The sequence below is a fragment of the Uranotaenia lowii genome, unplaced genomic scaffold (assembly GCF_029784155.1).
Source record: "Uranotaenia lowii strain MFRU-FL unplaced genomic scaffold, ASM2978415v1 HiC_scaffold_179, whole genome shotgun sequence".
Taxonomy (NCBI): Eukaryota; Metazoa; Arthropoda; class Insecta; order Diptera; family Culicidae; genus Uranotaenia; species Uranotaenia lowii.
The window spans coordinates 1-67020 of record NW_026597843.1 but is presented as its reverse complement, the minus strand read 5'-3'; the positions used below and the strand labels follow the sequence as shown (position 1 = coordinate 67020).

Genomic DNA, 67020 nt, shown 5'->3' with positions numbered 1-67020 from the left:
TTTAGTTATCTTTTTATTTCATTCTTTATAATTTTGTCAGATTTTTGTCATTATTTTGTCAAATTTTTGTCATATTTTTTTGAGAACTTTGTCATATTTTTTTCAATTTAATGTCAAATTTATGCCATATTTTTACCACCTTTGAAATATTTTTTTTTATAGTTTTAGATATGTGTTTTGTTATTTTATTGTTAATTTTTTTTATTACTTTGTCATTTTTGTAAATTAGTTGTCAACTATTTATCCATATATCAGTTCTGTCAGGTCATTTTATTGTCAAATTTTGATTATAATTTTGTCATATTTTTTTCACATTTGTCATAGTTTTGCTTTTTATGTGAAATTTTTTTCATATTTTTGTCTAATTTTGTAATATTTGTTATTTTTTCCGGTATATTTTTTTCAGCACATTAGTCGTGTTTTATTCAAAGTTTTGTCATTTGTCATTATTTTGTTTGTCATATTTTTGTCATAGTGCTTTCAAATTTTTGTCCTTTGTCAAATTTTAGTAATAGTTTTTTTATATTTTTACCACATTTTTGTTATATTTTTGTCATTATTACTTTCACGCAGAAAAAGAATGGGGGATGGTTTCAACAAAACGTTTTGTTATTTTATTTTTATTTTCCATGCACATTTTTTGATAACTTTCACAGAAAAATCGATTGTAATTAATAACAAAATTTTATTATTTGTACACTCAAATTTTTTATTAGCTGAAAATAAAATTTGATTTAATTTAAATTCAAAATTCAGTTTTATTCGTTATACGTGTAAACGATAAGTCGGAAAAAGGAAAAAAAATATATCAAAAAATTCGAGCCGGTGACTGTTAAAAAAAGAAATAAAAGTGTGTGCGGAAATTTGTTTTTTTTTGCAATCGAACGAGATATGGAGCTGGAGGTCTGGTCCGCAATTCGCAAAGGGTCCTTGGATTCATTCCCGACGGAACAGTCAGTTGACGGTAAAGCGATTTGAAGGTAATTCGAGATAAGTAATTTTCATTACATGTTTTCTTTTCAGGAAGATGAACGGCCTATTATCACCGGCAGAAAAAAAGGACGGCTGGAAGCGTACCGTTGCTGGCCGGAGCAGTTCCTGATCAGACCAAAAGAGATGCATTAGGCGCGCCAGTTCCGCGGTCGCAGACTAGCCATTCCACTGCGCATAACAGGTCTCTCCTAAAGCAGAAGAAAATTCATCGTTTGTATGCAGGTGCCAGCATACGAGTATAATAAGTGAAAATAACGAAATAAATGAAGTATTTAAGTGTTTTTTTCGATGTTTTTAATAAATTCTGAAAATTCTGTAAAAAAAATTTAAAATAAATTTAAAACCTTATCACATTTTCATTTTAATCCTTCTATATAACCTATTTCAAACCTTAAAACTGTTATTATTTTGAACCGGACATTTATTCTTTTGATCCCAGACATTTTTATTCGTTTTACCCAAAAAAATATTTATTCCGATAGAAATTTGGGTGCATTTTATTTCCAATCAATCGATAATTTGAAATTAAATCGATATTTTTAGTCAGGGTTACCAAAAATATATTTGTGCTTTTTTCCAACCAAAATTTTTATTTTTTTTTGCGGCCGAAATCTTATTGTTTTCAAAATATATTTTCCTGCGTGTTATTTTTTAACACTTGTCATATTTTTGTTAATTTCTTTCAGTGCTTTTCTGCAGTTTTCTCAAAATTTTTGTTAAATTTTTGTCAATCATTTTTCATCTACTTTTTGAGCCCTTTTACTAACTACCTATATTGTGGATGATTCATGCGATTTTCAGTTATTTACTGCCCTTTGAATTAAGTGGAAACCGCCATCTTTGATTTCAAGATGGCGTCGAACAGCCAAATTCGACTTCTACTTATTGAGCCCTTTCATCGAATACCCAGATGTGAGAGTTTCATGCTTTTCAGTCACTTCCAGCATTTTAAAGTTGAATAGAAGGGGACATATTGGATTTCAAGATGGCGTCGGACAACGAATTCCAACTTCTATCCGTTCAGCCCCTTCGCCCTGTACACATATTGTGGCACCGGTCGTTTATTGCCAGTTAGATTTTGTTTCAATTGAAAAAGACTGACACCGCGTTATTTGTGAAAATCCACGCTAAAAAACCGTGCATTTTTCATAACCAACACAGAACTTTTGAAAAAGATTTTTTTATAATTATCCTTTGCGATAAAAAATATCCCAGAGAATATCTTTAGTGTATGTCCGGATGAACTGGATGAATTCGCGCGATCGAGCCGGCTCTTCGCGAGAAAATTCGCTTGCACTGTGGCCGGTCGATGTTTTTTTCAACGTGTTTCAATGAAAAGCGGTTTTTCGCGCGAATTAGAAATTCGCTTCGCGCTCACTGTGAATTCGACCTTTGTGAAAAAATAGGGGAAATTTTATCTCCATCTCACTCACACATATGCGACATACAGTACAAAGCAAAGGGTGTATAAAACATCGAGACGAAATTCATACTCCAGCTAGGTTCTATAAAGAATTGCGAGCTATTTTTTTATGATAATACCCTCGTATCGATAAAAACATTTTAAGAATGATCCTACGCACAGTTTTGACCATATAAACTTGGAAGATTCCTCATGAATTTTAATTAGCGATTTAAAAAAAGTTGCAAAATCTTCAAACGCGTTTTTCTCGAAACGTCATAAATAAACATAGACCCTTTTCACATGTTGGTGCTGAATTGCTCAAGTGGTGAGTAGAGACAAATTAGACGACTAGAAAATCCGCTCAAGCATAGCAGATGTGATTTTTCTTCGGTGGTGAGTTGAGCAGACTAGCAAAGATCTTGAGTCTGACGGGGAAAAAATCCGTAGAGTACCGCTCATAGGTGTGGGGCGTTGATATTTCATAGTAACTTATAAACGTAATAATCCAGACATTCTACAATACAACAACGCCGCTATTGGATAGCCCCTCGTCAGTCGATCAACTTGGGTTGACTTCACCCACAGATCGGGCATGAGGTTGTCTCACGTGTGCGAGTGAGACGCAGTCAATATTCCACCTGTTAAGTGACAGATCACTATCTCCTTCAGGAGTGAGCGAATAATCCAATACCTTCATTGGGATCATCCCTCTCGCTCTCACTCCCGCCAGTCATCACGCTCAGTCAGTTTCCTCATCTCCAACGGTAAGCACTCAACGGACGCCAGACAACGGTCAATCGCAGTACCAGGAATTCATCGCTGTAGGTTGCCGCGGACAATAACAGGTAGGAACTTCCCAGCTACGAACTAAGGGCGTACCATTGCCTGGAGCAGGACACACAATAGGTAGGCTGATTTTAAATCCTAGAGTCGGGAAGAGTCACTTGGTTTAGACTCGCTTGAGTATTTTATTTTTACTCGCTTGAGTATATTTTTTGACTCGCTTGAGTATTTTTGTTTCGACTCCGATTCTTTTCGGCTAGCTTGATTTTTTTTTTGAGATTTTGACTCAAGATTTTTCTGGCTTGCTTGAGTCGTTTAATTTTGACCGGCCTGAGTAGTTTTTTCTACTCGCCTGAGGCGTATGGAGTTTGGATTCGGCTCGTCGTTCGTGTGGAGTGCACTGGTAGAGATGATTGATTCCTTTACCTGTATTATACAGGATGTACACTGAACCCAAATTCACTCTTAAAATACACATGATTTTTCACTTAAAAACAAGGATCCAGTGATTTTCTTCCATTCAAGTGCGACATATACATTTCACTTGGTAGTCACTTAAATTTCAAGTGAATTCATCCACATTCACTTCAGTCGTCACTTAAATTTGAAGTGAGAAAAAATATTCACTTCCCCATCACTTGAATTTCAAGTGAATGTCAGGTTGTAATTGTGTTTATTTTCATATTGTGGCAAATTTTTAAGATCAGCGTTAAAGCTTATGCTGGATTTGGATTTTCCCAATTCTTTAATAGACGATTTTGGAGGTAGTTTGTGTTAAACGTGATGTAAGAAAAAGTTATTTAAAGGTGTTATCATGTTTCAGCTTGTGGGATGAACGGGACAGATCTTCTGGTTTGCAGCAGGGAAGATTTAGAAGTCGCACTATCCGCAGTAACCGATCTGCCTTGGGATTACGATGGAATTTTCCTTTCGCCATAAATTTATGGCGAAAGCGTAATGTAAGTATTTGAAATCGTATGTGCTGTTATATTAAATGTTCTTTTATTTAAAAACGCGAGAGATAATTAACTAGAAACTCAGATAAATTTCACTCGAACGTCATAGTGTAATTCACTTGACCAGTCACTTAAGTGAATTCACTTGACCCATCACTTAAAATTCAAATGAAATTACGTATGGCGAGAATTTACTACAGATGTCACTTATTTTTTAAGTGAAAATTATTTTGGGTGTATATACCGTGCCAGGCGTTTGGTGTCTGGTTTGAACCAAATTTGTTCTATTCACGCTGTTTGCTTACAAGTGAATCATTAATTTCTGTCAGTGAATCTAAGGCTGATGTCATGCTGAAGCAACTAGCAACGCGACCTACAACGCAACGTTCACACGACTAACCAGCTCTCATTTGATCTCCATGGAAATCGCGCAGACCTGTCATACTGGTTGCTTTGAGTAGCGCGACCAATCTGATGCCAATGTGTTTAGTAGCGCGACTAGTAGAAAATCCAATAGGAACATTGTTTTTTCTCGATTTCAAGCAGTGATTCCGGGTTTTACGCACAATAGTACGAAGATCTGTCCGAACTTGTGATAATAAACTAAAAACTATCTTAATCGGCGAGAAAATTTTCATAAATTCTTAGTTCCGGCAAAAAACAAGGAATTTTGTCGGTTCAAATTTCGGCATTCTTGCAATCCGGGTCGTGATTTGATGAGTTTTTGATGGCTCCGGAAAGAAAGGAGACGATTCAAGGCATTATCAGATGTAGAGAAGTGATGATTTGTACACTGAAAATCGAAAATACCCAAACTTGAGAACTGCCACCCGCCAAACCTTAGTTCAAGATTGACAACTCAAGTTTGTGAAAAAATCACAGCATGCCAATACGCCAAACTTGTCCTTCAAGCGGAGAACTCTTTTTTTGGGGGTTTGTGTTGTTAGCGAAATTGATTCTGCTACCTCCATCGTGGCAGATTTAGGTTTGGGGGGTAAGTTCAAAGCGAGGAACTGTTTTTTTTGGGGGATAACTTTTGTTCCCGCTTCATCCGCAAAAGGTTTCGCATATACGATGATGTGGCTGCCTCTCTCAACATCTCTCCGGTGGTCGAGCGGTTAGCATTCTGAGATGGTAATCGCAGAGCCATTGCAGGTATGGGTGTGATTCCCGTACCTGCAGTAATTTTTTTTATTTTGATTTCCATTTTATTGCGGTATCAGATTTTGGGGGGTGAGTTCTTCATTAAAAGCTTAACTTTGAGCTATGCCACCAATAGCCAAACCTGTAGGGAGGGAGTATCATTCGGGTTGGCGGGGAAAGTTCTCAAGTTTGGGTATTTTCGAGGTTCAGTGTAGGGAATTTCAAAGTGACAGGTCGCGCCAGCATGACATACCAATGCAATGCAACGCAATTTTATTGGAACGTTGCGTTGCGTTGCGTTGCTAGTTGTTTCAGCATGACATCAGCCTAATACACAAAGAAATTGTTATAAAAAAATGAAGTAATTAGCCAATTATGTTTCTGATCAGAAAAGAAACAATACGTTAATGCAATTATTTATTATGGTCCATATTCAAATTTTCAAAACTGATATTCATTTTGAACTATCATTACAAAATTGCATTTTGAAATTCTAAAAACTGTAATTCAAGATTCAGAATACACTTTAAAAAAAAATCTCAAATGACATTTTCAACACAAATTTGAAGATAGACCATTAAAATTTAAAAATTCGTAGTTAAAAATGCAAAAAATGGTGGGAAGTCCTCAAATTTGAGTACTTTATAGGGTGAAGAACTTTTCAAATTTGAGTTCCTCTGATTCAGCGTGTACGAAATGTCAACAATTTTTGATTATCATAAATCTGCTCGAATCGAGCAGCCAATCGGCACTCGAATTAGGCTCGGCAAGCACCATTTGCTCAATATTCGACTACTTTTTCCAGCTTGATCGATTTTTATTTTTCTTTTATTTCTGAGAAATTTGACCATCTTCTTTAAGAAAATATTTATGGAAATAAAGCATCTAATTCAACACTCACCTTAAAAATTAACAGCTGCACTTGTTTTGATGTTCAATTAATTTGGACAGGCTGAGTCAACATCGATTTTCAGCTTCGCTAACTTCGTCTGGAATGTCCCGTTATTCTCAATCTCATCGGGTGTTCATCGGTCAAAATTATACCCACTGACTGGCTGTCCCCGTTGCACAATATGTATGTACCAACTTCACGAACCACTCCAAAAAAAAGTAGGTAAAAGGTTTTTTTTACTCGGAAGATGAATTCAACTCCCCAACAAACGCAGAAGACAATCACTTTTTACACAATTTTTCACTTCCGGTGGCTCGCTCTTCTATTCACCGTCGTCTCTCTTTCACTGCTGGAATCCGGTTATTTATGTCACTCGCGCAATCAATTCGCAGTCACAAATTTCTTCTATCCGTGATACACTCGCACTGGACCGGAACCGGGGCGGACCAAACCCTCACCCGGAACAACACAAACGACGACCGGTTCTTGTTCCTCCGGAAGCGATTTACTGTTTTTCCCGTTTTCTTCTTCAACGATTTTCTGGAAGAAAAAACCGATCGAGACGGGGCACGGCCTTCTTCACCCGATGGTGGTTACACTGCAAATAGCCGATTTTGCTTGAGATTTTTTTATTCTCGCCTCTTCTTCAAAAAGTTTCATGCGGATGGAGCCCAAAATTCACTCAGTTCGCTTTTCTCTTCTTCATCGACGCACAACTACTCGACCAGAGGACTGAAACAGCTGTCAAATCGCATACAAACGCACCGTACCAAATTTTTGGTACCAGAACGTCAGTGTGGTTCCCGAAATTAAACACTTCACCCCATAACAGACTCGAAATAGGGTAACATTTTTGTTTCAAAACGCATCTGTTGTTGTCATACTGCAGATTTAGAATGAATTTTTACAAGGATTATGCTGAAAACTCTGCATTTTGTGCTTAACCATAATTTATTAATGTTACCAAAGATCCCTTTGATTGACATTCTTGAGCCGCACATATCATTTTAAGGATTATTAAAAATTGCCTCTGGTTAAAATTTTTGCAATGAGGACGCCATGTTGCCCCTATACGTGTTTCACTCGTTTCATTTTTCTTCTTCCTGCGGGTTTCTTGACTGAAAACTTGGTACGGGAATTTTTGTTTTCTTCAGCCCCTTGTACTCGACCAACAAGTCGATGAAAGAAAAACTGAAACATGCGCGGAGCTTTCAAAAGCAAGAGCGAGACGGTGATGCAGAATCTGTGCAGAATGCACAAACACATTCGCAGAACCGGAAAATTTCGAATGGGTGTTGTGTGGGCGTCATTTGCTCGATTCCCCCCGCACGCAAAATCCGGGCGAAAAACTGCTCGAAAGTTTATCTTCCCGATCGAGGGGTAGGCGGATGTGTTTGAAATAGGAGCCACTGAAAAATAAAAAAGGACGTATGACAAAAATTAAAGAAGTTTTGTTAAAAAAAATTTATAACATTTCTAAATATAGGATCTAAACTTAATTTATATGCATTGCTAATTTGAAAAAAGTAAAATGAGTTAAAATGAAAAAAAAAAAAACATGAAAAAGCAATGATTGAGAAAAATTTGACAAACAAATTGTCAAAATAGCATAGACAATTTTTAAAGTAAAAATTAGTTTAAACAATTTATAATGGCTTCAATTCCTGAAATAAGTCATTTTTCAGAATTGCTTAATCTTGAAAAACGACTTCAAACACGAAAAACTTTTGAAATCGACTTAACAACAAAAACGGAACAAAATGGCTTTTAGAATTGTGAAAAACAACTAAGAACAAGAAAAACGGGTAAAATTGACTTAAAACGCAAATCGAATTAAACACAAAAAAAACGCCTAAATCGACTTTAAAACGTAAAATGGGCTCGAAATCGAGAAAAAATCCTTAAATCAGAAAAAACAGCTTAAATCGACTTAAATACGCAAAATGGGCTTAAAATCGAAAAAAATATGTTAATCACGAAAAACAGCTTAAATCGAATTAAAAACGCAAAATGGGCTTAAAATGGCATAAAACGACTTTAAACTCGAAAACAGCTTAAATCGACTTAGAAACGGCCTAAAATCGTGGAAAACGGATTAGAACACGAAAAATCGCTTAAATCGACTCAAAACACAAAAACGGCTTAAAATGGGTTAAAATGGCTTAAAAGCGTGAGAAATGACTGAAAACAAGAAAAACAGCTTAATTTGACTTTAAAACGCAAAAACGGCCTAAAATCGTAAAAACCTAATTAAATCACGCAAAATAGCTTAAATCGACTTGAAACACAAAAAACGGCTTATAATTGGTTAAAATGGCTTCGAATCGTGAAAAAACGATTTAAAACACAAAAAACAGATAAAATCGACTTAAAAACGCAAAATAGGCTCAAAATGGCTTAAAATCGTGAAAAACGACTTAAAATACGAAAAACTGCTTAAATAGTCTTAAAAACGGCTTAAAATCGTGAAAACACAGAAATGGCTTTAAATCGTAAAAAATGACTTAAAACGCGAAAAACAGCTCAAATCGACTAAATAACGCAAATTAGGCTCAAAATGGCTTAAAATCGTGAAAAACAACACGAAAAACAACCTCAACCGACTAAAAAACACAAAAACGGCTTAAAATGGGTTAAAATCGTGAAAAACGATTTAAAACACGAAAAACAGCTTAAATCGACTTAAAACCACAGAGAACAGACGTACAAGCTAGCCCACGAAACTTGTGTAAAAATCCCAACACCCTTTTTGATTTTTTTGTGAGTTTATATATGATTACGCCTTTTCGAAAACTTGGCACTTTAAAGTTGATTTGTGACTTTTGAACAACGCAATAGATGGCACTGTTTGTAGTCGATTTCTAACGTATTTTTTTGATGATAACATTTGAAATTTTACACACTTTTTTGACAATTTTTTGTTCGAGCTTGTACGTCTGTTCTCTGTGTTAAAACGCAAAATAGACATAAAACGGCTTCAAACTTGCAAAACAGCATAAATCACCTTAAACGGCTTAAAATCGTGAAAAACGACTTAAAACACGAAAAACTGCTAAAATCGACTGAAAACCCCAAAATAAGCTCAAAATAGCCTCAAATCGTGAAAACGACTTAAAACACGGAAAACTTGACTTATAAACGCAAAAACGGCTTAAAATGGCTTAAAATTGTGAAAAACGATTTAAAATTGAAAAAACAGGTTAAATTGACTTAAAACGCAAAATAGGCTTAAAATGGCTAAAAATCGTGGACTTAAAACACGGAAAACAGCTCAAATCGACTGAAAAACGTCAAATTGGGCTTAAAATGGGTTAAAATGGCTTAAATCGTGAAAAACGGATCGAAATGGCTTAAAATTGTGAAAAACGACTTAAAACTCGAAAAACAGCTTAAATTGACTTGAAAACACAAAAAGGGCTTAAAATCGTGAAAAACGATTTAAATCGAGAAAAACAGTATAATTGGACTTAAAACGTAAAATAGGCTTAAAAATGGCTTTAAATCGTAAAAAACGACATAAAACAGCTTAAATTGATTTGAAAACGCGAAAAATGACCTGAAATCGTGACAAATGAATGAAAACTCGGAAAACAGCTTAAACCGCCTTGAAAACGCAAAACAGGATCACAATGGCCTTAAATCGTGAAAACGACTTAAAACACGAAAAACGCAAAACGGCCTAAAATCGTGGAAAACTGATTAGAACACAAAAACTTTCATAAATCGACTTAAAACACAAAAACGGCTTAGAATGGTTTAAAATGACTTTAAATCGTGAAAAAAGATTTAAAACACGAAACCCAGCTTAAATTGACTAGAAAACGCAACAGTGTCTTAAAATCGTGAAAAACGACTTCAAACTCGAAAAACCGCATAAATCGTCTTAAAAACGCAAAAACGGCCTAAAATTGTGAAAAACACCTTAAAATACGAAAAATTACTTAAATCGACTTAAACCACAAAAACGGCTTAAAAAGGGTTAAAATGGCTTAAAATAGTGAATAACGATTTAAAACACGAAAAACAGATAAAATTGACTTAAAAATGAGAATTAGGTTTAAAACGGCTTAAAATCGTGGAAAACGACTTAAAACTCGAAAAACAGCTCAAACCGACTGAAAAACGTAAATCAATAAAAATTACTTGAATCAGGAAAAAAACAGCTTAAATCGGCTTTAAAACGCAAAATGGGCATAAAAAAAACATAAAACTCAAAAACAGCATAAATCGACTTAAAACGCAAAATGGGCTTAAAATGGCATAAAACGACTTAAAACTCGAAAAACAGCATAAATCGACTTAAAAACTCGTGAAAAACGAAAAACAGCATAAAGCTACTTAAAAGACAAAAACGGCTTGAAATAGGTTAAAATGGCTTAAAATCGTAAAAAACGATTTAATACGAAAAACAGCTTAAAATGACTAAAAACGCAAAATAGATTGTAAACGGGTTAAAATTTCGAAAAACGACTTAAAACACGAAAAACAGCTCAAATCAATTTAAAACACGAAAACCAGCTTAAATTGACTTAAAAACGCAAAAACGGCCTAAAATCGTGAAAAATGAATTAAAACTCGAAAACAGCTTAAACCGTCTTGAAAACACAAAAACGGCTTGAAATCGTACAACACGATATAAAACACGGTAAACTGCTTAAATCGACTTAAATACGCAAAGCAGACTTAAAAACATGATAAACAGCTTAAATTGACTGAAACAAGCTTACTATGACTAATAATCTTGAAAAACAGTTTCAAACACGAAGAAAAGGCGAATTCGCCTTAAAAATACAAATGAAGTTTAAAATGACTTAAGATCTTGAAATGACGAAGAACAGCCTGAATTGACTAAAAACGCCTATAAGGCCTAAAATGCCTAAAAATCATGAAAGCCACACCTCAACATCGATTCTTTCAGCCCAAAAAATGAAATAAAACTAACGACAATAATTTTTTTTTAACAAGTTTATTGGAATATCTCTTAAAACATCTCTTACAATGGTTTGTTTTTCTTCTTCTTTAATATACATATATCCAACAGCACTCAACATCTTTGTTTGTTTTTTTTCTTCTTCTTTTTCTCTCTTCCTGTTGTTGATCAGCTTGACACGGTACTGCATTTATATATGTTTTTTTTTGTTGTTGTTGATGTCGTTTACCTTTAAAATGTTCCTGTTTTTTTCTGTTTGTTGTTGCTACTTTTCACTGTTGATTTTTTGCCCTTGTTTGTTTTGCTCGCTTCTCGGTTTTTTCTTCTTCTTCTTCTTCTTCGCTTACAAACTAGATTGTTTTTCTTCTGCTCATTGTTTTTTTTCTGTTAAGAATTTTTGCTTGTTGTTTTGTTTTCTTTTTGTTTGATCTAAATATTTGTTTTTTTTTACAATTATTACAATGTTACTTACTGCGGTTTTATAACACTCGGTTTTGTTTTTATTTTTGTTATTTTGTTTTACACTTTTCGTCTAACTTCGAAGATTTTTGACCTTGTTTTACTAGCTTTCTTTTGCTATCAACCTGTTTTTTTTTTCTTATTTCACATTCACGTTTTTGTTTTTCAACTGCGTTCTTCCGTTTTTTTTTGTTGTTACATTTTTATATTCAAGTTACATCTATTAAATTAGTAAAGTTTAGGTAAATATTAACTAGCCTTTTGTTTTGTTTTGTTTGTTGTTGTTTTCCTTTTCTTTAAGTTATACAATATCATATATATTTCTTTGTCTTCTTTTGCTCTCTGGTGGATGATTTCGCAAAGCCGGAAACGACTTTACACAAAAATATAACTAATTTTTTTCTTTGCTCTATATAGGGTTTTTTTTCTTTTCTCTGCTGTTTTGGTTATTTTTGCTCCTTTTTTCTTTTAAGTGGGAATCTCGTAAATAGTTTCATTACGTTTTCTTGTGATCAATTCAATTATAAACGTTATATTCCTGTTTGTTTTATTTCCGTTTTTTGTTCTTTTTTCTATTTGTTCATCAAAGATAGAGTCACGTTCGCTGGTTTTGTTCACTGTTCTTTTATCGTTTCATGTGTAAAGTACAGATTCTATTTAATGTTTTTAGTTGTTGGCATTCGGTAGAACGATACACGAAAATAAAGACAAAAGGGAGACTCTATTTTTCTGTTACTGTTCTGTATAAAAACATTTTCGATTTTTGTAAAATTTTCATCTAAAAAATTTGGAACCAAATACGGATTTGGGAAAAAACACATATCTACACCGAAAAAAAAATCATGGTAACCGTTACCATATCCGAGGGTAAATTTAAAAATAAAAACAGATGGTTTTTTTTCGAGTACGTTTTTGTTTATCTTGAACAACACATTAGTTAAAATTACCATGTGAACGTGTTATGGTGCGTTATGGCAGAATGACGGTCAATTTTACTATGCCATGGTATTTAAGACAAAACTATGGTAATTTATCCATGCATTCAATGAAATCATTTAAATTTTTAAAATGCTGGTTTATTTATTCATCACTTTTATTTTTTTCTTCCCAAATAATATTTTTGTCATTAACACTGGATCAGGAACTAAATGGCAAAACCTAACTTGATGAAGGTTCCTTCGACACTTTGTTTCCGGTGTTCCGCGGTTGTCCCAAGATTTTATTTTGGTCTTCTCGAATCATCATCGCCCCGTGCCCTAGAAATATAAAAAAAAAGTTAAATATTGTGCAGAAATACTAATAAATTTTACTTACTCTTGAAAATTTTATAAACTGTTGAAATTAGCGGCCGTTGATGACTCTGCTTGCACTCCAGATTGTAATGGCCTTCTGCGGATAAATAAAACATGATATCTTTTGTGACATACCCCACACTAAAACACTTTACCTTTAAGATCGCGGCACATAGCACAAAATCAATATTGTTTCCAATGTTTCAACAATAAATTAAAATCCAAAGTCATTTCAATGGCAAGGAGACAACAAAGTGCAAGATGACACATCTAATTGAAAGTATTTTGGCTATTGACAACCATGGTAAAATGTACCACAGTATTGTCACGATAACCAAAATTTTATATTCGAATGCACAAAACGTTCCGCATGGTAAAATTAAAGCTCTTTTTATGTAGGTTTACCACATTTTCTTTTGACCCGCATGGTAGCATTAATCAAAAGATCGTCAAAATAACCAAAACTTCATATTTATCAACAAATTTTGCGCATGGTATAATTAAACCTCTTTTTTCATTAAGGTTTACAATTTTTTTTCTGTCTCGCATGGTAAAATTAACCAAAAAGTCGTCAAAATAACTAAAACTTTATTTATATCGACAATATTAACGTATGGTAAAATTAAACATTTTTATTCATTTTGGAATACCATGATTTTTCTTTCAGTGTAGGTTTAGGAAACCTTTTTAAAGATTAGTGTCCGGTCATTTTTCGAGCTTGTATAGATTTTTGGCCACTCAATTTTTTTTTCTTTATTTTATATCTTTTCTTTATTTTGGAAAATTAGAGGGGTTCGTCTTTTGGTTTCAATTTTGATTTGCATTGTTGTTTTCTTTAACTTTATTTAGTTTATAACTCTGGCGGAAAAACCTTTTACTAATCAGGTTTTACATTTACCAATCATATAGGATTAAAAGATACAAAAAAATTATTTTTTTAAAGATTTCAGCAAAGTGATGCTTTTTTTTCGAAATTAACACTCTCATTCTTCAGTTATTTTTTGCGAGAAAGTCAAACACTATGGACAGGAATATTCTCGACGAGGATGTCATCAAGGAGCTTTAAAATGTCCACTGCGTCAGAGGACAGCGTGGGTTGTGCAACTAAGGGGGTCCCTGGAGAGGTTCGGCGTCATGGATGGACAAAATCGTCACGGGTAGGAACCCCGTGTCATAGGCGTGAGCCGTAGAATGGGGTAGTCGGCTCACAAGCCCCAGGGGTCAACTTCTACTGGAAGCTCCCCATATCTATGCCACATAATCGTAGCTCGCTAGCCTGTGCTGTCGACCCTGCACGTTCCGGTTTGAGCCGCTGAACGCGCAGATCCTTGTGCTAGACGACAATAATGTTGCTCCGATGATTTTCCGGAAGAAATGCTTCTTTGGGGTTGTCATCCGATGACCAAAATCTTTTCCCCGGTTGCAACCGGCTTCCCACACGAGGGGTTTTCCTGATTTTGCCGATCCCTCGATGCCACTCGCACCTATCGCACGCACTTTCTACTCGCCGCCTAGTGTGTGATTAGCACAGCATGCAAGAACTGCAAGAGGAAAAAAAAGCTTGCTGAAAAATGTCCGGCAAAGTGGCTGTTTGCACAAAAAACGCTGCCACGATTGGCAAAAAGGAAAAAGGGCACCAAGCGATGAATCTGGGAAGCAAAATATCACCAAAAGGTGATAAAAAGGGGTCCTATTGGGATGGAAAAGTGGGGTTAGAAAATACTCTTTTTAATGGAATCTAACTTCAGCTTACTTCCGACCCCGTTTGGATACTGAAATGCCGAGTGCAACTGTTTCTTGCTGAACCAACTGTGGTCGCGCACAACCAACAAAACATCTCCCTTTTCGTTCTGTTCTCGGAAAACTTCGTCAACCTTTTGTTGAAATGAGTGTCACCTGAAATTATGGATTTTTCAGTATGAAGTAGCTGGTTCAATTATCCAAGCTATTACCCTCGCCTTTCCTTAGCGCCTTGCGCAGATCTTCTTTCTGTGGGATTTGCGTTGGCCGTGGTCGAAAAGTATACACGAGCGACCTGAAATTGGTGTGCTTTAGTACAAATTTTCTCGGCTTTTTAATTATCGCTTATCTTTGCCTTTGCGGACAGCGTTTACTGGTGGACGACGGAAATCGCGGACCTGCGTACTAGCTGTCTACGGGCTAGCCATAGCCCCTATATAGGGTTAGGCGATTGCAAGTCCAGTTGAGAATTCCCAATTAACAAGCCGATGTTCTTAGAGCTTTTGTCTTCCATTTTCATCTTTCTCAGCAGTTGCTTTTGATGTCTCTATACTAGAAACACGATGCCACTTCGATCGGTATAAGCGAGTGCGGATTGACGTGTCGAGCGAGAGACTATAGCTTCCAGACGGAGAATTCCTGTTAAGATGGGTTTGTGCACAAGTCGATCGAGCCTCCATGCAGATTATCAGCGTATCACTCCCGAAGGTATTCCGCTGAACCGGATACGAAAAGGATTCGGGATAGCTGGCTGGAAAGATGAGTCAGCAACGAATGTGCCGTTTATGTGTCGCTCTCAGACGTCCAGAGCAGCATTGTCTTAGGAGAAAGTGGGTATGGAGTTCAGGAAAAACTGCACTCATCTAACTAGGAAAAAGCAAAATCTGGGAGCTGTACATCGCAGCATCGGATGGGGGTCAGACCCTGCTGATGATTCTTCAATTGATCATCACTATCGACGAGCGAATTTGTGACAGCGAACAATAGCGGAGCACTACGTGCCGCAAGCGTCAACATATGACCAAACTGTGAGTTTTTCATTTGATTTCGTTTACTGAATACATGATAAAATCAAAGTTGAGATCGTATTTTGTTGTGCCCCTACTTTATTATTAGTGCGAGGTTGGCCCCTTACTTCAGCACTTCTTCCGAACATCGTTGTCGTAATTAGCAAATCCGCAACACCATATGACCGGGACATGCGCGACGAGGCGCAGATTTTGCTGGAGGAACTGCGCGACATTTCTAAGTCCCTCCAGTTGAACAAAGTTCCGGGTCCGGATGGTATCCTGAAATGTTTCGGTCATCACTGCAACGGTATGTAGATGAGAGTGTCTTCCCACGAAATAAACGAAAATTACCGAGTTCGGTAATTTTTTTACCGAAATCCTAACATGTGTAAATCGTTAAACTGTACGGTAATTTTTTCGGTAAAAAATAAACGAACATCGGTAAATGAAGAATCGATTTACCGATGTTCGTTTATTTTTTACCGAAAAAATTACCGAACAGTTTAACGATTTAAACATGTTAGGATTTCGGTAAAAAAATTACCGAACTCGGTAATTTTCGTTTACTGTGCAGACGAGTGGAAGCGACAGCGATTGGTGCTCCTGCCAAAACCGGGTAAGCCATCAGCTTATCACCCAATATGTTTCCTGGATACTGCTGGAAAGATGCAAGAGAAGGTGGTTCAGAGCAGGATACAGCTCTACACCGAAGGTGCGAACGGTCTATCCGATAAACAGTTTGGTTTTCGTAAAGGCCGCTGTACTGCCATTCGAAGTGTCATCGAAGAGGCAGACGAAGCCCGACTGAAGAAGGGGAGAGGAGACCGGTTTTGCACAGTGATCACCCTTGACGTGAGGAACGCCTTCAACAGCGTCAGTTGGACAGCGATTGCGTCGTCGCTCATTCGTATGACGATTCCGGCATATATCTGTAGATAGTGGAATGTTACATCCCGTAGACCAGTGATGGACTGGAAACAGTGAGTTTCTCAGTAGAGGTTCCACAAGGATCGATACCTGGCCCAGTATTGTGGAATATCGTTTACGACGAACTGCTAAGACTGCGTCTCCCCACGGGAGTGAGACTGTGGGATTCGCCGACGACCCAAGAGGTCCAGCTACTCGCTACAGTAGCGATTGAGGAGGTGGAAAGTTGGATGCGCTCCAAGAGCTTGCGTCTGACTCACCACAAGACTGAGATGGTGCTGATCACCAACCTGATTTCAGAACAATTAGGGACGATTTCAGCTGGCCCACGTCGACTACGCCTGCAAAAGAGCGGCAATGACGACAGCAGCCCTCTCGCGGGCCATGTCGAACAACTCGGCAATTCGCTGTAGCAGAAGGAGGGTCCGTAACCTCGTCCATTTTGCGGTACGGAGCGGCAGCCTTGAGCAGGCAGTGTAATCTGGAAAAGCTCTGCGCGTGCAGCTGCTGATGAACCTGCGAGTAATCAGTGCATACCGAACAGTGTCTTCGGTAGCTACTGATGTTGTGGCGGGGGTCTCAGTCTTGCTTAAGGAAAATATCTGCTGCTACGAGCACAGTCACATACCCGATGTGCGGAAACATGCCAGAGAGGCCGCGATGTCCAGCTGGCAGCACCAGTGGGAAAGCTCGGAGCGCGGCCGGTAGACCCATCGCTTGATCCCTAACCGGATTTTGGATGGATCGGAGACATGGAGAGGTGGATTTCTCCATGACGCAGTTCTTGATTGGTAACGGATGGTTCAGGCAGTACCACCATCGGTTTGGACCTGTGGCCTCGCCATTCTGCCCAACCTGCGGTGACATATTTGAAACATCAGAACACGTAGTATTCAACTGTCCGAGGTTCAAAAGGGTACGCGCTAACATGCTTGCCGCCTGCGGGCCAGATACGACAGGCCGCCGCCCGTGGCGTAGTGGACTGCCTTCAAGTCTTCTAAGCCAGGGGGTATGAGATCGAATCCCGGTCACGGCACACATAGTACACTTTCGGTTGGGTTGGTGGTTTTAGCATTTGTAAGATGCTAGCCGTCATATCCTCGAAAGATGTACGCTTAGAGTTAAGAAAAAAAAAAAAAAAAGGAATCTCTTCGAGGAAACATCATGTTTCATTGAGATTCTGTATGTGTTTGTGTTCGTTTATAATAAACATCGTGCGGAAGATGCCGATACTTCCACGTGGTCAGCGATGCGTTCACCCCGATCATGACTGCCCTGCAGAGGAGTTGGAACCAGCACCACTCCGCGTCCGGTGTAGAGTGACTCCTTCGGCGGGGGGCCTTCGAGTAGTGTGCGTCCGATCCCAGCAGTAAAGCATACAAGATAAAACTTAAACTTCTCCGTATGCTGAGCTATTAGGTACGTTGTGTAGGATACCTCCACCACCGCGGAGTATCCGAGTAGAGCGCGCTCTCTACGACGGAAGCTGTGGGGATAAGACTTGACCTTCTTCGCTGTCGAATTCGTAGGGAGAAGAGTATTCACGCCGCGGAATACTCTCGGATAGAGTGACTTCACTTCGTCGGCAGGTGAGTCACTCGAGTCGAAGTAGGATGATAGGCCTTATTACATAAGACGAGTCGAGTAACACGACTCGACTCCAGTCACTGTCAAGTCGAGCTAAATGTATCACGGTAAATAGTCGAGTGAAACAGCTGAGTCACGAACCTTCATGCACTCGACTCAGTCGGGCTACTTGCCTGAAATTCGACTCGACTCGACTACTGTAATACCAAAATGGCTCACTCGAGTAAAATGACTCGTGACTCGTCCTATGTAATAGGGCCCGATGTCTTCGCCGGGAAACATCCGAATAGTACCGCAAAGTCCCGGACGTGTGATGTGAAAGGCGCGTGGCCAGGATAAGCTATTCTCGATCGGCGCACGGATGGGCCAAGATGAGAGGGTCTCGAGCCAAACCAAGCGGAGCTTAGAGGAGAGGTCACTGGTCTCTAGAAGTGGACTTGAAGAGAGGCGGAGCACATTCGAGTTACGAGTAAAGGCCTGACCTCAAGTCGTCAGAGGAGAGATCCTTAGTCTTGAATCGTTATAAGAGGCAGGGTATATATGCTGGAGTTTTGACTTGATGTCGAGTAAGTCGATGAACGCAGAAGCGTGGACTTGGTCTCCCATCACATGTATAGCCTTAGTTGCAGGTCCAGATGGAATTATGGTCGGAAGCCCCAGGTAAACCTTATGGCGTACATATGGGGTACATAGTATCTAGAGAGTAGCATCTTAATAAAAATAAAGATAGATAAAAGCTCCCTCAAGTGCGGTAATCGGACCATCGATCTTCACTATGACAATTTTGTAGTAGGCATTTCTTGATCCTCGATAGTTGTGGGATTCCCGGTAGTGTTTCTGAGATACGGGTGCTTGATTTGATTACCTCGCAGAGGATGACCCTTGTACTTTTCATTGAATTGAGCTGCAAAGTGATCGTGTTGGTGTTGGTGGGACAAAGTTCGTATAGAAAAAGATCCTAATTGATCTCGGCTGTCTCGAATTCCTATTCATAGCTCGATTATTTCTTGTATAAAAGGACATTTCATCGACCGTCCACGATTCGAAAACTTAAAGTCTTGTAGTATAGGTTAATTTGCCAGTCGCTACACATATCTGCACGGAAAATAATAAAAAGGTAAAATTTACCTTTTTGCGAGGTGATTTTTTTCCACCCCTCTTTCGAGGTGAATTTTACCTTTTTTTCATTCACCTAGCAAAAAGGTAAATTTTACCTTTTTTCAATTCACCTAGCAAAATGGTAAATTTTACCTTTTTCCCGTTCACCTAGCAAAATAGTAAATAATATCGTTTTCCCATTCACTGATTTGAAAGGTAAATGCTTGTTGGTTTGGTTGGTTTCTTCAATAAAAATGAAAACAAAATTCATTGAAAAATTTATATTTATTTTATAAATAAATAGGGACAATTCATTATATTATTTTTTAAATATATCACCTTGTTTAAAAAAATTATTGAGGTAAATTCTTTTTTCGCCAGGCTCGTGGCAATTCGACTTCTCGTTCTTCCGCGCCATAATGGCGACTTATCCAGTCAGGCCCGGCTTTTCCGGAATGATATCTGGAGGATGACGTGGAATACACCTCGAAGCTGGGCCGATCTGAAACAAATGCAAATTATTATGATGAGAACCAGCACAACTAAATAATAGCTAAGAAAACACTTACCATTCTGTTCCGATTTTTCCATATTGGCACGAAACAAAACTTCCCTTCTGAACGACAAAACAGCTTAACCTCAATAAACGGATTCGGCAAATAGTTACTTTTGTTCGAGATGAATTGTACCGTTTTGTTTAGCTCAATCCAGGTCGATTTCACCTCGCTACGAGGTAAGTTTTACCTTATTTGGATTTACCTTTTTTTCTAGGTGAATTATACTTTTTTATTGAGCTCAATTCAGGTGAACTTCACCTCGCTACGAGGTAAGATTTACCTTTTTTGGATTCACCTTTTTTCTCGGTGAATTGTACCTTTTTTCCAACCTCGATTCAGGTAAATTTTACCTCGCTGTGAGGTGAGTTTCACCTCGAAGAGGTAGAAGTTACCTTTTTGGCTTTCACGAGCGTTCACCTTTGCTAACTCGGTAAATTTTACCTTTTTATTATTTTCCGTGTGTCTATCGTTTTGTTTTAAAGAAAAAACCTTAGGATGAGAGTGTATGTTAAATTTGAATCAATGCATCAATTGTCAATCAATGCATTTAATTTGAATCATGTCAAGTTTCAGTTGAACTTGTGATTCGAAGGTCAACGAATGTATAAATGAACATGTACCGAAAATTGGGATAAACGAAATCAAATCACGTCCGTAAAACTGAACAGCGGTTTTCTGTTGTTACGTTCTGACTACTCTATTGCCTATTTTTCTTCTGTTTGTTAGTTAGGGAAGCAGAATTTTATACGTTCATTCTGTTTTGCTCGAAAAAACGAAACCCAGTCGGTAAGTATCCGTGTTTTACTGTATTCGTGTGTTTGTATGTATAGATAGATATAAACGGTTTTACAGCTATATGCTAAGTCAGTATATTTTTTTTTGTTCTGTGGTTTAAACATCTTGGAAAAAGACCGGTTATTAAATTCCTGACACTGAGAAAGATTTTCACTTCCATGTTTTTTTTTAAATGTTAATCGCTGTTTCCTGTTTGATTTTCAGATTTTTCTCCGTCCTTTCATTTTGTCCTTCACTTTCAGTTGTAATGTTTTGATTGTTTCTGTTTGCTTTTTTTCAATAGTTTCTTTTCTTTTCTACGCTTTGTTCTTGTTTTTGGTGATTTTCAAAACCACTTTTCTACCTTCGGTATTGTGTCTAAAGTTTTTGCCTTTTTTGTAATTCACTAGTTTGAAATCATTAATTGTACATTCACATCGAGATTTGTAAATATGTTGTGTGAGTTTGATTTGTTAAGGTATTTTTTTCATTCCACGGCTTAGCCGATGGGTTGATTTTTTTCGTTTTTTGGATTTAAAAAAAACCTAAAATGATAACCATAAAGTCGCGAGATTCTCGATTATTAATATATGTATGTAGAATATGCGCACATCATATAGGTAGCTTTTCTTATAGATTGGTAATCAATTTACAACGGATTTTGTTCACTTTTTCTGTTATAGATTTCATTGTGCTGCAATTTGACACGATGGGTTTGAATACTTTTTTTCTGTGATTTTTTTTCACCTTTACTTTTATCACTTACGTACTTTTTCCTTAGTTTTGTTTTTAGCTATCACTCGTTCTCTTAAAGTTTATGAAGAAACAAGAAAAATAACATTCAAATTGAGGAAATTTAGACAATGACCCTTATTCTGCGCCGCGCGTGACGTGACGATTGTCACCTCACCTCGGAGTCACCGTGAGTTTTGTCACCTTATTCCCGGAGTCGATGTCGGTAAAGTGACAGAGGTGAGTGACTGAATGAACACATCTGTCAAAATGGTAGAATTTGATTTGTTTTCGTTCGCGCTTCGAATTTTCCAAACAGATTTTTAAAGCTATTAGTGAGAATTCCGGTTCGTAAAAGGCCACCAACGAGTCATAAGGTGACAGCAAGCAACTATAGCGAAAAAACGGGCATTTTTGTGCGTCCTAAGCGGAGAAAGCTGAAACCGGAAACTCCAACTAGAAGGAAAAAAATAACAATCGACGCTGCTGCTGCAACCAACCGGTGTCCAACAGACGGATTCAAGTGAGTAAGGTAATTTTTCTTTTAAAGTGCTTGGCCAGAATAGCTTCCGATTTGTGTCATTTTACAAGATATAAGCGATTCACGTGTTTTTTTTTTTGTTTTCAGTTAGTGCTGCCGATCTAGGTGCTTTCCCCGAGGTTACCACCGTGGCATGCCGGAAATCATAAGCCCACAGCCCGGTCGCTAATAGATCATAGGGATTATGGAATACCGAGCACTGGTATCGAAGTCAACAAGGCTGCAGCAGCATCATTTATTTTCATTTCTTTTCTTGCTCGTCACCACCTAAAACGTACCGACAATCGTCACCTAAAATCCTAAAGGTATGAGCCGAATAAAGATGTTACAAAAATAACTTATCGGAAACAAACAGTTTGGAATTTCATTCAGCCAAATTTAGCAGAAATCCCTTAAAACCGCTCAACTCCAACCCGTTTATAAAAAGAAATTTTCGTCGTTTACAAATTGATAGATAAATGAAAGCTTTAAAACATGCTGAGTATATTGATTGATTTCTAACAACTAACAACACCGCTTTACTGTAATTTTCGTAAATTTTCATTTCATTTCTATCTCGTCGTCACCTGAAAACGTACCGACAATTGTCACCTAAAATCGTCACCCGAATGCGACGATTCTCACCCACGGTGACTACGAGAATAGAGTAAGAACTCACAAAGTTCATCCGAAGTGACGTTCCTCACCTAAACCGACTGCTGGAATAGAGTGACTTGGGTGACTCTACTATCGTCACGTCACTCGAGGCGCAGAATAAGGGCCAATAAGTAAGTTATAAACGTTCGAGACTTAGATGTCAATACCAGAAAGAAAATTTTAAAATAGATGTTTTTGACCTTTTGAAATATGGCTAGTAAATCCTAAATGAGTCAGTATTTTTTTATATTGTATTTTGAATCAAGATCACTTTTCGAAACAAACAACGGTTCGTAAGAAAACTAAAAAAAAAAAAAAATTAAAACCACAACTCAGAAGAACATAACGAACTCAAGAATTTCGGAAAAAATAAAAACAAACTCAACGAACAAACGTAACATATTATTGATAAATTTTAAATTCGTTTTATTGAAATATAGTTTTACTGCTTTTGATTTAATTTCAATCGATTCGTTTCGGATATTGGGTTGTTGGGGGCGTATGCTTCCTATTAGGTATATATATGATTCTTTTTTCTTATTATCCTTTGATACTATACGATTTTTTTTTCCTTCGTCTATCTAACGCATATTATGAGATTATGGTAGTATATGCTCTGGGTGTATTTCTGTGAAGAGTGCGCGTTAATGCAAATTTCTTAAATATGCGTTCGTTACTTTCTTTCTAACTTTCTTGTTTCTTGGCTTTTTTCTGTTGTTTCTGCACTAATGAATAATGAGTTTTTGAGTTTCGTCAAAATAATGTTCCGTCCAGATCTCCATTCATAAGCCCACTCTCGACCATTATTGGCCGCAGTTATCATTCACACGCTTTGACTTGTTGTTTAACCCATTGTTTTTTTTTTATTTCGAGATTTCTATACACATTCGCAGACATTCCAAAACATACACACAAGGGGACACTCACACAATCAAGAAGGATCAACGGTAATATACTTTTCTGTTTCGTTTTGCTTTCTCCGATGCTTTCGCAAAATTGCGTTATAAATAATATTAGTGATAAATCATCGTTATAATAATTTTGTTACACAAAAATTTTAACCGAACACGACTTGTCTTCTACGTAGTTTTTCTTCTTCTTTTCTTTATCCCGTGGTCATTCGATAAACACACGCCGCATACGTTTCGGAACACATCTCCCCCTAATATGAAGAGAGGTTTGTGCGCTGACGCAGATCACAACTTTCTGTACAATATAAATGTCTAAATATAGTAGTATCGTTTTCTTCAGCGTTAAAAGAAAAACAAGAACATAACTAACACGTGGAGTGGAAACAATACTATTTAAGACTAACTAACTAGCGTTTAATGAAAAAAAAACTATCTCTTTATATGCGACCTCCCTAAAAATCAAAGAAAACACGCTCTTTCGAGATTTAAATTCCCACCGCCTCTTCTAAACCATTATCGGTTCGTCATCCCCGTTATTGCCGGAGGTGGAGTCGGGTCCCCCACCGGATGCTCCACCGCCACCCCCGCCACCACTGCTGTTCTGTCGTCGATTGCTGGACATCCGCCGACTGGCTTTGATCGGTTCCTTAACATCCTTCAGAATACCGCTCACATTGCCGATGTTACCGAGCGAGGACGACGACGAACAGGACGAGGCACTGATCGGGATCGATGCTGACTGTTGGATCAAAATCTTCCGACTGCTGCCACCTCCTACTCCTTCGCGAGACGAAGCGCCGGACATAGACGAGGACACCGACGTCGGTTCATAACCACCGGAAATACTTCGCATGATGGCCGGTTTCTGTCGGTGGTGTTGCTGTTGCTGCTGGGCTTGGTGGATATCGGAGGTGGACGATGAGGAGTTACTGGTACCGCCCGTCGATAGGGTTACCATCGAATGGCTGAGATTCAACTGCTGCTGGCTGTCGGATCGACTGACTGATTTTTGGCTGCTGGCCGTGGTTGTGGGGGCTGTATTGTTGCTCACACTACTGGTGCTTCCGTTCTGCGATTTCATCATAGACGGTGCAGAGGATGAGGAAGGCGATGAGGAGGACGTCGTGATGGTCGTGGTCGGTGACTGTGGCGTCGTCGCGGATCCACTTTGGCTGCCACTCTTCAGAAAGGCTTCCCGATCGAGCAACGTTTGGTGAGATAGAGATTTCGTTTTGCTTACTTTATGGAAGTAGTCGAGACTTTGATCGCGCAAATTATAACTCACAGCCATTGCTACGTCATTGTTCAGACTAACGTTACTGCTTCCGTGATCCGAAGGCGGTTGGTATCGAATCGAGATGCCACTGTCACTGATCACATTATTATAGCTACTATCCAAATCCTTATCCTTACTACTGCTAAGATCGTCCAAACTGCCACCCTCCCCGTCCAAATCCGTCGACAGCAGGTCGTCGTCGGAACTAGCCCTTGCCAAACTGGGCAACGTCGAAGTAAGCAGGGCTTTCTCCTTCTTGATCTCCTGAATGTGACCCTCTAGCAGCATTTCTTCCGTTTCTGTTTCCAGTCCTCCACCGGCTACTCTCGAGTTCGATGCCATCTCCTCCTGCGTGAACACTTTACTACTCCTCAACGTACTCAATCTCGTAGTGGCCGTATGAGCAGCCGTATCCAAGGTATCGATATCGGCCAACGTACTTTTAACGTTCAACATTTTCTGCGTGATCAGCGTTTCCATACACTTGGTCTGCCGTCCGATGTCGTTTAAACTGTCCTGCGCTGGAACGTACCTATTGGTCCGCAACACACATGGGGCAAAAACGATAGCCAACGAACTGGCCGACATCCTATTATACTGCTCCAGTTTAGCCACCAGCGCCAAATGGAACACTAACCGTTCCAACAGACAGTGATGCGCCGGTGGAATCTTCTTAATCAACGACAGCAACGTCTGCACCCGATCATTGGTATCCGAGAGATCCGCTGCCCTCAGAAAATCGTCATACCTATCGAAGGTCAGCAAAGGTTCTGGCATCTCTCGCAGGAACGACTTCAACACATTGGTCAAAACATGCACGTTGTAGCTTTCATAATCGATCTCCTCCATTCCTGCTGCCCCGCGATCCATCCTCGCCTTCAGATCCTTGATCTTGGAACTGACGCCACTCTTCCTGTAGATACCTTCCGAGTAAAGTCCGTGCATTTCGATCATCATGATCAGGCTGTAGATGTGGGCCGGAATCTTAATGCCATCGCTACCGGCACATAGCGCCGTCAGCGGAACCCCAAACAGTTTATTGGGATGATCACCGGCTCCAGCCCCGCTCACAATTGGCCCGAGGGAAAGCGCTCCTCCCGCCACTAGTGGACCAGCGCCCGAGTTCGCTATCTTGTTGCAGGCCACCGACTTCAGGTAACACCGCTTGTGGCACGTTAGACGACAATTTTGGCACACCTGCAAGTTGAAGGGGAAAACATCGTTGAAAGAATCTATTGATTTAGACAGAATTCAAACAAACAGGAACTTACCAGACCCCGTTCGATTGGCCAGAGGAGAAACTGTTGGCAGATTTCGCACGCCGTTGCAATGTTGATGATAGTCAGTTGGAATGTGTGACCTGTGTGAATGAAGGATGAAAATTTAGGATTGGTTGAGCTTTAAAACATACGCATTTCAAACTCCACAAAACGGAGCAAAAATTTAAAGTCTTGTGAGAACGCTAGTTTACGACCAACTAGTACAGGAAAATCAAAAAATTATCAAAAACATCCAACTTACCATTGAACGTGGTGTGCTCGTCGTGCTTTCGCTTCTTGTCCTTTTTCCGCTTGGTCTTGGGCTTTTCCGTTTCCCGTGAGTTCATGAATTCGTTCATGAAGCCGCGGAACGCGTTCACGCCCATCGTCAGCGGAAAGTCGTTCTTTCGCCCCGAGGTGGTCTCGATGACCTGCTCAAAGTTAGCGATCAGATCCCGGTACTTGATGTTGAGCAGTTCCGAGTTCTGCTTGTGCGCCACCGAGTACTGGGCCACCAGATTGTCCTTGAACTCTCGCAGCGCCTGCTTGAAAACCCGATCGACCTCCGAAGGTTTCTCGCAATCGCTCTCCATTTTGCAGATCTTCTGAGTAATGAAGTCCTGCATCAGCTGCAGCTCTTTGGCATCGCTAATAATCTTATCGGTCGAATCGGTGTACTCCCGGGTTGCGGAAAATTTGGAATTCGGTGTACTGGTGCTGCCGAGCACTCCGCTGATCGGAGCATGCTTGTCGTGTTTACCGGTTCGTATCCGCTTAGATCGCTTAGCCGCACACTGGAGCGTCTTAATACCTCCATTCTGGATGCACTTGGTATGCACCAGAACTTTGCAGTCCAAACAGCGATAACCTTCGTTGACAAAAGAGTCGCTCTCCTGACAGCTGGCGCACTTCTCCGCCTTGTTGATACGCTGCACCTTGCGGAACTGGTGCCCGGCAATGTTGATGCGGGTACTCGACTGATACATATCATTGCCCCGGTTCACCTCCAACAACGGAATCTTGTTGGTTGGATCCGAGTTCCTCCGCTTCAACGTATCTACGCTCCCGGAACTGATGATGGCACTGCGTCGCAGGGCAGATTGACCGGGACCACTGGGTCCACCGCCGGCAGCACCTCCTCCTGCCCCTCCACTACCACTGGAAAAATCATCACTGAGATTCGTTTTGATGCGACGCGTTTTACTGGGTGCAACCATCTGAGTAGCGATCGAGTTCAACCCGGCGGCGCCCCCGGAGCTGGTCGAAAGCGTCAGATCGATATCCTTGTTGACACCGTACTTGATCGAGTCCTCCGATTTAGTGCCGAGCAAGGCTGCCGCTTTGCCTGTAATAAGATAAGAAAAATGTTTGAGGGTGAACTTTTGTAGGATTTGGAGGGTAACTCACCTTTCGGCGTGATGGTATTATAGTAGTTTTGTGCGAAATCGTCTGGATAGTTACTGGCTACCCGTTGCGATAGAGGAAGATTGTTTTGGGCAGCTAGTGGACCTCCTCCCGGTGGGATGAACTGTTGCTGTTGTTGTTGTTGTTGCTGTTGCTGAGGAGGTTGTTGCTGCTGCTGTTGTTGAGTAACGTAGTTGTAGAGGTTGTTGGTGCTTCCACTGTTGCTACTGTTGCTGGGCGATTTGATGGTGTTGTTATTGTTGTTGTTGGGGTAGTGCTGTTGAGGTTGCTGATAGATGGTGCCGGGGGAGGATGGGTACTGTACATTCTGATAGTTGGCAGACGACAGCGATGAGGTGAGGGCTGCGGATTGTAGACTATGCTGCAGATGGTAGTTGGAGTTAATTTCGTCGCCCTGGTTTCGACTGATCAGTTCTCTTCGATTAAGCGTTGATTGTTGCTGTTGTTGCGTTTGTGAGTGTCGATTGAGATTCCGTTGTAGAGGATGTTTGTGCGGTTGTTCCGAAGTGATTATCGGTGCATTGGGACTGCTACCACTGTTGGCCATGCCAGGACCGGACATTGATGAATTAAGACTATCTAAACCGGTATTTACAAAAACGATTTCAACGTTACTGGAACTAAAACTATTATTGCTGTGGTTCTGATTTCGAATCATGCCACCACTACTGAGGCCGGTGCCTCCACCACTGAACGTCGCATCGTAACGCATACGATGACCGGGGGACGGTCCCGAATCGACCCTTCGCACCGGTGACTTTCCACCGATGCCACCGCTAATCGAACTCAATCCTCGCTCATAGCGATATTTGGCCAGTTCTGCTTCGTCGAACGTGCTCTTGCTAGCACGTTCCATATCATATTTCCGTATTGGCCTATCCAATACATCGTCCTGCCTATGCAGCGGCATCTTCGACTGTTGTTGCTGCAAGCTACTGCTGCTGCACATGTCCAGCAGGCCACTGTCCGCGCTGCCACTGCTAACATTGTGCTGATCCATAAGTGCTTCATGCCGCACCGCTGCCGACATATAGCTCGGGTCGTCCACCAAACCCATATCCTCGTAGCAGTCCTCGTCGTCTTCGTCCTCGTCATCCTCGTCGTCGTCGATAAAATCCGCACTACTGAGACTGTTATCACTAAACAGGGCCCGGTTCTTATTGACGATATCAATCGCCGACTCAAAACTGATTCCCACAGTCGTCGTGGGCTGCATCTTCCCAACGATCGCTTTGTGCGCATGAATCTCCGGCGTATCAAAAGAACTCTCCAGCGGACGTTCGGTGGTCGGTAAACTCTGCGTCGACCGCAATTTGGCACGTTCTCGTTGAAGTTTCTAAAATTTCAAAAACTCAAGTAAGGGGAAACATTTGTTAAAAATTCATATCGTGATACAAACCTTGCTCAAGTTCACCTTGAATCTTTCCCGCGCCTGGTTCCCCCGTATCCTCGATTGTATCACCAGCACCCCGGTCTTCAGCTTGCCGAACCAGGTCCGCACCGAGTGGCCTCGCCAGGTCGCCTGAATTATGGTCGCAGCCTTGTTGTGCAGCGCCCGGATCAGCTTGTCCTGTTTGTCCTTCAGATACAGGCGCCAGTACGATTGGATCGTACAGGCCGCGGTTCGATACTGACAGTACTTTTTGCGTTGCAATATCGACCGGAACCATCGCTGAATCGTGATAATGCTATCGATGATCTTGGTGTGCAGACAGATGTCCAGCCGCATCTTTTGCGATTCGCGCATGTAGATTTTCGTCAGCCCCAGCTGGTAGTGTTGCTTCTGCAGGTCCATTGTGTTCATAAAGTCCCGAACGTCCTTCTGGGAACTGATGAGACCTTTCGGCAGCAGGATTCGGTAGAGCTGAATGAACTCATCGTAGGTAAGTCGAACGTTGTACCCGGCCCGACGGATTCGCACCGTTTCCAGCATGCCCGTGTAGCGCAACTGTTGGTTGGGAAAGGGGGATTTTGTTGAAAAAAAATTATTTACGAACTACCTATCATTGACAAATTTGCTTAAAATGTATCAAAGCCTGCTTTGTACTGTATTTTTTTTCAGAAATTTAACAGCAAGCTGTCATACACTGTATTTCATCAGCTTCACTTTTTATAGTATTTTTCTAATTTTTTACGATTTGTTTCTTTTCCATAAATACCTAACTATTAAAAAACCTTAAAAACTTTCCAAGAAGGAAAAACATTTGTATTGAAATGTGAACCCAAAATTTGGTCGATTTAAATAAATTTATTTAGCGGCTTTATCGGTGAGGGTTAAAGAGTTGAAATGAAAGACGGATAGAAGAACAGAAGAAAATTCTAAGGTGGTGAAAAGAGCGAAGAGCATTTGAAATAGAAGCTTGACCACATGCTAAATTCTTTGTCCCGCATCAATTAACTGTATTGAAGAAGTAGTACCCAATAGAGAAGGCACTACATTTTTCGATACAGTTAATTATGGATGGTTCGACCGCCATGTGAGTGTGCACATGTGCCGAACGGACAAAAAATTTAGCATGTGGTTGCTCTGTTAAGTCTTCTATTGTGCGAAACCCGAACGCCTCTGTTCGAGATGTAGCTAAGAAGCTGCACTTAAGCCGAAGTTTTGTCCAGAAGGCCAAAACTAAGGCTGGGCTTCGACAGTTCAAGGTACAAAGGGCCCCTAAACGCGACGAGAAGCGGAACAAGTGTGCCTAATCCCGTGCCAGGAAGTTGTACCTCAACATGCTGATGAAAGTTGAATGCTGCATCATGGACGACGAAACATATGTAAAGGCCGACTTCAACAGGATCTTCGGCAACCTGTTTTTCACCCATTTTTCTCCGTTTTAAACTGTTTTTTTAGGCTTCCATAAAATCTCTCATGATATTTTTATTTGTTTTGTTTAATTTAGAAAATCAAATGAATAAATCCGGAAAAAATCCGAGCTTTTTTCAATAAAATTCGGGCAACCGGGTCAGACCGGACTTTTCCCATATTTTGTAGGTATTAAATATCCGGGATATCCCGGGCAATCTTACCGGGCAATCTGGTAACCTTAGCCTAACATAATTTAGCTGCAGAACTTGAAATTTTCAATATAAATTGCTGATTCGAACAGTAGAATTTTGGATAAAACAGGAATTTTTGTTTCCGAGCTTGGTGTAAATAACCTACTTGAAATTTTTGGTTATCGCTCTTCATTGAAAGCCAAATTTTATTGCTCTCGAAAATATCGCTTCGAACCTTTCAGGATTAGTCAGATTCCCTGGAACTTTTTTTCCTGTGAAACCTTCAAGCAGGTTGTAATTTGATCATTTACGGCACCATCTCGCTTAACGCGATTACCTTGAGATTTCGGGTTCAGACAAGCGAGAAAAAGGGCTCCTCTCTTGGTTGAACGAACCCGATGCCGAGTCAGAGATTAAAGTCCCGACTTTTTGTTTCCCTGTCTGTCTAATGATGTTTGTTGGATGCGTGTCTCTGATGGACTGCTGAATCCTTTTGGATCCTTTGACAAACAAATCAACAAATGAAGACGTAGGATCTGTAAAGGCGCAAAAAAGAAGGTGACGCCTCTAGGACGTGCTGATGGCGGATTATGCGGTTGTTAGTTTATTTCTTTGAAATTTTAGCATTTACAACAACCGAGCAGAGTCATCGAGAAATTCCTTCAGAGACACCCCGAAATGGGGAGGAAGAGCCGCAAAAATGCATTAGCAGAAACATGCTAAACTTCTGGAAATTTAGCATAAAGGAAGAATACTTCAGCCTCGGCTTTTACTTGGCTTAAACCCTAGCCGAGGCTTTTTTTCCCTTGTTCGGTATCGGATGTGTCCTTATCTGTCCCGTCTTATCAAGTCTAGCCTCTTCCTGTCTGCCTCTGCGGGTTTTGTGTTGCGTACAACATTCGAAATTCCGAATAATGATGACCCTGCTGTGGTGAGTTGCACCGACTCTTGCATATGCACGTGAGTGCTAGACAACTCATTGATGATGTTTAAGTAAAGGATGCGCAAGCAAAACAGGATAACAACAGCAAGCAAGGAAATAAAAAAAACAATTCCGGAAGAGAGCTTACTGGGGGCAGTTAAACTCAGGGTTATAAAAGTGCCATATAATCCGGGTATTTTCCACTGCTGGGGGTCCTTTCTCTTTAAGTGTCCAAGCCGGACAGAAACGGATGAATTTCAGTCACAGTCACTCGAACGAGGGAAATGGCAATAATGGTGATTCCTTTTTTAACGGCACACCGGATCAACGCCAATTTGCCGATTTTTTTTTATTGCATCTTCCTGGTTCCGTGGGAACATCTTCATGAATGAAGGTTGAGTGGATTCACAGTTTTTTTTTCTCGTCTGGACGGGGAAGTCCCAGTTATGTAGATGGTAATCAGTTCTAGGAAGTAAAACGGTGAGAAATTAGGTAAAAAAGCACCTGTACCAGAGGCAATATACCTTTTTTCAAATTTGCAAACAAGTTTTCAAACCGTATTCGTACCGAATTTGGTTAATTCCACATAAATAGACTAGAATCTTCTAGTTTTTTTTAAAAAACTGTATGCTTCATTGCAAAATTCAGTAGCCGCAAAATATGAGGACGTTTAAGCATTATATTTCCCGAGCAGATTTTGATGCCTAAATAGACAGCAAATTGCGACCAAAATAAGGTGTTAACACAGCACACTGATAGCATCTAGTGGTTCTGAATATTTTACATCAGAAAAACTTGGCATCATGAGGGTTTAAAAAATGAAATTGATAACAAAACAAGACCAGTTTAAGGTATGCGAACAGAAAACCGATAGCATCGTTTGGTGTTGATTTCTTCTTGATAGCAAAACTACGCAACTATATTGTCTCATTGGGTTTCCATGTAACAGAAAAGTTAGCTAATGACGTGTTGAGAGCTAAATGATAACATAATTGGGCGCAGATGTGTGAATTTATCAAAAACTAACTTCATGACACCAAAATGAAAGCATAATTTGGTGTTATTTCAAACGAACTTTAACAACCTTTAAACAAAATTTTATTTTAAGGACAGGCAAACAAACAGACTATATGTTATTATTTATGTCAAATTTCCCAAATTCAATACGTTGATATCGCAAAGGCATTAAAATTCATTGGATTAAGCAAACGTTATGTTTTTTGCCATTCATACATAAAGGTATTGTGAACAGTCAGCTGGAGCTATCATTCCAGGGTCCAAAACCCCACTTTATATATATTAATCGACTCAGCTCGACGAGTTACGAAGCTGTCAGATAACATGTATGTTCATGTTAAAATGAGTTTACTGCCATTTCTCCTATTCAAGGCTTTACAATTTTTTATAAATTAAGTCTTAAAAAATGGATTTTTTTCCTCGGGTAAAAAAATCAAAATTTTTCCTTAGCGATAAAGTTTTTAGTAGAGCAAAAGTTGTTTGTAATCATAAATTAATCTCGGAGTTAGAATTAAGATTCAGATTTCAATAATTATATATCAATTTTACATGCAGACATGGAATTCAAATTCAAACTGATATTAAAATAATTTGATTCAAATCTGCATACTTTATTAAAATTTAAAGTCAGAAAAACAATCTAAACTTTGATTTTGAATCAAGAATCAAGAGCTTAGATTAAAAATAAAGAAATCAAAAGTTTCAATTTCGAATTCGAAAATGACCCCAAATCGACTCAGTCCAATTCACAATTCAAAAATAGAACCTAGATTCAAAGCATAGAATAAGATAAATCAGACTCAGGCAGAATTCAGATTCAATATTCTAACTCAGATTCGGAATTTAGATTAAAATACAAAATTTAGACTGAAATACAAAATAAAGATTCTCAACTCACATTTAGCGAATTGAGAATTCACAATAATCCAATTCAGACTCAGAATAAAGAATTCGTTTTCATATCCATATAAATTGATAGTAAAATACCCTAGGAGACTTGCGATTGCGTCGCATAGGGTTATTCTCACTATCAAACAACAATCTTCATTTTTTTAGCTTTTTTTTTAGCTCAATTTGGACCTGAAAAACATGAAAAGACATGTTGGCATGCCAAGAAAAGGACCATGCCAAAATAGGGCTCACTTACCCTAATAGTACAAAAATTCAGATTTTGATTTACCTACTTTTCAGATGTTTCAAAATTCAGGTTTAAACTTAAGTTTCGGACTTTTTTTTAATCTTTTTTTTTTATTAAATGATTTCTTCGGCTGTGCTACTATTTAAGGCTGAGGATTCGAAACTGATAAATCGATTTTATAAAATTACATAGATTTTGAAAGCTATCAAATTTCGAGTTTAGTTCAAATTTTTTTTTTTATTTTTTTGGAAAAAAAATCAGAATTCAAATTCAAGATTCACAATCAGAATTAAAATCGAAATCCAGGATTTGAATTCTGCATTCATACTCAGAATTCAGTTCACAATAAATATTCGGAATTCCGATTTAGACATCAAATTAAAAATTCAGATTAGATATGAGATTTTGATTCACTTTACCCAGGGTAGCCAGCGTATGTCCATAATTAAATTACCGGTTTTCCCGGATTTCCTGATAATAATTTTAATTTTTTTTCCGGATTCAAAATATCCAGATAAATGTTTTAAAATATTTCTATACCGTAGAAAAGGGATTCAACTTTTTTTTTTTTTTTTTTTAAGGGATTCAACGATTTTTTTAATGTGAAAGAGAATTAATCGAATTTGAATTGCTAAATTTTATTTCAAATTCAATTGCTAAAAATTTGCAGTTTTAGTAAATTTACGCTTTCTGAAGAGTTCATAGCTGATTTCTATTTGAGGCGCTGATTCCAAGCAATCAGCTTTTTTATCAGCCCAAGAGTTAAATGAGGTTTTGTTGACCTTTGAAATGGGTCGAGGTTTATTTTAAAAATGTGTATCTACAGTTTAAAAAAAAAACTCAACAACATTCGTAGGTTTCCAAAATTTTAGATGTTTTGTCATATCAATTTTATTGAAAATCGTGAGTTGTATTGATTTCCGAGTAACATCAGTTTTAATTTTTTTTTATATTCTGTAAAACACGAAAATTTCGAAAACATTTAAAAGAATTTTACGCCAAAAGGAAGGTATTGTTTTATGAGATCTACAACATCTAGGAAACATCTGAATCCTTGAAAATTGCACTTCAATCGTTATCTTGGATAGAAAATTTGAAATTTTAGTCTGATTTCAAAACATTCTTAATTCTAAACCTGAATTCTGAATATGCATTCTTCATCTGCATTTTGAGTCGGACTTTCAATCCGATCTCTTAATTTGAATTTTCTACCTGCATTTTGAATTCCGATCGAAAATAAATTCAGATTCTGAAATCCTTATCCAAATTTTGAATATCAATTCTGTGTGATTATTTTTCAGAACAGATTATTAAACAGCAAAAACGACTTTTTATATATGATTCCAACGTTTCAATCCTTGTTCGATCTTTGGAATCATAAATATATAGTCGTTTCTGTTAGACTACTAGCCAAAAAAGTATCCCACAAAATCCACAAAGTCGACAAATCACATATGAATATTATTTCTGAATGTGACATTTGAATTTGAGTTCAAAACTCAAGACTCTTATGGCTTGTACTTCTAGCATTTGACACAAAAACTTGCAACTCCATATCTCTGGTTTAATCATAACAGAACAAAATTCATAAATTTGTATTTAAGGCTTCTGAAAAAAAATTCTTTTGATGAATTTTTCTGTTTAGTATGTAAGTGTATTAAGAGGAAAAATAATTTATTTGGTTGACAGTTTTTCCCGGTTTTGATTTCTAATTCCCGGTGATTTCCCGTTTTTCCCGGTGCTATTTTCAATTCCCAGTTTCCAAGTTTGCTGGCCACCCTGAGTTTAACATAAGCTAGACTCTTAGTTTAAATTTTGAATTTCGGTTCAAAATTTCAAAATCAGACTCACATTCAAAACTCAGTTTCAGATTCAGTATTTAGATTGGGAAATTATGTTAAGAACAAAGATTCTTATTTCAGATTAAGATTGAGAATATTAACCCTCTAAAACCTAATCCCAGATTCAGATTAAGGTTACGATTAATGAGACAGATTCATAATTCAAATAGGTATAGAATAAGGTCGCCAGATTGCTCGGTTTTATCTGGGTTTTGCCCGGATTTATTCACTTCATTTGGCAAATCAAACCAAAAATAACAACAAACACCTCCGAAACGAAATTTTTTTAACAAGTTTTATAAAAAAAATCATGAAAGGTTTTTTGGAAGCCTAAAATGCGGTTCAAAATCTATCGATGAGTTTTGATGAAAAAAAATAATTTTTATTTCATTTTTATTTCTTGATTTTCGTAGAGGAATTTTTGAGTTTTGAGAAAATTTGCCCGGATTTATGGTTGTTTATTTGAAATCGAATGTCCGGATTTTGCAAGGTTTTTATATAAAAATTGCCCGGTTTGTCCGGCCCGGATACGTGTTGAAAAAATTCTGGCAACCTTAGTATAGAACTTATCAATTTTCAATTCTAATATTCTTCCTTCAAGAATATACTTCCACCGAAATGCCGGAGCTAAAATTTACAAAATCAACTAAAACGGTTGTTAACTTCTCTTAGGAAACTCATGTTTTAAATTTAGATTCAGATTGCGAATCCAGAAAATGAACTTTGGAATCAGAATAGGATTTCAGATTCAGATTTCAGAATCAAATTAATGCGCTGTTATTCATATCAGTATTCCTTCTTCTGAACAATTTTTTAGCAAGGTACAGCTCTAAAAAGGTATTATTCTAGGCTAGGCGCCCCCGCCAGCCATCGATATTGTAGTTGGTTTCATTTATGCAATTGAAAAAAGATCCAGAAAAACGGTTTCAAAATCTCTCTTTCCATACGCAAAATGAACTCTTTAAATGCCAGTTCGCTTTTCCCCCAAAAAACGTACTGGGCATCGTTTTCAAAAATATTGATCATAATTTTATGATTCAGGGGTAAGGAATCTATCATTTGTCTTCTATATTATGTTATATGTATTCAAATATAACTTACACCCTGTAAAAAAGGCTCCAATCCACTGTCAAGTGTATAAATCGGGTTTTAAATTCTCATGCTAAGTTGCCGATGCAAATTTCGTAGATTGACGTCGTTCTTCATTTTTACAAAAAGGATTTGTTAAATTTAAACAGTTTAAAAAAATGGCAGATACAGGACACCATCTGGACGTTGTCAGCGGCAAACCACTACACATGGCGTAAAGGATAGCGTTCATGTCTTCTATGCCAACGGTCAAGAGATCGAATTTTAGTCACGGTATACCTAGTATCTACTCTTTCTGTGGGTTGGTGGTCTCAGCATTCGTAAGATGCTTGCTATCATATCTTCGGAAGGTGTACGAATTAGCGCTACTTCAATGGAATTTCTTTGATGATTTTAATGTTCGACAAGCAAAATGCACCTTTGTTTAGAAAATTTATCTACCTATACATAGAATGTATCTCAAACAATTTTTTCAAAAAAAAAATTGTGTTTTGAAAAGGGAAACATTCCGATTGAAAATATATGACACTACCAAAAGGGGTCAACCCCCAGTCGTTAAGAAACAGTTCTGCAATTTTGTGTTGAGATGAACTCCTATGTCTTTCATGTCAGGGATATAGGGTTACAATTGTTCTATAACGAGGTATTCAAATTAAAACTTCTAAACATATTTGATTGTCTAATTAGCCTAGAAAACCCTCAATCAACCCTCAACCTACCATTCCGACCGTAATGGTCATCTTGAGCCGCAACACAAGTCCAGTCATTAGCAACAGCGAAATCAGCACACAGTGTACCGAGGCCAGTATCAGAAGCAGGCCTAATCTAACACAAACCCGCGAACAGGTCTCCACCAACAACATACCAGCGGCCAAGGGAAGCAACGGAAACCTTAATCTGGTTACCGGTGGAATTTTCTGTTTCATTGCACATTCCGTAGACACTTTTAGCTAGCTTAGAGAGCACATTCACTTTCACACAAATAACTTAGAGGGGTCAGTCTCTATTATTGATAAATTTGTGCAGGTGCACTTTAAATCACTATCCCAATTGAATGGAATTCCGGAAATTCCAGTCTGTATCAATGAAGGAAAACAACGACGACCTGAAGAAGGGTATGAATTAGAAAACACACTTTGGTTGGTAAAACTTCGGAATCGATATCGTTCTTCGAAGAAAAACATCTGAACCGTACCGAGGCAAAAGTAGAACTGAATCCCGACACCGTCCCTTGAGGGCTTTCAGGGAAAGAAGATTGACCTGTTGTTCTGCACAGTGAGCAAAATGAAGGTTTTGGGTGTACATTTACACCCAAGGAAATTTGCTGTACTGTGATGACTAATCCTGAATTCGAATTGTAAAATTTTGAGTCATGCGGGAGATTAGAATCCTTAAAATATGAAATATAAATTTTTATCTCACAAAACAAGATTTTTTACCGTGTTCAACCTCAAGCTATAAAAACATCCTTCCCTCTGATTTACCTTTTCCTCGAAAATCATCTGTTTTGGATGAAGGAAAACAGGCAATGGGATTCTTCCATTGTATCCACCTTCGCGAACCACTTACGACACCTCAAAAGGCAAACAAAAACCCATTCCCATTTCTACCCACCGAATGTTTCTGTTCCTCGGGGTAAGGACCGGTGCAAAAGATGATCCCTAACCATTCGATCCGGGCCCCGGCAGGCAGGTAGTCCTTCGAATGCGTAAAACCTGAAGATGAAACTGAGCCCTTTTGGCTCAAGTTATTGAATGACGGAGTCCTAGAGACTTCTAGAAGAGAGTGATGCTGATAACAACAACCCTTTTCACTTATCAGTGCAAAGATAAATGTACCAGATGCCTCAATCGGTCCAGCAATTAGCATACAAACAGACAATCCGCACACACTTGAGGTTGGGTTTTTGTTGTTAGGTTGTTTTCTCTTGGATTTCTTTTCTCCTCCAAGGGATCATTTTTTTATGATCCTTTCTCCGTTTCCTAAAACATTCAGATTTTTTCCCACGAAATCGGGTCCCTCATACGGATGTCTTACGTCACGTTCCCTTTTTTTTGTTTAAGGATACAAACAAAATCAAACTAACGGTTTCCGAAATCCTCATGAATCATAATGGCCTAATAAGTAAAAAACGGAACATGTCGATTCCAGTTCCTCTAGAAGTCGAGCGCCAGTTCTTTTCTAGATTCAAAGACGATCAGCAGAGAACAGCAGAAAAAAAATCGATTCTCAAAAGGATCTGCCGCCCGCAGATGTGTCCTTCACAGCTTGCGTTGTCCAGCAGCCTGCCTGTTGCCTGTCCAACTTTTGTGAAAGGAGAGCAATAATTCAAAAGTCACACACAGCAGCAGCTGATTTTCTTTGGTGCTTCTGCTCAGAGCGAGTTCCCGCGAAAAGCGGCTTTCGTTTTAAAATTGACCTGAGTACGAATTTTCTTATAAGAATCATTAGGTGTTCCTAATCTTTATGACGTTTCCTTGAAAGATTCTCTCGAGTTGAATAATAATCTCCGTTTAACTTTCTAGTTCTGATTTCTTATAAAGACTTTCACTTTTTTAACTTTTTAACGAGAGCATTATCTAAAAAGTTATGCTTCTCGAACTACAAGAAAAATATTTGTTTTAAATTGCTTTAGCCTTGGGAAAATCGCTGCTTTGTTTAGCTTGCTCATACAGTTTACTGTAGATCCGTTCTGTGTGTGCTCAAAGCCGAACATCACGTCAAAACGTTTGGTCCTTCGAGCCGGATCTCGGTTCCGTTTGGCCATTGGCAATAAGAGCTAAATGGTCACGATAGCCATTGTTGTAAGCCGCACATCGTACTTAATCGGGCGGATTCAATGTGCAGTTTGATGTGCAACTTTCAGCTATATTTAACATTTTGAAAAGTACGAAGAACAGCCACCTTTGAAAATTCTTGAAAAAGGTTGTGTTTCGTATTTTAAGAATCCAACGATGTCAAAATGTCAAATTACATTAACTTCCAATACACATTTCAAAATTCTTCTCATATGACTGAGGCAGCTTTGACGGTTCTGATTTCTTAAAAAGAGTTTCACTTTTTACTTTTCAACCAGGGCGTTCTTTTAAAAGTTATGAGCTTGAGCTTGAGCTTAGATAAACCGTACATTTCAGTAGTTGCTTCTCCGTGATTGACAAGAACCATCAAAATTGTACATAGATCCAAATAAATGGGGCTTGGGATTAGCTTACCATTTTCTGTGTACACGTTTCGAAGGTTCCTTATCTTATATGGTCAATAACGGCGCCGGCCACGTCCTTACGGTTCATCGTGGAAAGGGAAGGATTGTTAGTTCGACTTCCGTTGCTACTAGAGACCGAATACACCTCTAAATCTCCACGGTCGTCACAGGAAGGGTGGTTTGTCAGTGGGGAAGGTAAATTAGATCTGGATTCCCTTTGGGAAGGGATGTGATCAAAGCAAAGTTAAATATTTAATGTTCGTCGCGTCGCACACTATCGAGTTCATCGCGTTTTTATTTAGAGCAAATACGTCCTAACGTGGCATTGTCATACACATACAATGTACTTAGCACCGGTGCAACTCACCGAATTTTACCGCGCGTTTATGACGAGGAGAGCAAAACGTCCTAACGTGGCATTGCCATACACTTACAATGCACAATTTTATCGCGCGCTTAATATGAGCAGAGCAAAACGTCCTAACGTGGCATTGTCATACACGTATAATGCACTTGGCGCCGGTGCAACTCACCGAAGTTTTTTCACGCGTTTAAAACGAGAAGAGCAAGAACGACCTAACGAGCAAAAACGTTCTAACGCATTATGCAAACGGGGAGAGAAAGAGGAAAAGAAAGGAAAGAAAAAACGCATCCGATCGCGCCTCGCTTGCCTGATGTACACTTTTCGCAAGCAACTGAACGGAGGAGGAAATCACCATTGTTGCTCTCTTGCTCCAGCAGCATTAATAGACTTTATTTATTAACACCGACGACCGAACCGAACGTCAATTTTCACCACGCTAACACACACACACACACGCGCGCACAGAATTATGTTAACTTGATTCAGGATAAACGATTTTTGAATTTTGTTTGCGTTTTATGACAAATGTGTTTCAATCTCTTTATCTTGAAAAACAAATAGTTTTATCATTTTTATCACATATCTAACACATTTTAAAAAAATCATTCCCTAGATAGCGCTAGCACAAAAACAAAATTACTCACTAGATGTCGGTAGCACAAAGTACGCGAACCTTTTTAAAACTCTACTAGTGACATCTGTATGTCACTAGTGGAATTTTTTAGAACCACCATGCACTGACGCGTCATCACACAACCATTGCAAAATCGAAAAATAAGAATTCTTAAATTACCTGTTATCTGCGACAATTTTACCTATACCTCCATAACCGTCAGTAGCACAAACACTTCAGCAACGCTCCAAATGAAATTATTTATCAAAAGCACATATTTAACACCTGAAAATCGGCTTTATAAAAACTGATACTAAAAAAACACTTTCAGCTTGAGCCAGGGGTGCCAGTTCTCACCAGGGCGTTCTTTTAAAAGTTATGCCTCTAAAACTTCGAGAGAAATATTTGTTTTAAATTTTTTTAGCCTTGGGAAAATCGCAGACGTCAGGTCCGTCAAAACGTTTGGTTCTTCGAGCCAGATCTCGGAAATGTTCCGTGTGGCCATTCATTGGCAAGCAGAGCGTATCTTGGGGGGCTTAATCATCGCGATAGCCATTGTCGCGAGACGCAGATCGTACTTCATAGGGCGGAATCCGTGCGCGGTTGTTCCACAGTAATCTTTGTACAACCGTGAAAAGCGTATCGCGTAGCTTAACCCTCATCCTCTCTAGATTTGTTGACCGCTGTATCCCTCTTGTATCTCAACTAATTTTTACAAAACTCATAGTTATAGAAGTGAGTACAGCCACTCTAATATGGATCTCAGACAACGTTCATCTACATTCGACATTTTGAAAAGTACGAAGAACAGCTACCTTTGAAAAGTCTTGAAAAATGCTGTGTTTGGTATTTTAAAAATCAAATGATGTCAAAATGTGTCAAAATACACGTTTCAAAATTCCTCCAAATGACCGAAACAGCTTTGACGGTTGATTTGAACTCAAAAGTACGGTTTCGACAAATCTTATTTACATTTTTGTGGTCTTATTCTCAAATAATAATAATAATAAAAAGTACTAAATTAAATGTTCATATGCCAATGTAGTTCCCATCCCCGCCTATTCATTCCCTTTTTTTCGAAGCATGTTTTTTCGATTTTGTATTCTTCGATTTTGAAAAACGTCAACATTAAGAATCGTATTAAGTCACTGACATGCTTTCTAAGCTATAAATTTTGTAATAATTGGTTGAGATACAAGGGAGACATAGCGATTTTAAGCGAGGAGTGTCAAATTGACACTCTATAGATCTCATTAGGGAGTTTTATTGTCTGGGCTTTCAGGGAGCGTTCATAAAAAAATAATGGCGCAAAGTTAAAGATTTCCTCTAGGGTTCCTAGAAGATTTTTTTTATTTGTATGCTCCTGAATAAAGTTGTAACGGCTTGTAAGCCGTCAAACTTCCAATAGTGTCATTTTGACACTCTAGATAGACCGGATTAGAGTTTACAGAGTTGGTAGGTACAGAAGAATAATGAATAACGAATTTCAAAGCAATCGTCTTTAAAGAACTCCTTAAAGATGTGGTGTAAACCACTTAACATGTTGCAGCGTTTAACTAAGTTACCAGAACAGGGACAAGTATAAGATTCTGAAACAAAACTGTTGGTTAGATAGATAGATAGATTAGTATAATTTTCGATACCCACTTGGCCAGCTATGTATCAGAGGTTAAGCCAAATAGTTGTAATAAAAAAATCACTCATAACACTCATTCGTATATAAGTTTATTTCACTTTTTCTGTCTGTATGATTTGTGTGTAGTGATTAGTCCGAAATTTAAAATTTACAGTCAACGCACCTTCGGTAGTCGGACGCACCCTTCGGTCCCAACAACGTCTGATTAATAAGCGTGTACTGTACTACCAAAAGTACGGTATTAACCATTACACGTTGAAAGGTTTCCGGTGATATCCTAAAGCCAAACGGACTGCTCTTGAATTCCTAATGCGATATAACAGTACTGTGAAACAGATTAATCATTGAAAATGTCTCTTTACAAGCTTTTCCATCTGGCAATAGTGCACGAATCATGTTGCCAATCATACTTGTTTGAATGGCAATAGCAGACACGACGAATTGTCTATCAAATTTAAACTCTTTCGCGACCCAAAGAGCATAGATAATTCCATCATGCCAATCCAAGTACTTGACTCATGAAACTGCTCATAAAAAGGAAAAGTAATTGTTTGTACTTTATTCACACCACCTTAATGATGTCAAATAATACCGAAAGCACGGTATTAACCATCACGTGTTGGAAGGTTTCCGGTTATATCCTAAAGCCAAACAGAATGCTCTTGAATTCCTAATGTGATACAGCTGTACTGAGACACATAAATCATTGAAAATTGCTTTTTCTAAGCGTTTTATCCGGAAATAGTACACAGCCCATGTTGCCGATTATACTCGTTTGTATGGCAGTTGTAAACAAGAAGAATGGTTAATCAAATTTAAACTCTCCCGCTTGGTTTGGGACCCATAAAGCATGGACAATTCGACCATGATGCCAATCGAAGTATTTGACTAACAAAACTGCTTAAAAATAGCTAAAGTAAATGCTTGTGCTTTATTCATACCACCATAATGATGTCAAACAATACCGAAAGTACGGTATTAACCATCACATGTTGGAAGTTTTTCGGTGATATCCTAAAGCCAAATGGAATGCTCTTCAATCGCTTATGTGATATAACTGTACTGAGACACATAAATCATTGAAGCTCGCGGAGAAGGGTGATTTTCGTTGCCGATAGAAGTCATAAGGTAACATCTGAGTAGAAAATGCTCAGGCACCCTCCGAACGTTGTTAGAAGAATAGATTCCTGATGGATGGAAATTATAATCCGATTAAAACACGTCCCGATGAATCGAGACGCCTTCATTCGTTAAGATAAATGATCACTTCAAAGTGTAGTTTCATCAAGCATTTGGGTGATATGAGCCTACAGGCCCCACATGGACTCATGAACACCGGACTACCCCAATAGTTTGACAAATTTAGAAAGGAAATAGAACTCACCTGTCGCGTAACTGTTGCCTCATCGAACTGGTTCGGTACCTTGTTGGGATTCGACTTGATACACCGAATGAAGAACGGATTAGCCTAAAACGAAGAACAATAATCAAAATCTAACTCCAAATATGTAGTCTCATTTGATCCATACCTGATTCAACGTCTCCATCAGCGCGATCAGCGAGTTCTGGAACTGGGCCGTCACCGTTAGCGGTTGCTTACGGGTCTTGATAGCCGCCGTTTGATTATTGGTCAGATACTGCCCAGCCGATAGGGTCTTCACCGACTGCAGGTTCTTCAGGCCCTTCTTCGGACGCTCCCGAGGACGGAACGATTTGTTTTTCCTTTTTGGTTTGGAGTATAGAAAGTAAAATTGTTAGGGTGATTTCAAAGATTTACAAGTGTTATCTTTCAAATTTGTACAATGATCTTTTATTGAAATGGTAACCATATTGCTGAGTTTTGTGAGTTAAATTGTTGACAGGCCCAGGGACAAAAATCGTGGAAGTTCTGTCTAACGTATTTCAAAGGGTAGGAACCCAAAACAACAAGACTCTTAGTTCTGTGCCTATTCGAACGTAGTAGTTAATTCCAAAGGACGACTGATCACATTATAACTGCAAAAGTAAAGAAACGCTTTAGCAGCGTAAATGGCATACACAATAAAATCATGCTACACTCTAAGGTATACATTGACGTTTTTTCAACAAGCTTACGATAAACAACGGTCCAATTCATATGTTTTAGAATTTTAAAAGAATAACAACGGAAAATATGAAAAATGATCGATAAGCACAATAAAATGGTGAGAGCAAAAACGGGTGCTGTACACTCGAGTGAAAAGGAAAAAAAATACAAACAAAAACAAAGGAAAAAAAACGAAAAGAAAATCTTACATAACAATTTGGGAAGCACGCGCCATGACATCTTGTGTCGAGCGTTCGAAGCGCGAGCGCGCCGCCAGAGATGATCCGTAGCTGGCTCTTCCGCCGGCAGAATTCGCTACCTGCTGTTGATGATGATGTTTGCCGTTGTTATTACCACTAGCGCTACTACTATATACAGATGGGGTGGTGGTACTGGATGACGTCGAAGAAACTACTGATGCCGACGTCGAAGTGGAGTTTTGCAGCTGCTGCTGTTGGCACTCGTAACTTAGCTTACCGTCCGGAAAGTTTTTGTTGTTGAAGGCATAGCTGGACCAAGACCGGCGAGGAGTTCCTACAGAGCCGGCACCGAAACTATTGCTAAAGCTTTGCTGTTGGCCTGCTGGAGTCGACTGACGATGGTAGTTGATGTTGGAACCACTGCTGTTGTTGGAGCTGGTATTCGAGGAGGTGATATCATGCATGACATTGCTGATTCGTTTGCTACAGACGTCCAATTGTCAGATGACGTATGATGCCCGGGCAACAGATGGCAGCACAAGCGGAAAACGCAAAACACGACGCCACAACAGTCCCCCACGTGATTCGGGGTTGATGATGATCGATTTGATGACGATGACGTAGCGTTTGTGGTAGGAAGTTTGTGATAGAAGGTTCGTGTTTGGTGATGATAGATGTTTTGTTGCGTAATTGCGTCACAAAGTGCGTGATTTTTTGTGCGAGTAGCAATGTCGTTTGATAGTTGAAAATTTTGTACACAATTTGTGTTCGGATAACATAAACAGCGTGATGATATGGGAAAGAAAAGATTGAAATTTAAAGAGAAAAAATAAAATAAACACGTAAAGTAAGAATGTGAACAACAAATGACAATAGAGGCAGATCAGTTACAAACACCAACCACCAAAATCCCTAGATTAGTATGTTCATCGATGTCTCCTGTTCAATAACATTGCAGTTCAATGATATTTTTTAACTAACTGACATGGTCTCTGAAATCCCAACTATTGTTATTTTAAAATGTGTTAAAATTGCGACAAAAAAAAAAGAAAAATAAAACCACAAAAGCGAAAGCGTTAACTCAGATTTTTTTAGATTCAAAAGGAAGCGTTAATGCGTAGTTAAGAATAAATAATAAATAGCTACTTTGCAACGAAAAGCGATAATTCAATACCGACAATAATAGGAAAAAAAAACTCAAGAAAAATTAAAATTAGTTATATCCAGGCAATTAGATCGTCTAGTTACAGAAAACATTTGAAACAGATTGTTCAATCTGGGTCAAAAATCTGAAACCTGAAATTTGAATCTGAGCTCTGAATTTGAAATCTGAATCTCAAATCTGAATCTAAATATGAAATATAAATCTTAAACAGAATCTAAAATCTGAATTGGAAAACTGAATCTGAATTCAGAATCTCAATTTTGAATCTAAGTTTTGAATCTGAAATGTGAATTCTGAAACCTGAATTGCAGGAAATCTAACCTAGAAGAGTGTCGAAAATAAGTGTTGAATTTTTGTCTTAGACTAGTTCATGTTTAAGGAATGAATGAAAATATAAATATATTTTGGGAAGCTTTGCTTAGCTTAACGAAACGTTCAAATTTAACCAAATTTGTAAATAATTGAAGACACGCACAAACACAAAAAGAGACATACACATGAACGAGGATAAACCCTCTTGAAAAGGAGGAAAAACAATAGGGGTTGACTTCAATTGAAAAAATGTACAGCATATCATGGATTTAATGAGAATGTTTAAATAAACGGGGGACACACAGAAACAAAACACTTTAACAAAATCTCGCCTATGGAATGCGAAACCGTTTACAAGACACGACAAGAGCGAATGCTGAGAAACCAGGAACGGCACATTCATAAAGTCAGAACCAAAACGTTCCGAAAAAATCGGGAAAAAAAAAACACAAGGAATCTTTTTTTTTTGTTTCAAAACAAATAAAAAACGGCTTTTAGCCAAAAACACACAACAACCCTTTCTCGGCTTTGAGATTCCAAGCACAAAAATTTCACTTACGCGATTCGATTGATTGTAAGGTTTACTGATGAAACCGTCACTAGATGGCTGCATAATGGGCGAGCACGCACGCACGCACGCACGGATGAAAGAAACAATATAAGTATGGAAATTGGGTGAGATGTGTTTTCGATTTTGGAAAGCACTGCGTGAAACGCTTCGTTTTAGAGGAAATGAACTGTAGACTCGAAAGCTACCTCCACCAGAATGAACAATTCTACGGTGATGAGTGAATTAAGAAGAGAATCTAAAACCTACTCAAGCTCATAACCTCACACTCACCTCACTATGCTATCATTCGGAGCACGATAGCGACTCTTGGTGGCGAGTTTGTTGAACGATTGGTCGGCTCGCTCCTTGCGGTGTTTAATGCCCGCCGATCGGAAGGCAAAGTAACCACGAAAAAATGCCCTCAGGATGGCCCACCGGAAGACGGCTACCGGATCGGCTCCGACCAGTTCCCGCACAAACGCCATGCTTGAGTTCTTCAGTACACTCACAATGTCCTGTCGCATCAGATCCAAGTTCTTTTCGCGCATTTCAGCCACCTTAAAGAGGGGAGAGTTTCGACGTGATTCAACTAAAATAAAATTTAAAAAAACTAGACCTCACCTGGTATTTCACCTTTCCGGCGTAGTGTTTGATGATAAATGCATTTTCCTTTCGCTGGGGCTTTTCGTAGAATTGGTTTTCTTTGTGGACACTGTTGAACTTTTGCAGGAGCGTTTCGTTCGTTGCACCCGGGAAGCTGAAGTTAGAAGCAAAAGGAAAACGTTAACAAATGGGTTTCATGAACATGAGGCCCTTAGCGATTCTCGTCTTCTATGGCTTCCAGCAACCCTATGGACTCTTACTATCTAAGACATCTTACGAACCTCAAGCCCCTAACGACCTACGGTCTCTCGATCTAGAATTTCTAAGGATCCTATAGTCTTTAACGACCTATGATTTCTAACGACCTATAGCCTCTTACGACCTATGGTTGCTGACGACCTATCGTCTTGTACGGCCTAAGGCTCTGAATGACCATATGACCACTGACGACCTATGGTCCTTTACGAAAAATAGCTCCTATCGACCCTATGGACTCTACTGACCTACGACCTCGAACGACCTTTGACCTTTAGCCTATGGACTCCAATGGCCTAGGCCATCTTACGACCTACTGTCTTCCTTAACTAGCTACATCCTCTAAGGACTTTATTGCCTCAAACAACTTTATATTTTCTTATGAGCTACAGCTTCTATCGAACCTATGGACGCTCAAGACCTATGGATTCCAAAGACTTAGGGTCTTTTACGACCTATAGTATCTTACGAACCTTAACACTATGGCTTCTGACGAACTGTGATCTGCCTATGGTCTTTTACGGCTTTAAGGATCTTAAAGACCCTTTTGCAGCTGACGACCTATTGTCTCTTACGACTTATAGATTCTTTCGAACCTATGGATTCTAACGATTAATGGGTTCTAAAAACATAAAGTTTTTAATGACCTGCATTCTCTCCAAAACTTACTTGCACAAATCATCCAAGATGCACAGCAAACCGGACGGCTTCGATTCGAACAGCTGCAGACAGCCGGAGTTGTCCATAAACTCGATATCGGTCCACTTAATACCCTCCCGTTTGTATTCCTTCTGTTCGTATTTGAACACATGCTGAAAAAAATAAATACCGAAATTATATACTATTTTAAAAGAATAAAGTAACCTCGCTCTTACCAAGTTGAAGTAATACTGAAGATGCTCGTTGGCGTAATTGATGCACAACTGCTCGAAACTGTTCTGCAAGTCAAAGTCCTCGAAACCAAAGATGTCAAGCACTCCGATCGAGTGTCCGGTGTGCACAGTTTGATCCTTGTTCAGCAGCGCATGGTTCACCTGCAGTACAATCCAATCGAACAGCGCCCCGTACAAACATTTGGCCAACGCATCCCTCGCAGCGATCGCTTCCGGCAGCTTGTACTGCATGATCAGCGTTTCGCCACTCGCTTTTACCCGTTTCGAAATCAACGCCGACAGCAGCGTTTCCTGTTTGACCCGCAACAGTTCCGAAATCAGTCCCACCACTTCCGGGTTTCGGACTTGAACACTTTCGTCGTGATGGTAGGTGGATTTCTTCGGGAAGAACTCCACGTTTCCCAGTAGCAGAACAGCCGATAGGACGGCGAAAAGACGTCGCTGTTTTTCCGCCGAAAAGCCAACCATTTCCATGCTCTGTTTCAGTCGGGAAAATTCGTACTTTTCGTCACAGTTTTCCAGGGTTAGATTTTTGGCATTCAGGTAATGGTACTTTTCCGCGGGGAGTAGGTGCAGAGAGGTCCGCTCTTGATCAGTGGCACCCGACAGCAGGTAGTAGAACACGTGGTAGTTCCGCTCGTAGTGACCCTGCGAAACGATGCGGCTCTTTTCGAGCAGGTACTTTTGGACCACCGCTCCCTGGACCATTCCATTCTCGCGGTAGTTCACCTGGATAAACTTTCCGAACCGGCTGCTGTTATTGTTGTGGGCTGTTTTTGCGTTACCGAAGGCTTCCAGGACCGGTCCCGCACTGAGGATGGTTTGTTCGACTCCGGATCCATGGGCGCCTTTCTGGGAAAGGGCCGTCAGGTGGTGCAGTAGGAAATTGGTGCTCTCAGTTTTGCCGGAACCGCTTTCGCCGCTGATTACTATGCACTGTGGATGGGAGAGAGGGGAAAAATATTAGAAACCTGACGGTAAATATAATAAAATTTTCAAAAAGGATGAACGGCTTTTCGTTTTCCAGAATTCAGACAAAAATGTTGCCGAAATTCGGGAATATTTTTTTCTGAGGCTCGGTAAACATTTATCCATTTTTGGTTGGTAATTGCCAAACAATGAACAAGTTACTGGCGATCAGCTTTGATAATAGGAAATCCTAAAATAAGTGTTTACCGTTTGGAGTGAAGTTAGTACCCGAAAGTTTCCATCGCATGATGGTAAGCAATGTTGTAGTACATGACGCATTGGAAGATACCGGGTACTGATTTTATTCCAAACGACAACTGATAAGATTGGGATTGCATGTGAAGAAGAGTTTCCGTAAAAAATTTGCTTATCTTTTTGATTAAATAGGAAGAAGGAAGATAAGCGTTAGATATGTTTAACAAATTTCGTATTTTAAAAAGTGTAACCATTGAAAAAATGGTCAAAGTCGAAACCTGTATGATCTTTCTTACAAATTTTAACTAGATTTCTTATTTTAAATTGAGGACTGAAAATCCACCGGCGCCTTGAATGTACTGCGTAGACAACCAGTTTTCCACAATTATTTTCTACAAATAAATGGAGCTCTGACGAGTAGAGAGTGTTTATATCCTAAGACACCATTAGGACATTGATCAAGAAAACCTTTTTAAGCTGGAAGCCAAATTTGTTTGAAACAGTTCAATGTAAAATTGTTAAAGAAAATTTCTCGCGATCCTGTGATTTATAATCCAGGTTAAGAGCATGTGGCTAACACTCTAGTTATCTTTTAGGGACGCTGTTAATGTATTCTTCAGTCTAATTTCGGCAATCTTCAAAATTATTTTAACGAATGTTCACAAGTTTGTCCAAAGACCATTCTTACAAAGGTTTCATCTCATATTAGTGTGGAAAAAGAATAGACCCGTACATGATTTATTTTTGCTGATCCTCGTTACTAATCTGAGGCTCAGTAGAACAAACTTTTGTATTTCCCTGTAAGTTCTAAGGCTTGTTATGATCTCTTTTAGGGGACGGAATCGGAAAAACCTCATCCATTTGTTTCCTTCCTTCCTCAGTTCGAACACAATATCGGAACACATTTATCAATGTTTTTTTTTGCTTCAACACTCCTCAAACCGTCAACAGCACGTGTGCTGGCTGGGGTACATTGTTCACGTTCGCAATATCAAAACACCCATTTTTACACCCGTCCGTCATTCAAGAGATACGAGGTAATATGGCCCCCATTCTTAGCCACAACTTAATAAAATCCACCGTACCACAATTCGAAGCTGCTAGGGTACCCTTCTTTGTTTTAAACTCGACGTCTCGGTCGTCGTCGACTTTAGTTCTTATTTTTGGGATGCTTTAAATAATGAGGTGCCGAGGATGCACGGCGTAGGACGTGTCGAAGTTGTGTTTCCTGAAATTATTGTAAAATTCGGCACTCCGAACACCATGCCTTGGATACATGTAGAATGAAGGTACTATCTGACGATGTTTTTATTATCTTTCATCGTACTTGATACTAACAACGAAGTTAAGGAATGTTGATAATGCCTTACGCCGGAAAATTGCTTTATGATCTTCGTTTCCGAAATCATATTTTACAGCTTAATTGTTTGATTGCCAAAATCTAATCTAACTCTGAAAGAGTTCAACGGAACAGTTATCATCTGTCTCTAGGGTCTATCATTCATAACTGATATTGTTAGTTTGAAAATTCGGATCAGTGATTAGTAACTGATTGAATGACTTCAAATTGTTCAATGGATAAGTCGTAGAAAAAATCTCTCATCGATTCGTTAAAAAAATCTTTATAAACCATCATCACCACCTAACGAGGTGGTAACGAGATGAGTGAAACTGCTGCTGCCCTCGCCACCATCAGTTTCTCATCACTTTGGCTGACACATCACACTATCCTATCTCCCCCCAAAAAAAAACCAATGCAACCAGGCAGCGCCGCCAACCGAAAGGAAAATAGTCATAATTCATCGAGTTTAATCGGCATAAATATGTGCCACTGACAGTACAAAGGAAACTCGCCGGAAGATGGCGAGATGGCGATGATGGCAAAGAAATAGAAAAGAATAAGGGGAAAATCTCGGGGATAACGCGCGACGCGACGCTTATACGCTTATGGCGCGAGGCATGATGATGATCTTGTGTATTTTTTTCTCGGGGGGACCCCTACCTAGTTGTTTTTTTTCGTTGCTGTATACAGATGTAAAATTGATACGAACGAGTTTGGTTTTTCTTCTTGCGATAGACAGCAGCAGTGAAAAATCCGTAGCTTGAACTTACTGATGATGAAAATTCAATTTACGCTTCGGTTTTGTAGCGATGTAGTAGCGGCCGGCGCTTGTTCCACGTGATCGATGTTCTATCAGGGAAAAGTGACGAATGTTTTCGTTACATTATTCGAGTAATGTGATAGTTGACCTGTGTACAGTATTGTGCGTGGGAATGGCAAATTGGAATCGCAAACCGAGGAACTTTCCAATGATAGATCGTCTGTCAAAAGATTAAATGTTTGTTTGGAATGGTCCTGCAGATATTTTGTACCAAAAAGACTTCGATTATGCAAAATTATTTGGACCAGTTCATAACGGAAAACACGTTATAACTAAATATAATAGGTCCCAGCTGACTACCTTGTGGTATTCGGAGTACTGTGGTTCTCGACAAACTGCCATTGTTTTTTTGTGGCTTCTATTTTGTTGTCGTGTCTCGGTCGAGCAATGCTATGTTATTAAGCTCTGTCTGATAATTTTGCGTTGGAGTCCATTGAATGAATTTAACTCAGAAGCAGCAGCCTTAAGAATCTGCTTCCTAAGCCAATCCGTCTTTTTCCACCGAAAGGCCCTAATCAAAATAAACACTCAGCAGCAGCAACCTTAAAATCTGCGCTTCCTAAGCCTATCCGTTCTTTTTCCACGAGTAGGCCGAATTAAAACAAACAATCATCATCAGCAGCAGCCTTAAAAATCTGCGCTTCCTAAGCCAATTCTGTCTTTTTCCACTGGGTGGCCGTATCAAAATAAACAATCAGCAGAAGCTGCCTTAAAAATCTGCGCTTTCTAAGCCAATCCGTCTTTTTCCATCAGACGGACTAACCAAAACAAACAATCAGCAGCAACAGCCTTAAGAATCTGCGCTTCCTAAGCCAGTTCCGTCTTTTTCCAGCGGCAGGCCAAATCAAAGCAAACAATCAGCCGAAGCTGCCTTAAAAATTTGCGCTTCCTAAGCCATTCCGTCATTTTCCACCGGAAGAACAAATCAAAACAAGCACTCAGAAGCAGCAGCCTTAAAAATCTGAGCTTCCTAAGCCAGTTCCGGCTGTTTCCACTGGAAGGCCTAACCAAAACAACAATTAGCAGCAGCGTTAAAAATCTGCGCTTCCTAAGCCATTCCGTCTTTGTCCACCGGAAGGACAAATCAACACAAGCAATCAGCAACAGCAGCATTAAAAATTTGGCCAATTCCGTGAATTTCCATATGAAGGTCAAATCAAAGCAAACAATCAGCAGCAACAGTTTTAAAAATCTGCGCTTCTTAAGCCAAATCCGTCTTTTTTCACCGGAAGGACTAATCAAAACAAGCACTCAGCAGCAGCAGCCTTAAAAATCTGAGCTTCCTAAGCCAGTTCCGGCTGTTTCCACTGGAAGGCCTAACCAAAACAACAATTAGCAGCAGCGTTGAAAATCTGCGCTTCCTAAGCCATTCCGTCTTTTTCCACCGGAAAGACAAATCAACACAAGCAATCAGCAGCAGCAGCCTTAAAAATTTGCAATTCTTAAGCCAATTCCGTCGGTTTCCATATGAAGGCCAAATCAAAGCAATCAATCAGCAGCAACAGTTTTAAAAATCTGCCCTTTCTAAGCCAAATCCGTCTTTTTTCACCGGAAGGCAAAATCATAACAAACAATCAGCAGAAGCTGCCTTAAAAATCTCCGCTTCCTAAGCCAATCCGTCTTTTTCCACCGGAAGGCCAAGTCAAAATAAACAATCAGCAACAGTAGCCTTAAAATTCTGCTTCCAAAGCCAACTTCGCCTTTTCCACCAGAAGGCCAAACCAAAAAAAAAAACAAACAAACAAACAGCAGCAGCAGGCTTAAAAATCTGCGCTTCCTAAGCCAAATCCCTCTTTTTCCACCGAAAGGCCAAATAAAAATAAACAATCAGCAGCAGTAGCAGCCTTAAAAATCTGCGCTTCCTAAGCCAATTCTGTTTTTTCCATCAGAAGGCCAAATCAACACAAGCAATCAGCAGAAGCTGCCTTAACCCTTCGTTTCATAAAGTAACAAATTTGCAACAATTAATGTATGGTAAAAGTGAAAAATCGTATTTTATTTTAAATTTTTTTCTTAATGTACTCATCATTTCCAACTGATTAAAATGATTTTTAAGGAAAAATAAAAAATCATGAAATGAAGAGTTAAAAATCAGCACTTCCTAACCCAATTCCGTTTTTTAGCCTGAAATCCAATACAAAACAAACAAGAAGCAGAAGCAGCCGTTCAAATCCAAAGCCATTCCGTCTTTTTTACCGGCAAAACAAGCCATCCCAAGCCAATACGTCTTTTTCCACCGGAAGGTCAAATCAAAGCAAACAGTCTTAAAAATTTGCGCTTTCTAAGCCAATCCGTTTTTTTCCACCGAAAAGCCCAATCAAAACAAACAATCATATTAGCAGCCTCAACAATCTGCGCTTTCGAACCTTTCCGTCTTATTTACCGGAGGAACAATTAATCATCAGCAGCAACCTTAACAATCTGCACTTTTCCAGCATCTTCGTCTTATTTTTCGAAGGAACGAACAATGACAGAAGCAGCCTTAACAATCTGCGCTTTCTAGTCTCTCGGTCTTATTCACCGGAAGAACTAACAATCTGCGCTTTTTCATCCTCTCCGTCTTATTTATCGGAGCCAGAACCATTTCTTGCAAATCTGTGCTAATCTTATGAATATCAACTCAGAGATTCACTCAGGTGAGTCTATCACTCACAAGAACACTATTGTTTTATTTTATTTTTATTAAATTTAGTTTATTTTCTGCATATCCTTCTTCTCATCTCTACCGACTTGACGTTTTTTACTCGTACCTCGAGGCCTGCTCCTATTCCACTACTTTCGACTTGATCTACAATTGGGTCTACTGAGGACAGCAAGAAGAGTAGACCCCTCTCGCCTGAAAAGGTGTACCAAGAAGCATGAAAAAGTAGCGTTGTTAGAGGCGCCTGACACTTCTGAGACTAAATTGAGGAGTGTGATGCTCCGCACACTCCTAAATGTAGTCGGAGGTGCCGGGCGCCTCTAGCAAGCGCTACTTTTCCATGTTTCTTGGTACACCTTTTCAGACAAGAAGATCGAAACGGATAGTGCTCCTGTAGAGTGCCCGTGAAGGAGCGGACGGAACTTGTTTGAGGAGACGAAATTACGAAGAAAGTTCTGTCTGAAGAAGCAAAATTGATTGCTTCTTAGGGTGCTGCCATGCGACAAAGTGTTTTTTTGGTTTGCTTTTTCCCATGTAACATAACTGGTCTCGAAGATCCATTCCCAGTTCGTGAGAAAACTCTAAAGAATTGTTATTCCCGCAAAAATAGCTAAGAATTTTTTGATTGTAATTTCGGCATTCTTGCAATCCGGAACATGATCTGAGGGCCAGAAAAAAGGAGATGATCCCAAGTATTTTCAGATGCAGAAAAGTGATAATTCGTAGTGAAACCGAAGGTATCGAAACAGAAGCAGCGCTGTTTCAATTATTTGGATATACCTGAGCTGAGAATCTGTCGGAGTTAATTTACAATGTCAATATTTACAATATTTCATTACAGACTTGTTCGTCCGCGAATATGATAAATCTCAATGGACTAAGAATACTGCCTTACGGAACGTCAAAAACCGGCATATAATATCTCCTCTGACTTAAGAAAATTTCACAAAAAAAAAACTTAAATAATTAAAATACTTGTCAGGGCTACATATGTACATTGTAATTGACTCGCGAAACAAAAAGTCATTGTTCGTTAAAAGAGTTCGGAATTCATGGTTTCCTAGTAGAAAAAAAAAGATTGAAGAAGTAAACTCACCTGATTCCGCTTCTCCTTCAGCATATTGTAGTACGCATTGTCGGCGATGGCAAAGATGTGCGGCGGCAGGATTGGCCCTATCCGCTGGTTTTGGTACAGCCGCACATATTTCGGGTTGTAGATCGGGTGGAACTTGAACGGATTGACCGCGATCAGGATGCTCCCGACGTAGGTGTAGATGTGGCCAGCCTCGAAGCGCTGCCGCAGGTTTTCCAGCAGCGTCGACTCATTGAGGTCTGCGGCGAAAATAGAAAAAAAGAATTACAAAATTAATCATATTTTTTAAGTTAAAATTTGAAAAAAAAAATATGAGTGATTGGTTTGGAAACTCACCTGGCAATTGGCACAAATCAGGGTACTCTCTATTTTCCTTCTGTAGCAGAAAAGGTATAAAGTCTCTTAGTATCTGTGGATCCAGTCCATAATTATCTAGCCAAGGAACATCGCTTTGTCTTTCACGTAAATAAAATCTGAAAAAAAGAGAAAAATACAATATTTAGAAAGTTTAGAATGTGGTCAATTAATCAGCTTAAAATCCCTATAGCTAAAACGCAATTTTGCCACAAAATATGTAAATTTTCCATATTATCCCAAAATATTCTCGCATCAACAACCGTTTGACAGTCGGCCCAGGATTAGACAGACAGATTACAAAATAGTGCTTCCGATGAATGTATGCATGGAACAAATCTGTCGCCACGCGCGATCTGTCTCCGCAAATCTTGCAGCACTCATCTCCGTGAGTGAGATTTCCACATTGGACCGTGGCCAAGATAAATCTTTCTATTTTTTCGTTTTTGGTTGCAAACATTAGGTACATACATATTACAGCATGACTCAGCAGGGATATTAACATGCTAAGGCAGCAGCGAAATTGGCTTGCTCCATTTGTTGAAGAGATTGCATCTTGAAATGCACCGCAGACACCTGTTGAGCTGATAGATCGGTGGCATGTGTTGTTGAAATTATTCAAGCAGGTCACCAGGATGTTTCCTTAATAACTCAGGTTATTTTGATCGATAAACAATACATCGAGACACACAATGATCTGCATGTGATCTGCATTAACGCATCTGAATTTGAGAGTATTTTTTTTTCTTACTATGCATTATTATTCTGTTAGAAGAAGTTCATGATTTTTATGGAAACGTTCCTACCTACTTAGTCATGAATGAAAAATGATCGATAATAAATCATGGAAATTTACAAAATCGATCTTCAAAAATTGTCACATTTTCCTGTAACTATAGGTAAAAAGCAAGTTCCAAATTTAGATAAAAATATAAAAAAGTGTTCTTGAAATTATTCAAAATTTCGTCAAATCAACAAACAGGAAGCAAAAATATCATAGCTTTATTTTCCACATCGAAGATGCTTAAAAACACTATAAAAAAGACAAAACTAAGAAAACGGCAAGCATGAAAAAAGACAAGAAAAAGACAAATATGATATTCCCGATATTGATTTTCATTCTTCGTCATTTATGTTACTTTTGTCAAATTTTTGTCATTTTTGTCATTTTTGTTATTTTTGTCATTTTTTGTAATTTTTGTCATTCTTTTCATTTTTGTCATTTTAGTAATTTTTGTAATTTTTGTCATTTTTGTCCAATTTGTCAAATTTGTCATTTTTGTCATTTTTGTCAATTTTGTCATTTTTGTCAATTTTGTCATTTTTGTCATTTTTGTCATTTTTGTCATTTTTGTCATTTTTGTCATTTTTGTCATTTTTGTCATTTTTGTCATTTTTGTGATTTTTGTGATTTTTGTGATTTTTGTGATTTTTGTCATTTTTGTGATTTTTGTGATTTTTGTGATTTTTGTGATTTTTGTGATTTTTGTCATTTTTGTCATTTTTGTCATTTTTGTCATTTTTGTCATTTTTGTCATTTATGTCATTTTTGTCATTTTTTTCATTTTTGTAATTTTTGTAATTTTTGTAATTTTTGTAATTTTTGTCATTTTTGTCATTTTTGTGATTTTTGTCATTTTTGTCATTTTTGTCATTTTTATCAATTTTGTCATTTTTGTCATTTTTGTAATATTCGTCATATTCGTCATTTTAATCATTTTTGTCATTTTTGTCATTTTTGTCATTCTTGTCATTCTTGTCATTCTTGTCATTCTTGCCATTTTTGTCATTTTTGTCATTTTTGTCATTTTTGTCATTTTTGTCATTTTTGTCATTTTTGTCATTTTTGTCATTTTTGTCATTTTTGTCATTTTTGTCATTTTTGTCATTTTTGTCATTTTTGTCATTTTTGTCATTTTTGTCATTTTTGTCATTTTTGTCATTTTTGTCATTTTTGTCATTTTTGTCATTTTTGTCATTTTTGTCATTTTTGTCATTTTTGTCATTTTTGTCATTTTTGTCATTTTTGTCATTTTTGTCATTTTTGTCATTTTTGTAATTTTTGTCATTTTTGTCATTTTTGTCAATTTTGTCAAATTTGTCATTTTTGTCATTTTTGTCATTTTTGTCAATTTTGTCATTTTTGTCAATTTTGTCAATTTTGTCATTTTTGTCAATTTTGTAATTTTTGTCATTTTTGTCATTTTTGTCATTTTTGTCATTTTTGTCATTTTTGTCATTTTTGTCAATTTTGTCATTTTTGTCAATTTTGTCATTTTTGTCATTTTTGTCATTTTTGTCATTTTTGTCATTTTTGTCATTTTTGTCATTTTTGTCATTTTTGTCATTTTTGTCATTTTTGTCATTTTTGTCATTTTTGTCATTTTTGTCATTTTTGTCATTTTTGTCATTTTTGTCATTTTTGTCATTTTTGTCATTTTTGTCATTTTTGTCATTTTTGTCATTTTTGTCATTTTTGTCATTTTTGTCATTTTTGTCATTTTTGTCATTTTTGTCATTTTTTTCATTTTTTGTAATTTTTGTCATTCTTTTCAGTGTGTCATTTTTGTCATTTTTGTCATTTTTGTCATTTTTGTCATTTTTGTCATTTTTGTCATTTTTGTCATTTCTGTCATTTTTGTCATTTTTGTCATTTTTGTCATTTTTGTCATTTTTGTCATTTTTGTCATTTTTGTCATTTTTGTCATTTTTGTCATTTTTGTCATTTTTGTCATTTTTGTCATTTTTGTCATTTTTGTCATTTTTGTCATTTAGGTCATTTTTGTCATATTTATCATTTTTGTCATTTTTGTCATTTTTGTCATTTTTGTCATTTTTGTCATTTTTGTCATTTTTGTCATTTTTGTCATTTTTGTCATTTTTGTTATTTTTGTCATTTTTGTCATTTTTGTCATTTTTGTCATTTTTGTCATTTTTGTCATTTTTGTCATTTTTGTCATTTTTGTCATTTTTGTCATTTTTGTCATTTTTGTCATTTTTGTCATTTTTGTCATTTTTGTCATTTTTGTCATTTTTGTCATTTTTGTCATTTTTGTCATTTTTGTCATTTTTGTCATTTTTGTCATTTTTGTCATTTTTGTCATTTTTGTCATTTTTGTCATTTTTGTCATTTTTGTCATTTTTGTCATTTTTGTCATTTTTGTCATTTTTGTCATTTTTGTCATTTTTGTCTTTTTTGTCATTTTTGTCATTTTTGTCATTTTTGTCATTTTTGTCATTTTTGTCATTTTTGTCATTTTTGTCATTTTTGTCATTTTTGTCATTTTTGTCATTTTTGTCATTTTTGTCATTTTTGTCAGTTCTGTCATTTTTGTCATTTTTGTCGTTTTTGTCATTTTTGTCATTTTTGTCATTTTTGTCATTTTTGTCATTTTTGTCATTTTAGTCATTTTTGTAATTTCTGTCATTCTTTTCATTTTTGTCACTTTTGTCATTTTAGTAATTTTAATCATTTTAGCCATTTTGGTCATTTTAGTCATTTTTGTTATTTTTGTCATTTTAGTCCTTTTGGTCATTTAATTCATTTTAGTCATTTTTGTTATTTTTGTAATTTTTGTAATTTTTGTAATTTTTGTAATTATTGTAATTTTTGTAGTTTTTGTAATTTTTGTAATTTTTGTCATTTTTAGTCATTTTTAGTCATTTTTAGTCATTTTTATTCATTTTTAGTCATTTTTGTCATTTTCGTCATTTTCGCCATTTTCGTCATTGTCATCATTTTCATCATTTTCATCATTTTTGTCATTTTTTTCATTTTTGTAATTTTTGTAATTTTTGCCATTTTTGTCATTTTTGTCATTTTTGTCATTTTTGTCATTTTTGTCATTTTTGTCATTTTTGTCATTTTTGTCGTTTATGTCATTTCTGTCAGTTTTGTCATTTTTTGACATTTTTGTCAACTTTTTCATTTTAGTTATTTTTTTGTCATTTTCGTCATTTTTCTTTTTTATTCCATTTAATTTTTGTTAGTTTTAACATTTTTGTCATGTTTGACATTGTTGCAATTTTTTTCGTTTTTGGCATTTTTGTCATTTTTGTCATATTTGTCAATTTTTGTCATTTTTGTCATTTTTGTCCTTTTAGTCATTTTATTCATTTTTGTCACTTTTGTCATTTTTGTCATTTTTGTCATTCTTGTCATTCTTGTCATTTTTGTAATTTTAGTCATTTTTGTCATTTTTGTCATTTTTGTCATTTTTGTCATTTTTGTCATTTTTGTCATTTTTGTCATAATTGTCATTTTTGTGATTTATGTAATTTTTGTCATTTACGTCATTTTCGTCATTTTTGTCATTTTTGTCACTTTTGTCATTTTTGTCATTTTTGTCATTTTTGTCATTTTTGTAATTTTTGTCATTTTTGTCATTTTTGTAATTTTTGTCATTTTTGTCATTTTTGTCATTTTTGTCATTTTTGTCATTTTTGTCATTTTTGTCATTTTTGTCATTTTTGTCATTTTTGTCATTTTTGTCATTTTTGTCATTTTTGTCATTTATGTCATTTTTGTCATTTTGGTCGTTTTTGTCATTTCTTTTGTCGTTTAAATTTTTGTCATTTTTGTAATTTTTGTCATTTTTGTCATTGTTGCAATTTTTTTCATTTTTGTAGTTTTCGGCATTTTTGTCATTTTTGAAATTTTTGTCATTTTTGTAATTTGTTATTTTGGTATTTTTTGTATTTTTTTTGTAATTTTTGGTAAATTTTGTCATTTTGGTTATTTTTGTCATTTTGGTAATTTTTGTCATTATGTCGTTTTTGTATTTTTTGTCATTTTTCACTTTTCGTTATTTTTGAAACTTTTGCAATTTTTGTAATTTTGTTTCCCTTTTTTGTCGTTTTTGTTATTTATGTCATTTTTTCTATTTTTTTCCCTTTTTGTTATTTTTGTCATTTTTAACATTTTTATCATTTTTGTCATTTGTCATTTTTAATCATTTTTGTCATTTTTGCCATTTTTGTCATTGTTTTTTTTGTCATTTTTTTTGTAATTTCCGAATTTTCATCATCATCGAATTGTCACATTCGCAATTTTAGTCATTCTTGTGGTTTTTGTAATTTTTTGTTATTTTTGTAATTTTTTGTCAGTTTTGACATTTTTGTAAATTTTTGTCATTTTTGCCATTAAAGATTTCACTTTTTTTTGGATTGTATTATTTCTCGAAAAAATGATTTGAAAACTGAATTTGAATCACAGCTTAAAAAAATATCGAGCTTGCCCGGAAACCGATTCGAACCTAGTGCAATAAAACTGTGGAAATGTCATGTATGACTAATCTCTCGGTTGTTAATAGTTAAGATTTCCATGGTTTTATTTTTTCTCTGTTTTCCTACCAAACGATCTTAACAAAATTGATTCGTTATGAGCAGTAGCAGCGGCACAAAAAAAACAACAACAACCGTACGCAAACGATCGATAAACAACAGAACAACCAAACCAAACCAAACCAAACCGAACCGAGAGAAAATAAAAACAAGATGAAAGGTTTCACATTAGATATTTTTGAAGAGCATTCTTTCCGGCTCATTTTCCCGATCCTCAATCCAGCAGCAGCGCAGCGTTGCGAATGCGATGAGCAAGGGGACGGAGCATAGGAGCAAAGGGTGGGGGAGCGTTGTTTTTCACCTTGTTCGCTCCTCTACACGATTTTACATGTTAACAACCTCAAATCATTTTCCACCGAGTTTTTCTTTGCTATGGAAAAGGAAGTTACATCGGCCTGCCTGCCTCCCCGCGAAAATTAGGGTTGGGGTTTTGGTCGAGCTAACCCAAGGAGGAGCAGGAGACTGGAGCACGAGATGAGTATATGCTAGAAAGAGAGAGTGGGTGGGGGATGGGGGATGGAAAAGCTTTCGATATAATTAGATGATTGCGAAGCGTTTTCTTTTTCGGAATATGTGCCCCTGCATGGGTGTGTGTGTCGGGATCCTAAAAATAACAATCGGAATGCCATTGGCATTTTGAGTGTCAGTCAGCACAGGTTTTGTGGAGGAGTTTCGAAATGTGCTGATTTTGCACCGGCTCTATCTATCTGTTGATGCTTGCTAAGGAGCAAAGAGAAAGAGCAGGACAGAGAGACTCATAGAAAGAGTGCAGCAAGCCGGGAGCCGAATGAATGGGAAAAAAGGTAAAGTAGCAGCGAGTAAGTTCGTTTCTTGTTCCTCCGGCGGAGATTAGGTTTAATCTAAGGTATCTGTTTTATGGATATTGCTTGGTGTGTACTAAAAATAATTGCAGTGTAAAAGGAAGAAAGAGATTTGGCTGGCGAATTCGATCGATTCACGGCCCTGTTTACTATCGGGTGTCCAATTGAGTGTGTAGGAAACGAATTGAACCGAATGTTCAATGACTTTGTTTTGGAGGTAGTTTGGATTAATTAAACTACAAAATGTGGGTTGCTTACGCCCAATTTCTCCCTTCTTAATCTTCAATTTTGCCTTCGTTGATTCGTTCACAAGAACGTAGTATTCATGTGGGATCACCTCAGAGTAATTTCACAAATTCCATCCCAAGGCACACGTGTAGACTCATCAACTAACTTCATTCAAAAGTTTGGGATATCATTTCATCAATCTACTTCGGTTTGTTATACCTAAAAATAGTTCAAAAGCAAAAGTTTATGAGATCGAAAGTCAATGCTAATGTACTTTACGAACCCATACATGGACTCACGTGTGCTGCTATTTTTAGTCAAACAAATCTAATCGGAGGGGTTGTTCTTAGAGGGTGATACAGACATATAAACAGCATTTGTTAGCTGTCGATACATCAGTCATTTCATAATGGGAAAGTTTCATTGCCGACAAAAGTTGTCTCTTCAATTCCTGTTGAATGCAGTGGTAAGAAAAATATTATCCGTGGTGTCCGTTCTTATTCTTAGATTATTTTCACTGAATAAGATACCCAGCCTATTTTTAGCCAAAGTTCATGGTATAGTCTTGTGTAGTTCACCATTTTAACTAAAGACAATACAGTATGAATATACATGACTAATTTGTAGTTATTCTAAAGCTCTTCACACACGGTAGATTTTGATATTTTTGACTAACATCAGTACCGTACGAGTTAAAAAGTTTCTAAAACAGATGACAATGCACAAATTTGTTCCTTTCTTGATATTTGCTGTTGCAGTTCTGTCTTATTAAGACACGAGTGATGTCAAGAATGTTCCTATAGTTCAAAAATTGGTTAACATCAACATGTTTTTTTTTGTTGAATCTTGCATAATCTTGTATTCCTCACATTTTAAGTGTGTAGCATCATATCTACTTGAGACAGAAGCAGGGAAGCAAATCGACCAGATCTGATAACACTATTAGCGATAAATATGAGAACGCGATGACTCCCTTTCCTTATCTTCCTCGATCCCTTTCCTATGCCGAGCAAGATAACTCGTCCGAAATTATTTTCTCTCAGTCAGTTCTAGTTCTAATTCATACTTCGACAAAACTGGAAGCGATCGAGAAAACAAACGCACAGAGAGTGCTTTTTCTAGCTATTAACATTAACGTCCATTCTGACTCTCCGGGCTCTTAACTCCATGCAAAACAGTGAGAATTTTTTCTCGTCCGGGAGCGAGAACTTATCCTTAACGTTACAAGAGACGATAAATTTGAATCGGAATGCACAACTTATCGAGAGCAAAATTGAAGTTGAGAAGCGCTAGCATAAGGCTGTTTTGATCGGCAAATTCTATCGGAGGATAACGATTTTTGGATTCCCTGGACAGAAGTAGGTAACACCTCTTTTACGGTTCTTCGAGTCGGATCGTGGTTTAGGGTCACCCCTGAAGGTATCAGGCGTTTATTGGATTTGGGTTGAACAACTTTGCTTATAGTCAGTGGTAATTTCCTTGTAACATTGAGTTGTAACTATTTCATAAACCTTCTTCGCCTTTACCACATCAACGTACTACACTGCAACAAATGCTCATATTGAAGTTCCGGAACCTTATGATAATCCTGATCTTGTTCCGAAACCTTATCCTGAGATTCCCGTCATGATCCTTAACCTACTCCTTTGTTTGATCCGGAGATGGAACAATAATTTTCTGATTTGGAAATTGGATAAATATTAAACAGAGCGACCACAACATTTTGTCATTTCATCACATTTTTTAAACACTTAGGCTAACTCGATTCTATTTTATGGTTTTCATCAAATTTTCTAAAAATGAAAAACAAAAAACACTTAACACAAAACTTATGTGCATTACAAAGTTTGAGCAATCGACACTATAATACAAGATTTTTAGAATCGTGTAAATTTATTTTTCGGCATATCGGTGAAAAGTAGTTATGAAATTGATAAAGATCAGATCAGATCAGATTTTTAGAATCTTATGTACAAACTTTTACGCTCGAAAGAAAAATACTAAAAGGCCAAACACAAAAATTGAAAGAGTTGTTTGAGTTTTCAAACCTCGACGTTCAGGTCATCATTGAACCGAAAATTGAAAGCGTGTTTTCTCGAATTAAGCTTTAAGGCAGTTATACCAATTTGTCTTCAATGACCTGAAATGTGATATTCTACATGTTTTTATAAGTTAAAGATATAAACTCCCTGCTACTCTCTGTGCCATTACAATTGTTCACAAAATCCTTGTACCTGAGAATTTAAAATTGTTTTGAGGTGCTTTCAATAATGCAGCTCCCTCAGTAAATTCAGTTATAATGTTGTTTTCAACCGTTTAACATTCAGTAATAGATGCATCGTTATGTCTAATATGATTTTTTGCTGAAAAATTAATCTCTCTGATTTGTTCGTAATTATTTCATTTTTTTTTAATACGATTATGTAATTATGAACAATTATTTTTTACATTGTTCGATTTTTTCAACTAACCTTTTATGATTGAAATAACAATAACCATAAGGATCTTGCAAATATGCCTTTATCTTTAATTTTTTTCCGATTTCAACATACCTATATAAATACGATCAACCATCGATTATGTATCAAAAACATATCATTTTATAATGATTTCATGTGGAAGTGTGCAATGACTCCAATTTATCATTCAAAAAATCTTGGGGTTCGAATGGTATGCAAAGTAGAAAATTAAGTATCATCATGCTGGGTACATTTAATTTTTTTTAATGTTTAAATTTCATTTTTAGGAATGCTAAAGACTATATTTAAAATATTAGAATTAAAGGTTTTAGATCTATAATCAACTTAATCAAAGACCCCGAAATACGCGAGAATTTCAGATTCTTAGAAAATATGTTATACATATAAGTTTCATTTTTGATACTTTTTCCGTTCAGTAAAATATAAGAATTTGAAAGAAATTTTAAATGAATGAATAACCAAATTGATTGATTTAAAATAAGTGTTTGTTTTAAATGCAGAATAGCTAGCGATGAGCCGCGTTGCTAGCGATTTTCCGTTTTGAAATTCCAAGGTTTTTCCCGGTTTTTCCCAGATTTTTTTCCGGTCAGAAATGATGATTTTTCCATTTACTATACTCGTTTTTTTTAAATATAAAACCATGGTGAATAAAAAAATATTGTTAAGGGCCTCAGATTTCTAACAATTGTATTCAAAAACTTATTAACCGATTAGAAATCATGTTCGGCGTCTTTTAACACGTAGTCTTTTCGAATAAAATTGACAGGTTTTAATTATTTTTCTAACGTTTAATCGTTTAATCTAACGTTTTGTTCCACAATTTCAATAGTTTTGAAAAAAAAAATCCAGTTAAATTGATCTTGAATCTATTACACTGAGGTTTTTTTTACGCGGTTTTTTTTACACGGTATTTTTAACGCGGATTTTTTACGCGGATTTCCGAACTAATGCGGTTTTTCAGAGAAAATATTCTAAGACTTTTTCAAAGGAAAACACTAAGAATCTTTTTGTAGTTGGGAAAATCTTAGCTCTGAGACTAAGAACGTGATACATGAGATCTGAGACCTGAGACATGAGACCTGAGATTTGAGACCTGAACTATGAGACTCGAGATCTGAGACACGAGACATGAGACATGAGACATGAGACATGAGACCTGAGACATGAGACATGAGACATAAGACCTAAGACATGAGACCTGAGACATGAGACCTGAGACATGAGACCTGAGACATGAGACCTAAGACATGAGACATGAGACCTGAGACATGAGACCTGAGACATGGAACATGAGACCTGAGACATGAGACATGAGACGATCTCAATTCCACACTGTCAAATAAGCCTCACTTAATTCTACTATTCTATTAATCTAATTGATTTTGTTTTTTATCTTAAAAATAAACTATCATTGTATGCAAATTTTTAAATAATCATGGTTCTTACGCGTTTTTTTAGTAACGTGCTTTTTTGCGCAAATTTTTTAATTAAAACGGTTTTTTTACGTGGATTATCGAATTTCGGGGTTTTTTTACGTGGATTTTCGAATAAACGAGGTTTTTTTTACGCGGATTTTCGAATAAACGATGTTTTTTTACGCGGATTTTCGAATTAACGCGGTTTTTTTACGCGGATTTTCGAATTAACGCGGTTTTTTTACGCGGTTTTTTTACGCGGTTTTTTTTTACGCGGGACGAAATACCGCGTAAAAAAACCTCAGTGTATATACAGTTTTTCAACTACTGTGAAATTTTCAAGAATTTTTATAGAGTTTTAGAAAAAAATTGTATAGAAATATGTAAAAAAAAATACATCGAAACATAATATCAAATCAGCTTGTGAATTTGATTAGATTTCATTAGATTTCAGGAAAATACTATGTTATTTTCTGAATGCAGTTATATTTTTTGTACAAATCCAAAGACATGTTTTTAAAAATTTTTTTTTTTCTTTCAATTCAAAACAATAAATAACTTTATTGTTGTGCCCTAGTCATTTGAACTAAAGATTCGGGAAAAAATAGAAAATCGTGTATAAGACAGGGCTGAATTTTTCTCGTTTGAATGTAAGATATTATGTAGTATCAGGGTAAAGACCTTAGATTTCGACAGGAGCTTGTTTTCGACACAATTTTTCCACATATATTCTAGCTCCCAGCGATCATTTGAATGCATTTGTATGTTGCAGACCCTCATAAAAGAGAAGCCTGTTAAGTTAGAAACCTCTTAAATGAGGAAAAATGTTCAGTCCTTTGGACTCTTACTTATCCAGGTTCAACTGTAATTAGTTTTGTGTTTAGTTTTGTCGATAATAGTTTCATTATACAATTTATAACATTTGAGTTATGCTTGTAAGTATAGCACACTTGCGGTGAGCGAAAATAATAGTTATCTCTTATTGCCCCGCAAATTGTTAAAAAAGCGATTCAAACTTCGTTTGTTTACTAAAGAACGAAAATAAGTGTTTATGAGATAAATCTATATCAAGACTGTCAAAAACTATTCTAAAATTAAAATTACAAATTTCCCGGTGAGGTGCCGAAATTCCCGGTT

The 67020-nt window shown here is 37.6% G+C and overlaps 1 protein-coding gene across 1 annotated transcript; it reads right to left on the bottom strand.

Annotated features, from left to right (window-relative positions):
- Positions 1 to 20601: 20601 nt before the first annotated feature.
- LOC129759523 (unconventional myosin-IXb-like) lies at positions 20602 to 55720 on the bottom strand (the record flags this gene model as incomplete). The annotated part of the gene is made up of 15 exons (XM_055756995.1): positions 20602 to 25839; positions 25914 to 26002; positions 26164 to 27246; positions 27309 to 28662; positions 28726 to 29274; positions 43524 to 43607; positions 43669 to 43861; positions 44414 to 44887; positions 46441 to 46488; positions 46723 to 46988; positions 47053 to 47188; positions 47959 to 48101; positions 48165 to 49118; positions 55246 to 55481; positions 55579 to 55720. Coding segments are annotated over 15 exons (7719 nt in total), but the record flags the coding sequence as incomplete, so codon positions are not given.
- Between the last annotated feature and the right edge of the window lie 11300 nt (positions 55721 to 67020).